Below are 72,089 nucleotides of genomic sequence, written 5' to 3' on the forward strand. Positions count from 1 at the left end.
CACATTCCAGCTCTCTGTCACAATTACTGCTATTTCTTTCTGTATTTGCCTCTTCTTCTGTCTCACTTTTCTTTGCCTCACTGCTGTTTTGTATGACACATTTGACCAAAGTTAGGACAAGTTTTAATTATCTCACAAAACTTAAGTCATTTGTCTTTCAGCAGCAATTATGATGCTTCAATGACAGATGCTACGCGGAACTTAAGGTTAAAATTATTGAGTTTGCTTTCCCTGGTGAAGCTTTATAACGGGGGATTTGAAGAGGTGTAAAGGGATGTGGCCTCAGGGTCTGTTGTTTAAAAGGACTACAGTTTCTAGAAAGGAAGTGGCAACATGGATGACAGAGGAAAGAGGTGAAGATAAGATGCAAAAATCAATGACTTACTTCTCCTTTTGGGAAAACCTGGTAGTTCAATGTTGTTTTGGTAAAAATCTGTGTAGAATTGACCAACCTGAAAAACACAGACAAGAAATACTTGAGGTCAGAGACTCCAATCACAAAGTTTTGACAGATATACAGATTTAATGTAATACAAATTGAATCAATTATATGGGATATCACATGCAAAACATAAGCAGAGCTGTATGTTAAAGCTGTCAATGCAGCTATAAGTACAAGTGTGATATGATCAAGTCCAGACTGGTGGGCCTGAATAAGCTCACAAGGCTAGAGATAAGGTGATAAGTTCTTCTGTGTCTTATCTCTGTCTTTTTCCATGCTTTGGTGATGCTGCCAAGAAAGGTCAAATGTACATAAGGCAATCGTTTTTTTTCCGCTGAAAATGAAGCCTTTGGTTTGTGAGACAGAGTGTGCTAGCAGGATAAGGTCAGAGGCTGAAGCAGACAGAGACAACAGAGGAACTGAAACTCTCTCAAAACTTAATCCCATACCCAATGTTTTCAAAGAAGTAATACCAGTTCACAGATTTTTAAATACACATCTTAACAGCAGAATGATTGGTATAGCATTTGAGGAAAAAAAATTGAATAAAAATGGAGCAGAGACTTGAAGTTCAATTACAGATAGGGGCACCATGAGTGCAACTGACTGTGTTCACCAATAGGACGCTGGTAATGGATCATGTCCTCATCACTACACTAGAGACTATACTGGTCGGTAGGGAGGGTTTAAGGAGGGGTAGCATGAATGTCCTGCATGTTACGCTTTCCCGGTAATGCTCATCGAAACTCATTAACATAAGGAATTGTACATTTCAAACTTGGACAAAAAGGGGAAATAACACTAAAAAGAATGAATGAATGAATGAATGAATGAATGAATGAATCATGTGGGATTCTCCAATGAGTTTAAGTGCAGGGTGCAGTAGACTAGAGGAGGGGTGAGGCCAGGCGTGCCATTCCATTCCTGCCTGCACTGGGCAAGTCTATTCCTAGAGTGTGGTATATGGCAGTTGATGTGGGTTTCCTCTTAGCTGCCTGGAAGATGACTGGGCCTGACCACATCCACACACACACACACACACACACACACACACACACACACACACACACAAACTCAAAACACATTCACAAAGTGACAACTGTGCATGCAGATACAGCAAACATACACTGTTGAGTTGCGCACACACACACACATAGAAATGTACAAGTGCAAATGCTTCCACGTGCATACATATACACATTCTGAGGGAAGCAAAGAGGAACTGAATCATTACCCTGCCTTAGCCTCAAAGTTGGGGGTGACCACTGTACAAGTATGTGTGTGTGCATGTGTGTAAAGAGAAGTTGCACTTCTGCAGTAAGTGACATTGGTTCATTGGTTGTGTGCATGTGCTGTTTGTTGCTCAAGTATGTTTAGGCATGCGTGGGTGTGTGGGTGTGTAGGATGTGTGAGCTGGGTGTGGATGTATTCCCTCTCTCTATATACAATATGTGCCTCATTTCAGTCCTACTGTTCTCACAATGACTTATTATACATAGTTCTTTCAACCCCCCCATTTTTCTTTTCATTTTTTCATTCTTTTTTTTTTCATTTTTTCCCACTTTTTTTTTTTTTTTTTTTAAGAATTTGATTGAAAGCCAAAAATTGCATACAAAAATCAGTCACTAAGAAAACTGGGTTTCAAAAATACTATTCGCAATACAAACACCTTTTCTCTTCACTGTCTTACTGAAAGACTGTCTCAGCTGTGCTCATCATGTGATGACCTGATTACTCTCAACAATGCTGATAATGTCTTTTTACAGCAGGAAATACTTTATCCACACATTACGTTTATTTCGGATGTCTACTAAAAAATGTTTACATGCTTTAAAGTCAAAGAAAAAGCACATTATTATTTTTGTCATACTGGCCATTGCACCTTTACTTACTCTCTGTATAAACTACTCTATATCATACGATTTTAGTGCCTGTATCTTTAAGGCCGCCTCTGCTCTGATTGGTCAGCTCTCATAGGCCTCAGCAGGCACTGTTCATCCTGTTTCTGCATGAGCTTTGCTGATGTTTTTGTAACCACTGCCGTGCTGGGAGCATGGCTGAGAGCAATGACTGCATCGCTGTGACATCACAACATCACAACCTTACGGAAGTCCTGATGGCTTGTTTAAAGGCATAGTTTCTGAATATGGGCGGTGTGTGTTTCTCAGTGAATTGAGTGTTTTTATACTTGCACAATATTTATTAGCAGAGAGAGTTGTTCTATCATCAAAATAGATACTGTAGGGGACCTTTAAAGTATCTATATATGTATAAAGTAATGGTCACTACTGATAGTAAGTATGAATATTTGAGTATACTGAAAGAAGTGCCAAGTCTGCAAGATGAGTCAAGCCCACAAAGCATCGCTCACCAACAGCTTACCACCAATTAAGATGTTCCACCAGGCCAGCAGCCAATCAGATATAAGTTCTCAGCTCGACAGGTTCCATTAGAGCCCAGCCTGATTAGTTGTGATGGCTGTGTGAAAGTGTCCAACCAAGAGAGGAAGCCAATAGCTCTGATTGGGTGCAGACAGCGGTTATGGAAGCTCAGTCTTCTCTGCCACCTCTGTTCGCTATCCAAAGTCATTCCCTGTCCCAGAATATTCTCCTGCTATCCAACCAATGGTCACTGCCAGACAGACTGCTGAAGTCACTTTCTCCCCCTCCTCTTGGTCTTTCTCTCTTTCTCCCCACCCCGCTTTCTATCCTTTATTGCAAATTGAGGAGATGAAACAGGCTTTATATGTAAAGTGATCCCAAATAGTTCCTTTGGGTACTGCTAGGTGGCTGTCAGTTGAAGTGAAGAATGAATCCAGGCCTATAGACTGGAAAGCCAAAGAGTTTCTCCAGAGGGAGCCCCAGCCTTGAACACACGGCCTGTACCCCAGCCCCAGGCCCAGGCTCAGCCCCAGGCCTAGAGAGAGGGGTGTCTGCAGGCTCTTCCAGGGGGCTGGACTGATGGGAAAGAGCTGGCAAGATGACCAAGGAAAGCTAACTCCCTCCTCAAGCTGCTTTATGAAGGCCTGGCAAATGTGCAGAAAGTGAAGAAAGGAGGCAGCAGAAGAGGGAAACATAGAAATACAGTAAGAGGAGGGATAGAAGGATGAAAAGTGTTCCATCTTCCAATGTCAGCGTAAGGGCATTCCTGTGTACCCTTTGCCTCTTGGCCTTTGATGGGTCAGAGAGTTTAAGTAGGACTAGCACTGCACCCCAGCAAACACAGCCATAAATCTGCTTCATTAGTCCCAGCGCAAGGCAATGTAGAAGGTCGAATGTTATAATGTGAGCTCTGTTTGAGAGTGCTACAACCTGACTACTGATACCTGAACTGCCTCCACCCTAAATGCTAACACACACATTGATAAATAGTTCAGAGAGAGCTAAGGAAAATTACTCAGAGACTGGGTTGTAAGAGGTTTTGACATACCAGATGTCAGAATGGCTAAATATTGTTGTTGTTTAAACTATGACACTCCTCCAGTGTCTTCTTTTAATCAAGAGCTTGACTCTTGATTTAATATTTCAAGTGATCCACAGGAATCACATAGATTTTTTTCTACTGGCTTCAAAGCTGTATTCAGTTTGTATAATACCTATATGACCACAGTGCCTTTCTGAGGTCCTCCTACTGCAGTTACTCTGAATAATCAGCCAGGCTGAGTCATTGTGTTAACTGACTACCTTTGGAAAACAAAAGGAACACCTTAAAAATGCAGCTCTGTGGGCCTTGCCCATTGATCCTGGTTTTCCATGACGTGCATTTGTCATAACAGCCTCTTCCTCACACACACACACACACACACACACACACACACACACACACACACACACACACACACACACTTATTGGAATTCAGTGGGGCCCAGGTAGGGGAAGCTTTGCCCATATATGACCAAAGGAGGAAACAAGGCAGGTGTGTGTGGTTAGTACACAGTTGGAATAAGCATTCTTGAGTACACAGAAAACGCACACACATAAACAAGACGCACACAAACGCTCTAACGGGCTTCTTCTGTTGTGCGTGCACCCATAAACCTGCATTTAGCTCTGTGACGTCTAAGTTATGCTGCTAAGCTCTTAACTGTGCAATCTGCCTGTGAATGACAGACTCGTGTGAGTGACTTGTTGCTGTATAAACAAAGACGAGTCAAGCGAAAAAGGAAAGTAGGGAATAGAAAAGAAGGAATGAATCCAGTGATAGTTAACATTGTTCCAGTTTTAGTAACATGACTCTAGATGTAACAACTATGGTAATAACTAATAACTATGGTATGTCACCATGTCTCACCTCTGGACACACTCCTATATGTGTATTATGTGTATATGTTTGTGTGTGTGTGTGTGTGTGTGTGTGTGTGTGTGTGTGTGTGTGTGTCCCTGTGTATGTTTCTATTAGAGCAAAAAAAAAAAAAAAAAGGTGGTGCAAATTGAACCCTGCTACCTTAATAACTCCCCTCAGCATCTGCCACCTTTTAATATGTAGACATCCATTCATTGACTGAGTAGGACATGATTAGTAGCATGGACATTTGATAATATACTGGTCATTTACCACTGCTGAAACAATCGCTGCATCCACCCTGTTGCTGTATGAGTCTATGCACATCTGATAATAAGTAACATTAACTATAAAATAACTGTCTGTGAACTACAACAGCATAATAGTATTCCTGAAATTCAGTTATGGCTTTGGTTTTGGTGTAGAAGTGTAGACACTGTAGAACTGACAGCAGCCATGAAACAACTGTAACTAAAAGGTAAAATCTAAGGTTTTTAATCAACATGTCATTATTATAAATCATGATCATTAAATAATCCTTATATCATTAGGTCCATTGGTATGACTGATTGTGGTGAAACACAAAACAATTTCTACCATAGCAGTGACACTCTCACCATAATTTTGGTTTGCCAGGTCATACCTGTCCAGCTAACAGTGCCAATGTCATCCGACATCATCAGTGACTGCTTGCGGACTTTTCCACCACATACTGTACAAATATAAGAAAAAGTTAAAAAAAAAAAAAAAAAAAAACTTCATAAATGCATCAGTAGCTGTTTAGTCATCTACTGTAATATGGATTTTCATATTGACTACAACTTTAATAGTAAGGACAATGGCAAGGTCTGCCCAGTATTTTCTAAACTTTAAACAATACCTAAGTAAAAGCAATGCAATATAAATGAGCTAACGTTTGCTGGTAGTTGTCTTCCATCTATTATCTGTACCCACCTATTCCCTTCAGCTTGCATGAGGCTGGAGTCTCACATCAGGCAAGAGGTATACCCTCAGCAGGTCAGCAATCTAATCTACACTCTGACATATACTGTATTTCGATTCACAGAATCAGCATTGCCTTGAATGTGTTATAGTATTATTTTCTCAGTAGCCGTTAAACAGCTAAAAAAAAAAAATTACTTAAAAATCTGCATTTATTGATAAGAATCCAGTCATATGACTTGAATTTTTTATCAATAAATGCATTTCAACTTTGGTCCCCTTTATGAACATTTCATACTAACAATTACATAATAATCCAAGATTGATAATTGTAACTTTTCACAAATGGTTTATTTGCCTGAGAAGTGTTTGGCGGTAGGACAGTTGTTGGTCTGCACAGCTGCTTCCTGCCAAGTAGGACAGGACAGGGTTCATTCTGTGGGCAGAATGATAAGGCAGAGGGCAGATTCCATTCTAATCTCCACTAGGGAATTTAATCTCCCTAATCAAGATACCTGCGATGCATCTCACCGCCAATCTCCCTGCTATCACACGCTCATGCCGGAAATGCTGCTTTGATAAGCGTTGATAGATCCTTGCGCTCCAACGTGACAGTTTAAGGCTGGCTCCTTATCGCCATTCCTTGCACTCTCTCTCTCTATCACCAACACACACACACACACACACACACACACACACACACACACACACACGCCTCTTAGTGTCATAAACTACAGAGTAAAGTTATGCTGGAGTGGTCAAAACTGGAGCAGATAGTATTCAGGGGAAGGAACTGCATTAATCTTGGTGGAGCTCAAGGAGCGGCTGTCGTGTTGGAGTAAAACAAAGAGACAGAGCAAGGTGGACATGCATATGTGGCCATAGGCAGGACTGTTGGGCAGGCACTGACATGGTGGTGCTGGGTATGGGCTCTCTATGCCCCTCATCCACACGCACTCACACAGCTCTGACCTGTGATCCCTCATATTTTCTGCCTGTGAGAGGCAACCCTGGCAGATCATTTTAACAACACTTTTCTTGAAAAGGAGCTGTTCCAATACCTCCACAGATGGGCAGTATTACTTCTTTAAAATGCTACGATTTTCTTATTCCATTTAAATATGTTATATAGAAATCCAAAAATCTAAATGGCACGCAGTAGTGTGATTCAACAAGATTATTACGTATCAGCGCTGAAGACCTGTCCTCTTATTACATGACAAGTGAGTCAGAGTAATGATAGTTGGAAAGAGCCTTGTCTTAGTCAGAGAGAGTGGGACATCATTTAAAGAACAACAACTGGGCAGAGAGCCATGACTTTTTAAAGTCCACAGTTTCAAGACACACACACCCCACTGTTCAGCTTGTTACTAAGCCCCCATACACAAACACATGTAACCCAGAACCACTAGCACTGATTCACATGACCACTCAAACCCTCTTTTTCTCTGTGTCTCACACACATTTTCCCCAACATACATATGAAGACATATACACATGCAGCAGTGCATGGTGGTAACCAGGAGGGACAACAGCGACAGCGACGGGTAGAATGAAACATCACAAACATCTTAACATCAAGTCCTGGCTCTGCAGTCATCAGTCGTCACTATCCTCACAGCCAATCAAATCAGCTGGCTGCCATTGCCATTCATAAAGAAGCCACACTGCACTGTCCCTGCTGTATGATACCGTATCAACCCCCCCATCCACCACCTACCCACCCATACGCTCAGTTCATTCATGTCCTCTGCTGCTAAACAGGAGTGGACTGTGCTATCTGGGCGAGAGAAACACAGTGTGACTGAAGCAGAGAGAGGAAGTGGTGCCTCTGTATGAAAAATGTTGCCTACTAACCACAAGACCTATTTTTATCACATGCTACACCTCACATCAACACATGAGCGACATTGTTAAGACACTGTCAGATGAGACGATGTCAGGTACATTATTACTGACAACAGTACATACCATGCATTGTACTTCCCATCTATTCCTGGCCATAGTACTGTAAGTAAGCCAGACAAGTTGACTATGTAACAGTGAATCAGCTCCTCTGTAATGTGATCACATTGTGAGGTAATGCTTCCTCCACCACAAATGACCATTCAAACTGAGAATGGCTCAAGACCTGACAAGCTGAACGTGATCATTTACCGGCATCAAAAATTAAGACAGGTCATGTGACTTAGAGCTTCAAATTCAGGCATTTTCTCAGTTTTTCTCTATCAGAGATAGCTGCCAGTCTGCGAACCGGCACTGAAAGCCTCCTGTTCTTCTTTCCAGTTTTGTGCTGCTCAGCCTTTTAAGGATCTGGGAGCAGTTTCTCAACCTTAACTTGTAACATATGATATCCATCAACAGCAGCAGCTCTACTTTCTGGGAGTATTTCCCTTTCTTTCCTTTTTTCTTTCTTTTTTCACTTACCCGTCGGGGCGAGAGTAGTGTTTCCTCCCGCACTGAGTTTGGAATGAGGGAACCCCACCGCCACTACCACCACCGACAACACCCACACCCCCAGTTTCTTTTTCTCCGGTGTCTTTCTTTAATTGTTTCCTCCATTTCTGGGTGTCCTTTGCTCTGTCCTCTCTTCAAAGAGGGATTCCGGGTTCCCCCCTCACTTTGCTTGGTCCAACAGAGAGTAAAAGAGACTGAGAGAGAGAGAGAGAGAGAGAGAAAGAGAAAGAGACAGAGAGAGAGAGAGAGAGAGAGACGCTATTGGGTAACAACTTCTCACCCACGTCACTGTCCACGGCTGTGAGGGCAAGTCACACAAAACTTGCCGGAGCTCAACTCCTAAAAGATTTCATCCTTACATGTCTCCCCATTTCTTTCCCTGTCTCTTTTCCTCCTCCCGTTGCATTCTTCTGAGTGTAATCAGTAACAGGCTTAAAGTGACAGCAGCAGCACTACATGACTGGCTCTCTCTCTGAGAGAGAGAGAGAGATAGTGTGTGAGGCTCCCTCTGGGCTAAAGGTGCTTTCCCAGAGCTCTGGAGTCACTACAGCCGTTAAACTCCCTATAAGCAAAGTTACGCTATCACATGTTTCACAGCAGTCTCCCTCTCCTCTCTCTCTTTTTCTCTCACCCTTCACCCTGCCTTCTATTCCTCGGCCCCTGACTGACACCATCAGACATACTCTCTCACACACACACACTCAAGACCGACGCTGCACTCTCTTATAGTGTGGCTGTGAAAGAGGGGGCTGAGCCTATTGCAGCAGAGGGCAGTGTCCTGTTACACAGCTCTCAATTGAGGTTAGAGAGAGGACATCCATTCAGAAAAAAGAGAGGAGAGAAGAAGGAGGGGGAGAGGGAGGAGGAAAAAAGTAAGGGCAGCCTCTCTGTCTCTCTCCCTCTGTGTGTGTGTGTGTGTGTGCTCAGGGTCTTCAAAAGCAGGAAACTCCACTGCCACTGAGCTGGGGTGTCTGTAAAAATCACACACACATACACACACACACACACACACACACACACACACACACACAGACACACACACACACACACACATATGTGATGTTTTCATCACTTGTGGGGACATTACATAGACTTACATTAATTTCCTGGAGACTTACCCTAACCCTAACCATAACCACTCTTTGCCTGTTCCTAACCCTATATCTAACCTAACCTTACCTAACCCGTAACCCTATCCTCAGTCTTTACCCTAAAATGTAAAGTAAGGTGAGTCCCCACAATGTGACTGTATAAACAGGTTTTTGTCCCCACAACGTATACATGGGCTCACACACACACACGCCCACACACACTGCAGCCACAGTAGAGGGGTCTTTATGACTTCCAGCCTCATTGGCAGCATTTCACTCCCCACCCACACACATGTACACCCATACAAACATATACTATATGTACATCTTGTCTCACCTGTTCTAAAGATTTCACTACAATGATCTGTCTCATTTCAGAAATTATTAAAAAAAAATCCATGTGTGTATAGGTGTGTGGCAAAAATTTTCTGGTAGAACTTTGTGATGAAAAAGACAGATGGGCAGCTGATTGTGACCACAAAGAGAAAGTACCAGAGTTTACAAGAACAGACAGGCCAATAAACATGAGAGTAACCCCATGGTGACCACAGCTACTAAAAAGAAACTACCGGAGTGCACAGACAAAAAACAGACGGCAGCGGACAATGACAGAACCAAGGACAGCCTGCGACAAAATGAAAGGGACAGGGGTCATTACCATCTGCTGACCCTTAACTTTGAGTTCCTTACCTCTAATCCTGACCTGCAACTGCCCTCGTCCTTGGTTCATAACCCTGTTCTCCACCTCCCTTTTTGGAACCCAGTTCTCACCTACATCCTGCTATTTTACCCCACTTCTATTCTCTGTCACACCATCTCTGCCAACCACACCTATTAATCACATGTTTGACAACAGTCCCGTCCTACCACACCCTACCCCGCCCCATCCCTCCTCCCTTATGGTGTTTGGGAAGAGGGTGGGCTCGGGTTTTGAATGGGAGTCTCAAACTTCAGGAATTGCATAGTTGGTTTGTTACTCACAGGAGGCCATGTGACTCATCAAAGGCCATGCTGCACCCATGCTACGCTCCCGTTACACATATTGAGGCACGCAAACATGCGCGCGCACACACACACACACACACACACACACACACACACAGACCTTTTAGAGGAGCTGGAGAACTGCCTTTGTCAGACTCCATTCATAACTATTTAAATAGCCTCAGTGAGTCATCTAACAAGTTGGGTTAAATAATATTTGACCTATATACACACATCTGTATTCTGCATTGTTAGCCAGAAGAACAATCTATCTTGACCCCTTAATATGAACTAACTTGTGACCCTATGTGTGTGTGTCTTTTCTGTCTATTTTTTCCTATTGTCTTGCATTCGCGTCATGTGACTGTCAAGTTTCTGTCTGAAACCAAAAGAGAAAAAAAAAAAAAGGCAGAAATTTCTTTCATTCTCAGTGGAATATACAGTATTTTAGATATATTTAAATGTGTTTTTCTAGTGAGAAATGTATGTTGTATTATCATAATTCCTCTTCAGTGAATGTGTATCTTTACTTTGTGAGTTATTACAAAAGATTTTTCAGGTGTTGCCAGAAAATAGTTTAAATGCTTAATTTTCTTTTGTTACTATGGTGGTTGTTCGACTCTGCTACCAATGAAACCATGTGTCTTGCATGTTGTTTGAATCGTTGTCTTGGGTTGTGTAGTTATCTGAGCTGTTATATTTTTTGTGCTATGTTATGTACCTTGAGATGATGTTCTTTCAGTAAAACACAAGTTTTTAGACTGTCAAAATGTCCCAGTGATGAAGTACTTATGACAGACTAGGTGCATTGGTGTACGTGTTGAGGTTTTCTTTAAATGATATCCTCAACATTTCTCAACACAGAAACAGCAAAGTAATGATTAAACAATAGTAGTTATATGTATAGTTGTCATTATATCTCCTTCGATTCTGAGAAGTTTTTTGTCTTAGTTTCGGACAGCAGAAGGCTAAATTACCCATGATCCCTTGCAGTCAATGTGCAGTATTAGCTGCAAAATGTTGACTGCTCTCATACACTAAGAGACACAGATGTGTAGTAAATGTTTCTGATGGATTACATCGGTAAAAAGGGCATTACAGCTGACCATGCCACTGTATTTACTAGATTCATTCATCTCACACAATATGGACAACTTTTCTGTCCTGTATGGTCATAAGCTAAATTGAATATAGTTGTTATTTAACACCTTCACAATTACAATTAGTCAATTGGCAGACACATTTATCCAAAGCAAAGTTCAGTGTCTTGCCCAAGGATACTTCGGCATGTGGACTGCAGAGGCCAGGGATCGAACCACCGACCTCCTGATTGATGGACGACCGCTCTACTTCCTGAGCCTACTTCCTATTATATTGTATATGATTGTTGATATTAGAATATTATTTTATACTCACTACTAATCATCTGCCTATATTAATAATTCTCTGTACTGTTTTGGCAATACAGGATAGGTTTCTGATCAGTCATGCCAAATAAAGCTTATTTGAATTTTAACAAAATAGCCTATCCTCAGCCACAAATTCTTGGAAATACAATATTAAACAGCAACTTCCTGTTCCCCCTGTCTTGAGAATGAAGACAACCCAAAACAGGAGTGGAAGGAGTCCACCCTAAACCTAACCCGAACCTGCCTTTGCAAATGTGCATTAAATCCTGTACCACAGCCACACACATGGGATCATGCTCAATGCATTTTATACAAATATCAATCCATGTGAAATAAATTAATATATTTGGCAAAACGGAATCACTTTGTCTCCATAGCAATGATGGCCAGGGTTCATGGTTAATTTAGCCTTCTGCCAAAACTTCAAAAGACAAAGGAGAAACAATGACAACTGATAGCCATAACATTAAGCTATCATATTGTCGAATTATCAAGGACACTTTGATGTTTTTGTGTTGAGAAATGTTGAGGATATCATTTAAAGAAAACCTCAACACGTACACCATTGCACCTAGTCTGTCATAAGTACGTTATCACTGGGACATTCTGACAGTCTAAAAACTTTGTTTTTTTTTATTGAAAGAACATCATCTCAAGGTACGTAACATAGCACAAATAACATAACAGCTCAGATAACTACACAACCCAAGACAATGATTCAAACAACATGCAAGACACATGGTGTCAGTGGTAGCAGAGTCGAACAACCACCATAGTAACAAAAGAAAATTAAGGATTTAAACTATTTTCTGGCAACACCTGAAAAATCTTTTGTAATAACTCACCAAGTAAAGATCATACATATTCACTAAACAGAGACTATGATAATACAGCATACATTTCTCACTAGAAAAACACATTTTAATGTAGAAATCTTAAAATATTGCATTTTCCATGGCGAATAAAATAAATTTTTTTTTTGTTTGTTTCAGACAGAAACTCGAGGTAATGTGGATGCAAGACAATAGAAAAGAATAGGCAGAAAAGACAAGTAAGTGTCTCACAATTGTAGAGCCGATATTGTGAAACTAAGGCATTTTGCGCTGTGCACCAACATAGCTATGACACATTTTGATGTGAGACTGGGTTGAGCCTATAGAGTGACTCTCACTCTCAGTGACTGTTTCATTTGAACATTTTCTGAATCCTGTGAAGGTAAAACTGTTTTGTTTTTCACAAGAAAAAAAGATTAAAAAAAGAATTTTGTTTTTTCTTGTTTCCCACTGTGGGAACAATCTCACCTATATGTGATCTCACCTCACATATAAGATCTCAACCTAGAGGGCTTAACGGTTGGTTATGTGTGGATAGAGAGTGAACGGGTGTGGGTGAATCACAGCTTGTTGTGTGTTGGCCCAGTGTTGGGTTTCTGTGGGTTTCTCATTGTGCTCAATGGGTGCCACTGAGTCCCAGCAGCAGGCCAGGCTCAAGCGGGGGATGACTCAGGGTTGAAGCGGATAAATAACTCCAGACTTGCCGACAAACAGCAACATTAACTTGCAGGAGTCACCAAGAGGATTTACATAGGAGCACTGTCCTCTTGTTTGACACTCACCTCTATTTGATATCCAGAACTAGAGAAGGTCTGGCTGTTTTCTTTCAGGTTGTTCTGAAAACAGTTTCTATTCTTGTGTGGAGTTATTTCAATTCAACAATCTCATTGACTGCTACCCGCCAAAAGCAGCAATCTGATAGATTATTCTTCAGCTGTTCTGTAAACCATCATTGAGGGCAATATCATGCTAAAATTGGGCTTCATTATAGCCATAACAAATTAATCTAGAATCATTTAAACCAGAAAACAACTTCATATACAAAAATAAGAATAATAAGAAAATTCTAATTATGTTCCTATTTATTATTTCTTTTGTCAAATTGAGAGAATGATGTCTTAGCTGTCAAAATGCCAACAGATAATGTGATGTAATATATATTCAAGCACAATTATGTTGCAGTGTAATTTAATAGGATTTGTTCAGGTGTAAATGATGTAATCTAGTTTGTATGTGCACTGTTGAAATGAAAAAAAATGACATTAGAGTTTCTACTTAAATTTGCTGTAAAGAATAAAGTGTCAGAGTAACTGAGAGGTTTGCCATTATAGAATGTGACTCGTGCACAAACTGAGCACTGCGTGCTCACTTTCTCTGGGTGGATTAGGTACAAGGGCGGAGATGTGTTTCAACACACATGCACAGCACAGGCGGGGGCCTTTCCTTATGTAGTAACACACACACACACACACACACACACACACACACACACACACACACACACACACACAATAGAGATTGCAGTGGAAAGGAAGTTGGGATTCCTGAGATTCCTGTGGACAAAAAGGTGTGAACTCAGGCAGCCCAGCAGCCTGGGAATTCTGCTGGGTTGGTTTGAGAGGCAGTTTAATGGCTGACCAGATTTACTAGTGACACACAGAGAGAGATTAAAAAAAACAGGTTGAGAGATAAAGTTAAAGAATTCAAACAGCAGGACAGACTCAGAAACACTGAGAGAGAATGAAGAGATAATGTCAAAATGAGAGAGGGGCTAAACTGTATGTTACTGTAAATATAATGCTTGCCAATACTCAGTCATTTACAATATGTCTATAAAATGGCACTTAGCTAATAATCCACTCAATAATAGGGCATGGGTTAGTGAGAGTTTTAAATGAGTAATTCCAAAATATTATGAAAAAAGACATTGAGCTATTTGTGGAACTGTGTATGTGCCTTAAATGATCTCACTTAATGGAAGCAGAACAACAGATTTTCCCCAGTTGGTGAAATGAACAAATTGTCCCTCTGACTGTGATATTACAGTCAGAGAGACACTTTATTCATATATATATATATATATATATATATATATATATATATATATAGAGAGAGAGAGAGAGAGAGAGAGAGTGACAGAGAGATAGATAGATAGATAGATAGATAGATAGATATAGATATAGATATATAGAGATAGATAGATAGATAGATTGATTGATTGATATAGATATAACAAAGAAGGAGAAAATCCAGAGGAAAATGTGTATTTTTTCAGAACTGATTTGTACTTGGCAAACTCTTTGGTGTCAGCAATATTTCATTCAGTCACCAGAAGACAGACAATATTTCAATACACCAAACAATGGCTCTGTATCCAAAATATATGTGTCACGTGTGGTAAAAGTTGTTGATAGGTCAGTACTGGACAGCTGTGGACAGATATTTCCACAGACATTTCAGAACATTACAGAAAGTATCATGCATTTAAACTACTACTACGAGTTTGTCATAGAGGCACCTGTCTTTGCCACAACTTAAACTCTCTTGCCAGTGATGGACAAGAACAGACGTAACAGCGATGTCATTTCATTCACGAAAATGTCTCTCTCACACACACACACACACACACACACACACACACACACACACACACACACACACACACACACACACACACACACAGCTCCAGAGAAAGACATGCCTGCAACCAACCAAGGACAGGAGATGGAAATATGGCAGGCAGACCCCCTTGCCCCTGGCCCTGTGAGGAAGTGTGTGTGTGACATGGTCTACACTGACTATATTAGGCCAGCCTCTTTCCAGCATGGGGAGACAGTGAGTACACAGATACAACTGTGATGTCACGGTCACGCTGGGGAGGCATGACTCTACATCTTATCTCTCTCTCTCTCTCTCTCTGCTTGTTCTACATTGCTCTCCACTGCCCTGCTGTAACATGTGCACCCTTCTGTGTGTGTGTGTGTATGTGTGTGTGTGTGTGTGTGTGTGTGTGGGTATGTGTGTGCTTATTACCCTGTGATAACCCTGGACCCTGGACACTCAGGGATACCTCAGCAGCTCTAGTGATTGACAAGCACCTCTGAGTCTGGAGAAACATTCATAGCAGCTTAAGCTGTGGTGCCTTTTGTTGATGGCTTTCACACAATACTTCTGTTGTGAAGCAATGGTTAACTAGTATGTGAAGTTATATAAAGTAATAGCTATTATTGTTAAAGCCATTATTACATTTTTTTTTTCATATTTTTACCCATCATATCTATCAGTTATTATAACATTGTGTTCGGTATATAAATTGGTGATAGTTTTACCTTTCAGCTCTTTTTTTGTTTCCAATAAGTTTGGCTCTGAGTTTGTTTACAACCTATTATTTGTGTTTCTTGTCCGGTTAGATGTCCTGCTGGACATCACTTACAGATCTGAATCAAGTCAGTGAGTGCAGTGTTAATAGTACCAGTCATATTATTACCTACTTAAATGTAAAGTGCTAATACAAAAATATCAAATTACTCCTTGGCAAGTACAAATTTAAAGAAACAAAAATACACATTTCAAAGAGGGAAGGCCTGGTTTGGAGAAAGGTGACCAGGGTCACACATTTATGAGCACCAATCAAAATTTGACTTCATTTGAAGCTGAAGGGTAAAACAGATTAGATGTGAGTTTTTTTAAATAGTGTTAAACTCTTAATAAATACTGTTTTTCCAAACTTAAAAATTGCTGCTTAGTCATCATCAGTGTAAACTGTTATAGATAAATACTTAAGATTTGAAACAAGGTTTTTAGGGGTTGTGATATGTAAGCAGCATTTTAATGTTGCAATTGTAATTACGTTGTTTATTGCTGGATAGTTTAATCTACAACAATGTTACATATTTTATAAGGCCATCATGTGTTTTGGATGTGATTGGTAACTGGGAGACAAAGTACAAGTACTTCAAAATTGTATTTGAGTACTTTGCTTAAGTAAATGTACTTAACTATTTTACACAGCTGATGATTATGACCAGAAATAAGGGCCAAAATATAATAAGACCAAAGTTTGTAATTATGCTTTAATTTATTTAAAAAAACAAAACAAAACAATACAGTAAAAAGGTTTTTAGTAAAAACAACACCATAATAATACTCCCATGACACTAAAATTAAATACGTAATGTGACTGTCAGATCAACAATGTCACTAATGACTAAAGTGTAAAGACGCATTGCCCGCGTGTATGTGTGTGTGTGTGTGTGTGTGTGTGTGTGTGTGTGTGTGTGCGTGTGTGTGTAGTTAGACATGGCATGACAGCATTGTGACTCCTTTAAAGGAACCCACGGGTGTACTGCTCCACCCTGTCATCCCTGCCCTGTGAGTCCCTCTCCTGTCCACTCCTCCTTTCCTCTCTGTCCTCCCCCTTTCCTCTTCCTCTTTCCTTTAGAGCTGTCAGAGGAAAAACAGCTTCAGTATGAGACTCTCTCTCTTTTCCACAACCACACAAGGTGGGCTATGTGAAGGCAGTGACTCCGCTGGCCCACTCACAGGATGTAAGAGCTGCAAGCCCTGCCAAGGCGGTGAGGGGTCACACTGTGGAGAATGTCTCTGTATAATAAGACGCAGTGTGTGTTCATGTGTGTGTGTGTGAGGATGACTGTGTCACACGTGAGCTCCCCCGCTGGCTGGTGGCTGTCTGAGCAGTAACATCAACAGCAGACACCCTTATCCTGACGCTACAGGACGGTGAAGGCTTCTTGTGAACACAACCCAGCCACAACCCTCTGACCAGCATTTCCTGTTCTCACTTCCCTGTCCTTCCCCCCTGCTCCTCGCCTGCCTTCCTTTTTGCCTGTCCCACCTCCGGCTCGCCTCCACATGCCATTTCCTTCCGCCCCATCTATGCTGTTCTCCACCCCTGAGCCAGTCCCTTGGCTCCAGCCCCCACGCCCCAGACTGGTGGACTCCCTGTGGGTTTCCTGGAGAACCACCTTCCATTATCAGAGCAACCGGCCCAGCCCAGTAAACACTGCTGCTGCTGAGCTCACTGGATCATTTTGGTGCTGAGCCTGACCTCCACCTCTGCGGATGGACTCAAGTTTGTGTGTTGTTTAGGAGTCTGGTGCTAAAGCCTCATTAGATTAATATTGATCTTTCAATAAAAATCTGATTTGGGTTAGTCAATTCAACTCAGTACCAACATTATGATAACTGCAGAGGAGGCAGTATCTTAAAAACTTTAAACCTACTGAAAAATGCTTTCACGATGTGCTATAATGGTGTTTTTTTTTTTTTTCTTTCTCTTTTTAATCTCATTGCGGTCTAATTTACAAATAATTTGCAACTCTGCTGATATCTAAACCATTTAAGTCACTTTTTAAGCCATCTTCTATCAGTATCTTAACTGAGAGGATTTGCTATTCTTCTTTGCTTTTTATCATAAGAAACTGATTATTTGCGGGTTTTGGACTATTAAAAAAAAGCAAATTGTAGATGTCACCCTGGACTTCGCCATTTTTTGAGCTTTGTGACATTTCATAGACCAAATGATAAATCAGATTAATCAGTGATGAAAATAATCTTTAGTTGTATCTGTAGTCTAGATGTTGTTTAAGGGTTGCCTCCATATGATCAGACTCGCAACGTTTCTCACAATCCAGGGTGGATTATCATCCTGTACATACAGTAAGAATCACATGTTAAGTAATTTTGAGTAAATTAGCTCTCAGATTCACACAGGCTTTGATAAAAGCCACATTTGTGTGAAATCAAGGCCAAAAACATGTTTTTAACCCGGCACAATCACCAATAATGAATACTCCCTATCACTTATGACAAATAATCTGTGCATATGCATGTGCATGCACAAGTGTGGAATGTGAGCATGTCATTCACAGAAGATTAAATGGACATGCAGCACAGAGTTCTGTTTTCTCAGCTCCTTCTTTCAGAAAGCAGACAGAGTGAGAGCGAGCAAGTGGTTCCAGCAGATGGGGCTCGGTCTGATACGGCCATCTGTCTCCGGAGTGCAAGAAAATGAGAAATCGGTCTGGGACTGTGCTATGCAAAGCGTCTCTATAGTTATATGTGAGGATTTAAGACTAAAATATACAGGACTAATCTGGGAAGTTTCAGAGCCGTCTATAGTGAGTCACTCATAGTCTTATACCCACAACATTGATGTTAATTAATTCTCAAGCAGAATCACTAAAATACAAAAAGAAGATACAAAAGGAGATGCAAGCTACACACTGCGGTCCTCTGCCATCTTTGTTACCACTTTAACAATCTCAACAACCATCAGCTCATCAGTAAGTGTGTTTTTCTCCAGAAACATGACACTTTCTGAGACTGTTTCCACCACTGTGTCTTCTATCTGCAATTTCAGCACTGACTTATTGTCTGTCTTCCAGGATGAGTAAACTCCTCATAATAAACTTTAATGTTTCATCATGTGCTGGAAGGGAGAAGACTCTATCACTGTTTCTTCCCTCAGCAGTCTCTTGTCTGGGGGCTCTGCAGCAGGCTGACTCACAGCCCCAGCCCACTCTTCCCTCCCACTCAGCCCCAGCCGTACCCCAGCGTGGGAGGCAGCGCAGCCCAGGACCAGAGCCTCCGGCTGGGCACACACATGCAGCCAGTACGGGCCCACGGCTCTGGAGCTTTGGCTTCCATTCCCTCACCCACACAGAAACAAAAACACACGCACAGAACACACACACACACACACACACACACACACACACACACACACTGCCTACCCACATGCAGAACCCACACTGATTTTTAGAGCACCTCTTTAATGATGTCATGTGCCTTACATCTGAAGGGAGCAGAGGCAGGAGAAACACGTGGGAGAGTGTGGGCTGTACGTGCTATGTGTGTGTGTTTGTGTATGAATCATGCTGCCAGATTTTTTCACCAAAAAGTTTTATGTACACATGTACTGTATTGTTAGCCACTGTATGTAAAGAGCTTTGAACATGGCTGAGCTCAGTAGTAGTTTGCAGTTATTTTTAAATCACAGCTACAGGGCACGATTTTGATGTACTGAAAGGACACTGAGGAGTGTGATGAATGGTTTCTCGATGTAGTATATGCATTGAGAAGTGTAGCATTTTATGAGAGGGACCCTGGAAAAATCTTGATCGAAATCTTACTTAAAGTGCATTAACAAATATCCCAAATCAATGAACACCTCCATTTGCCAAGGAGAGTCTGGTTTCCACAGCCAGGGTTAACTTTTCAATTTGATAAATTAATTCACGCTATTTCTACATCAGTTAAAATCATAGATAATGTGTGATTCTTACCAGCAGGACACGAGTCCTCAATCGCCAGGCTTTGCCACCTTTTCACTGATGTGTATCATGAGGAGTTCAGGCTGTGAAAAACAGGTGGCAGAGAGGCACGTCACTCACCTCATACTGAGCTTTTTCAATTATTCTCATCACTGACACCTTCACCAAACTGAAATCTAGAAAACATTCACTAAAAATTTATAGAGTTGCACAATATCACACATTGTAGGATGCTTGTACTGCAAAGACGAATAATATTTAGAAGGGCCAGATTGCTCATTAGAATATCTCGCATTTGTGTGTGGGCGAGCATTTTGCAGTCTTTCTCCTTCTAGTCCGTGTTCCAGAAACACTGTTCTCTGTCCAATACCATCCGTAATGCTAAACCCAGTCTGTCTGCTAAAAAAGTAAATCCAAGCACTAACTTCTGTCCAGCTTTCAAGTACAGTATATGGCATATGATGCTGACTTTTTAATATACACGTCCACTGTAACAACATCTCTTGAATGCTCACGTTTGCTGCCATGCCACCATGAATACTGATGAATATTTTTGCTGAATGTTGAAGTTGCAGTCTGATCATGTTATTGATTAAACTGGCAGAAATTCACAGTATATCACAGCAGACACTCAGACTTCTTTTTAACGGCAATGGGTGGAGTAATGGAGTAATGGATGCACTGTACTGCTCTGCTTTGTGATCTGACCATTCAACATATGATGGTGAGCTACCATCATGAGGCAGCAAGGTGCTGCTGTAAGTCACCGCAGCAAAGTGAACATGTGATACAATGTTGCTGTCAACTGAAAACCATTCACTTTCATATTTGGAATTTTTCAAATAAACTTAGGGATCATTTATGCTTTATGTGTTCAGAAAATTCTACCATTAAAAAACCCACTGGATTATATCTGAAGAGTGCTTTTCACAGGTTTGAAAATTGAATATTTTGGAGATACGTATTTTCCAGTGACAACAAGCATTTTGTTTATATTTAAATACAATATCCAGCTACAAACAAAGCAAAAAAGCCAAATTAATTTACAATTCAGTAAACACAACAGGGAAAAGCAGTAAGTACAAATTCTATTTCCATGCTTTTGTGAAATTAAACAAATACAATCATTTGTAAAAATGTCTAAAATTGGGAGATGATATTAGTAGCACATTAATAACTACTGAGTTCCATCTACATGTGTCACAGGTGCCCCCTGTTGGATACAGCAATACCGTATCTGAAGCTGAGAGCGCATGGTTGAAATGAAAGTCTTCTCAGAGAAAAATGAAGTCAGCAGTAAAAATGGTAATAGATTATTATATTGTGACTTTCGCTGAATTTGAAATTAGCAGGATAGTTGCATTAAACAACACTACATAAGTGATTCAGTTGTTTCTTAGAAAGCCAATGCAATCACAATGGTTCAGACACTCAAAGTACTCGAGTCTCTCTTTATATATATGTCTCAATGTCTCTCTTTCCCTCTCCGCTCCCCCTGTCTGTCCCGAAGTCACGGGGTCTCCCCCGGGGTAAACGCATTCCAAAACACAAGAATTTCCTCCAGCCCAGCTCACATACCACCTCTCTTCCTCCTCTCTCTCTCTCTCTCTCTCTCTCTCTCTCTCTCTCTCACACACACACACACACACACACACACACACGCACGCACGCACGCACGCACAAACGGGTTTGCGCGCAAACCGGCACGCGCGCACAAACACACACCCATGAGAAGAGTGCACAATGGTCTTGCCAGAGCCAGCGAAGACCACACACTGTGCAATGCCATGTTCAGCAGTCTAACCACATTGCTGTACTATCACACAAACAATGCCAAGGCGGACAGAACTTCCACATCACATGAATGCAGCAAAATTCACCAAGAAAAACTCGCAGTGATTCTAAGACGCACGCATGAACAGCTTTCTCATTCTGTTAATCCTAATTTCTGTTGTTTCTGAGAATAATAGTAACGGTAAAAATGTTAATTCCGAATTGAAATTCTCATGAACAATGTGAAATTGTACTACCTGTATTCTTTGGTGTTGCACTGCAGTTGGAGATTTAAGTTGCAGAAGAAATACAGTCCGATTTGCAGACACCTTCTTCGAATGCAGCGCTCCTGGATCTATCCGATACACACAAAATACACAAAAGGCATGACTGAAACAAAACATCACCGAGGGCTGAAGGAAAAGTGTTCGTAAAACAAGCAATGACAGCCGAAGATATATGCGAGAGAAAGGAGGAGGATCGATGTCACTGTAGTAATATTCTGATCTATTACTCATCTGATGCGAGTCCCTTCTCTGTCTCACTCTCTGGTTTATCTATCTGCCGCCTGCCTGGCTGCCCGCGGGGCTTTTTACCGGATCGCTCGGAAATGCCACTGACTTGCTCTGCTACCTCGGAGTGGAGGCTGCCTGCCCAAACTCACATCAGCCGGCCGCAGCTTCGTCCCCGCGACGGCCGACTGTCGACCTCAGCCCGCAAGAAATCCCCCCCGCCGCCCCCTCAGGCTCCGGGGACCGTCCCCGGTTCACCCTAAGAGACCGCGGAGACTAATAGCTGAACAGCGATGCCACTGTCGGTGACAACACCAAAAAGTGCATGCAAGGAAAAGAACTGAAACAGAAGGGGGACATGAAAGTCCACATTTCTACAGCAGAGTGCGGGACTACTAAAAAAGGAATATCCTTAATCAAACTTTTGAAAAACAAAACACTGCTTTTGTCCTTGCTTTTACCGCAGTAAAAGGAGTAAATGAACGAGCCAACTATTAGTTATTATAAACATACTTTTCTTTATATAAAAAAGCAAGTATCAAAAGGGATAAGGGAATTCATCAAGTTTCAAAAGCAATCTTCCTCTTATAGCCTATTTTCCCTTTAACTAGATGGTTTCAAGAAGTGGAGCTGTCATAAAGGCTAAACAAATATAGCATGGCCCATTTATAATCTGCAGATCTAGACAGATTAGACACACATTTATTTCTTTGCTCTGTGCAAATACTATTTATGAAGTATATGGTTCCCAAAGTAGGGTCCAGGAAGCTTCAACAGGGATTAAAATTTTGCAGATGGTCCACAGCAAACTGAGCACAAGCTAAATTTCACTTAAATCCAATTTAAACATGACAGGTGAACATGTATGGATGACTGTTCGAGATTTCTCTCCTCCACAAAAACACACAATTCTCAGATGATCTGCATCTCGGCCTGTGTCGTTGAGGATTCATGAAAGGCACATTTTCAGGAACCTCTCTGTATCACACCAGATACAAAAAGCTCTTCACAGGCGCTTTAACGCTTTTGAGAACACAAGAAATGTCACAATTTGGCATTATCATAAAACCTTAGCTTCCTCATTGTCTTGTGCCATTTTTTTGTGTTTTGAATCATAATTGCTCAGAGAAAATAGGTTGAAAAGAAATGAATGGCACTCAACAAGGTATCCTTACAAATGAACTATAAAGCCCAAAGCAGAAAACATGTATCATGGAACTAGTTTAGAACATGGTAGATTAGACCCTTCTACATCCGTTTGATTTTCCAAATACCTCCATGCATGGATGTTTTCAGGCAACTTAACCAAGCACTAAATGTAAAACATTTTAAAATCATAATTGATAATCAGCATTGACTGAGAACTACCTCTATCTCGTACTACTCTCCTTTTGGGGAAATACACCCGCAGTGGGATTGTACCTGCTCATTTAAATGTATACATCTATAAATTTCCTATGAAATGTGTGAAATGATTTATCATCGCTCACCTGCTCCTTCCCCTTTGCTCTCGCAGGCTGTCTCATCACTCTCAGTTTGAGAGTAAGAGTGAATTGTTACAGCAATCTGGGAAATTAACAAATGTTTTCACTGCTTGTTTTCTCAATCCATTGGCACAGGTTGAGGAGGTATGAGCTCTCTAACCACACCGACAATATTACCAGCATGATGACAAGGGTTCATATTGTGAAATTCCCTGAATAAATTACTGTGCCCACTCTTTCTCTTATCTGGTTATAAGTACAGTTATGACCTCAGTTTCTGGTATTTGGGATGGGTATTTCTTCGATGTAAACTTCCCAGAAATATTTTGTATTAACAGTTTTTCTGTTAGCCTTACGACAAATCTGACTTAACCCTTTACATGTCAGGTTTTCTCTTAATGTTGAATATTGTGGTCAAACGACATTAATAGCTTTAATTTGGGACTTCACCTATACAGACAATCATATATAGACATCTTAAAGAAGTAACAGACTTTATGAAACAGTGACAGGTTTTTCATATCTTACAAAGAGCTTTTCATTAAGTTCACTCTACCTGGTGTAGTCATTTGATTAGCTGACATAAATTGTGGTGTGAGCCAAACTTGAACATTCACACACAGATAAAATCAGGTTTACTTCAACACTGCTTTTAAGTTAATGAAAATTCACATTTTGATATTTAAATTCACTGTTAAACGTTTGGTCATCATGGACTCTCATGACTGAAGTGGATTAGCAGGAAATCAGACACACTTTGAAAAAAGTGACATGATGGTACATAAAAATGAGCTTTTAATAAGATAAATGTATAATTCAGAAACAATCAATAAGGAACTGATAACTATGTTTTTTTCCCATGACATACACACACACACACACACACACAAAACAAACAACAAAAACACCAATTTACAATGAGCTCAATCTGCCGCTGCGTGACATTCAAAGACTGCAGTGACAGGGGATAATCCCATACTTTCCCCTTCATGTTTCTCAGCAGAGTGTCTGTGTTTTTGATTCTGTATCTGTATTGATCTGAGTCAGAGTGAGCAATATTGATTCCAGGTCAACCCCCCCCCCCCCCCCCCCCCCGCGCCACACACACACACACACACACACACACACACACACACACACACACACACACACACACACGCAACCACCACCACCACCACACATCATATGCACAGCAACCATGCAGCAGGACATCATAGGCACCGGGAACTGTAATTTCACTGTCTCTTCTCTTCTCTGTCTGCCTGAACACGGATGACAAACACCTGATGAAATCGCAACTCTTGAGATGTCATGCTAGCTTTGAAGTGAGAGATAAAGACATTTGCAAGGGCATGCTCTCATGTAGCAGCATTTGATAATGCATTGTTACATGGTGGCAGCAGAAAAGATGAAACCAAAAACTCAGTTTGATAGAGCTGCTGGTAACATTGTAAAGTTCCACATTAACACCAATCCCAGCATTCTTTCCACTGCTAATAGAGACCATAAAGTGACACTTCAGAGTGTTTTTGTGTTGAAATGCTTAATTTCAATAATGGTAATCCCCTTTCAAGACTTGGCCAGTTACTATTTTGGAAGCCTATCTGATAACTCAGTTCTGGTTGATCTTTTACACATGAAGCCTTCAGACAAGCCGTATCCATACCGTTCTGTCATTCCTTGGGAATTTGTCACTTGCACAACTCCCCTTGAGTTTTTTGTGGTTTCAAAAATTCAAGTTAGTGGAGTACAGTAGAAGTCAGTGGTTTACCATTTAAGTCACTGGTGTACCACAATAGTGGTAAGGCTACAATACCTCCACCAGTGTGTTTCTCTGCTGGTATGTTGGCTCCCAGGTCCACTGTGTATATGAAGGCAAAGGTGTAGTGTGTGTGTTTTTACTGTCTCCTCCCTGGGAATTCCCCCCTGTTCCAGGCTCTAACAGCCAGTTGGAGTCACAGCTGTACATATGTGTATGCGTGTGCGTCTGTGTGTGTGTGGGGATGTATACACCGTTCAGTTATTCGCATTTCAGTGCACGTGTAGGCATGCATTAATGTAATGCGTGTGTGTATGTTCATGGGTTTCCTCCCTGATTCCCAGGGTTCTGCGGAGTTAAACCCTCTTAAATGTCCCCCTGGCTTTTGTCCTCACGTTTCAGCTGAATTTCCCCGCATTCATCCCACCATTCAGACTCTGTGTTCGAGCGCTCAGGAATGCATTGGGTTTGACAGGCGCCCCAACTGTGTGTGTGAGTGTGTGTGTGGGGAGTGGATTTTTTTCCCCTTTTTTCTCCACCTCCTTTTGATGCAAAGATGCTCGGTTGGACTCGGAAACACACAAGGGCCTTACCTTTGCACACACATACTTTTCACCTTTCTATACACACACACACATTCAACACCCACACACACTACAAGTCACATGTGCTCTCACTCAAAGAGAGCTCTGCACCCACTCACCCTGACACCCACACAACCACCCACACACTCACGTGCACTGCCAAATAGCTCCCACTCTTTACCCTCCCACCCTATCCCCTCTCCACCCACCACCACCAGAACCACCGAGCACACACACACACACACACACACACACACACAAAGTTTCACATTTAGTGCCGGGCATGCGCCTGATCTGGTTTCCTCTTTGCTTAGCGAGCGACCGGAGTGATAAAATAAACACAAATACGTGATAATCACATTCCAGACATTTCTCTTCTGCTGGTGGGAAGTTTCAACTGGTTTTCTCCAGGAGTTGGTTTGACTGTGCATGCGTGTATGTGTCTCTGTGTGTGTGTGTAAAGTGTGTGCAACCCCGGAGAGAAAAAAGAAAAAAAGAAGAAAGAAAATGAGGGAGAGAGGGAACAAAGAGATCTGGGGCGAAGTCTCACACATTCCTCAGTCCTGCCAATATCCTACCAGTATACTAGACCATCACAGCTCAACACACACACACACACACACACACACACACACACACACACACACACACACACACACACACACACACAGCAAGAGACAGCCAGATCGGAATAAAATCTCCTCATTAGCATTATATCTGTGGCATCAAACGGGAACAAGTCCACATTTTGTTGCAAATCATATCATGCAACATTTAAACAAATCTTCCAATGACACTGGCATCATCAAACGCAAAAGACAGCACTGCACAGGGCTGAAAAGTTGTAAAAGGTGAGTGAAAATAAGACAGTGGGTGAAAACACAAAAAACTGCAACTCTTTTGGATACTAAGTTTAAGTAGCAACAAGAAAAGTCCTACCTTGTCTTATTACTGATAGTTGTTTTGTAGAAAGAGGCACAGGGAGCCAGAAGCAGTGAGGAAAGAGGCTGTAAATGTGAGAACTGGAGACTTGCGTTAAAGAGTCGACGTAGATGGGACCTACCTGAGCACATGGCCCGCATGGCATGCACACTTCCTCAGTCAACACGCTTTGTTTCTCCTCCTCTCTGTTGCTGCATGCTTCTCTTCCATCTGTCTGTCTCTCAGCGTCTCTCCTCTTGTCTTTCTTCCCCTTCCCTTCTCTCTCTCTCTCTCTCCTCCCCCCTTGTGCTCTACAAGCCCTCTTCTCTCACTCTGCTGCACTTTGCTGCTTTTTTCTGACAAAAAAACCCAACTTGTCCCTCATTTTGCACTTCGCTCTTCCTCTTAGGCTTTGCGCTCAATAAAGTTGTCCCTCTTTATGCAAGTCAGAGTGATCCATGAAGGCAGTCTTAACTAGAATGTCTCTCTCCTCCCCCCACACCACATGGCGTGTATGTGTATATGCTGCATGTGTGTGTTGCTTCCTTGCCAGTCCATCACCTCCACACATGTTCGACAACATTTTTCTGGCTTTATTTATTAGTCTACCTTTATCTAACTTTGTTCACACACACAAACACACACAGAAATCTTGCTCATTTCAATGTACAATACTCAATCGTTGTACTGTTCCCACTATTTCACTCCATGGAACAATATCGATATAATCCAATGTTTTCATGCAGTCCAGAAGGTGCTATGTCATTATAGACATAGAACTGAGGATGATGGTCAATATACAAAGCCAAGGACCAGAGACCAGGGTCCATTTCATACACATTTCTTGTCTCATGCTGTAAAGTTTATGCTGCAAAAACATTTTGGTTAAAGAAAGATGGTTTCACTTTAGTATTAACAAAGTAAATACGGCTAACCATAACCAAGTCCTTTCAGTTGACCCAATATAACTATAAATCAATCATGCTTTCACTGCTGCCAAAGGCTCTTGTTAGTTGTTGTACAACATATGCTGTCAGTGAACATTTTGCAGATATGCTCAGTATGAACCTTCTGCAACTTAGCAGATATGTTCATTAAAATGTTCTCTGATTCTAATCAACAGATGATGGTCCTGTGTACAACTATAAGCTCACTAATCTTCCAGGTTGCTGAGCCAGAGCAAAAAATATGGAGCAACATAAGCACAGAATGTTGGGATTATCTTCATTTATTAGTTCGGTAGTAAATAATTACAAATGGGCAAACAAACAAATTTTTCATTGGCTGTCACAGGATTAAAAAAATCTACCTGTTGCTGGGCATGTAAACCTGAGGAAGGATTGATAATTATACACATCTGGAGTAATAAATTGTCTAACTGGTGTGTGCTGGTGTTTCTATGCGTAAAGAATTGTAATGTGAGCAGCATCATGCTTCTGTCAAAGCGTACTCTGCTGTAAATAAGTGGTACATGCTGTGAACATCATTCTTTTCTTTTTTTGACACTGACTATGCAGGGTTTTTTTCTTTACTTCTGAAGGGACAAATGTCAGAAAAAGTTTGAGAGCCACTGATCTTATTTATTCATTTGTTTATTCTGAAGGGCAGAGGACCATATTTCCAAATTTCCACAAATACGTCTTTACTGAGTGGTCATCCGACTTTACAGTTTATTAATCTGTGCACACAGATTTCCACATCAATACTTTTTTCTGCCATATGACCTCCAGCTGGTTCTGTGGTCTTGAAAACTACCTGGTCAAGCAAGCTTTGTTATTCCATGAAAAAAAGGGGTGCTATGTGAGTGATACTCACACACTCTTCCCTGGGAACCAGCCACCACAAGTTTCCCTACACTGGATGCAGAGAAAGCAAGACATCACATACGTGTGTTGACGTTGCAATCAAAAATTCCAAACGTGGTTTAGCAGGGCAGCAGCAACTCAAACACAGCTCAGCGGGCTGCGAGAAGGGATGAATGTTGTCCATGATCTGCCGTTGTCTTTTCCATTCCCCCTCCAAATATTATTCCATGTTTTCACTCGCTCCATAATATTATGGAAGGGAAGTGGATGGGTATCTGGGAGCTTTTGCATATGAAGGGACAGCAGTTACAGTCCAGTGTGAATGTGTACCGTTTTTTGACGAACAAGCCGAGAATTTGTGCGTCTTGTCAAACGTGCCTTGTTATTCTTCCTGCCTTTCGTCTTTAACACAAATTATGGCCAGTCTGACGTCTCAACCGAGGGAACTTCCTCCAATGTGCTCTGTAATGTAACATAACAACACAAACACAGCAGTCTGTCTGCCACCATGGTACACATTTTCTCCATCGGTCATGACAAATTAGATATGAAGGCTAGAAACTGAGAAAAAGAGCAGGTAGGTTGATTCGTAATGCTTAATTTACCCACAAGGCAGGCTGCTTACTGTTGGAGCCCACACACAGCAACAATGAAGGCACGATAAGTGATTTCATCTTGCTTTCTGCTTTTGTGCTGCAGATTAGAAACTCTTTGGGAACAGCCTTTCTACTGAATGACCATCCCGCATGCCCACGCCCTCTTCACATCCACCCTTCTTCCTCTGGCAAGCTATGCATGTGTATGTATGAGTGTGTGTATATGTGTGTGGGAGTGTGAGGGTGAAGGAGGACCACTCTGTGTGGGCTAAAGAGTGCCCGGGCTTTCTCTGCTGTGGTGTTAATAGGCCTCTTTCTCCCCTCAGCAGGACACAGAGAGCTGTCATTTACACGGAGGTAATGGAGTGATGTAGACATGGATGGAATATGTGTGGGCGAACGATGATGAGGACCTAGCACCTCTCTCTCTCTCTCTCTCTCTCTCTCTCTCTGTGTGTGTGTGTGTGTCTCCCTCACTCATTTTTTTTCTCCTGTTGCTTTTCTTTAGTCTTTCTCTCCTTTCCTGTCTTGATGCAAGTCTCATTTTCTTCTTTTCTTACATTACACATCAAGAGTTTGATGAGCCATGCTGCCAGTCAGAATAAATCCTAACACCAGAAAATAAACATTGAAAGTCCCTGACAATGCTCTGATTTGAATTTTCTTTTGTTTAAAGTCTGATCCTGTCAAAGAAAAGGTAACTGTAAGGAGAGCTATTTAATAGAATTAAATGTCTCTGCATACTAATTGGACATTCTTTCATAACATATTTACAATCGTTTGGTTATCAAAGAATTTTTGTCTTGCTTGGCAGTGGCACTGTGTCAGTGCTTGAGCGCCATCCAAACACATGGGAGAATGAATTCACTCTGTGGGAGAGTAAAATAGCCGGCACGGAAGGGAAGGCAATCATCCAGCCAAGCTGCTACCATGAATTCAGTTGTTCAGTTATATGACAGGAATTTTGGTGAAAGGGTCTAATAGCTTTTCTGCCAGTTGTGTCAGCAGTTATACTGACATTGAACAATCAGTTGAAAACCTGATGAAATACTATGTGTTCCCTGGATCTGCATTAGCCACACCAATGAGTTTTTGCATAAATTCTTGGGTGATGTGATTCATGATCTGTTTACCAGTGAAAAATAAATGTTTGTGTAAATAGAAAAATAGTTTCACCATCAGTTTTCACCATTGTCTTAAAAACAACTTCACTTTTGACTTAAGTCAGTGTCTGTTATAGAGCCTTCATTCATATCACACGATCTAGAATTTGTCCAGTTATAACGGACATCTCACCTTTATATCACCAGTCAATAATAGCATTTCCTTTTTTCTGAGCACTGCAAAAACTTCTCATCCTTGTTGGCAATACAATTTTCTTGCCAATATTTTTGTATATTTATGATAAATCTGAAAGTAGTGCTAGCTCTTATTGAAATAATATTTGTTTAGTTTCTTGTGCAACTAAATTACACAAAAAAGGGACATGAGTCATATTAATAGACTTCAAAGCTGATTTGCAGTTTCTCTTCATGTCAGTTGAAACAAAAAATAACCTCCAGTGTTTTGCATTTTGGTGGTAAAGACAAAAAAAAACATCTGAGAAGGAACGCAGTAATGCTTTCTGAGAAATCAGGTATTGTTTGTTCACATCATGTTCTGAAAGGAGGGGTTTCTTTTGCAAGAAAAGTACTTTTGCTTTGCCTATTAATGCTGAGGCATCATATAGTTGAGGACTTTGATGAAGGGATTGTCCATGGGAAAGTTTGGGATGGTTATGGTGACAGTAAATGACACAGTGTGTGTGAATGATTCACTCAGTTTCACATCACACATTTCCTTGGGCTTATTGTCAGCATTTTGACGTTGGTGAACCTTTTGGACAAAACACAAAAACAAGGGAGAATTCTCGCCTGATGAAAGATTATGTAAACAAATAACTTGGTACATGGTGATAAGTATCATACACATAATTCAATAGTACTATTTAACATCTTCTATTAAAACTATCCTTTCAATTTATTGATATTTAGAAAACAAATCATACATGTCTGCTTGTTCATTCTTCAATGAAGATATATGATGCTTACACTTAGTGAAATACACATATTTTATAGCTTTATGTTAGATTAAAAATTATTTAAGGGCATCATTATTTAAGAAGTTTATATGGTTGGTATATTTGGAAATTTGAAGTATTTTCTACATCCCTGATATAAAAAAGTTGGGACACTATGTAAAACATAAAACAAAATGTGAAAACTAGCTGATCCTTTTTGACATATACTCAACTGAGTCAACAGTCAATATATTTAATGTTTGAGCTTCATTGATTTTTGTAAATATCTGCTTATTCTGAATTTGATGCAGCAACACATTTCAAAGTTGGGACAGGAGCAACTAAAGACTGGGAAAGATGTGGAATGCTGGTTACAGGTGATAGCATCATGATCGGCTATGAAAGGGGCATCCTGGAAAGACTCAGTCGTTCACAAGTGAGGATGGAGTGAGGTTCACCACTTTGTGAACACATGATTGGATAAAGGAGATTACCACATGAGCTCAGGAACATGTTGTGAAACTTGTCTGTTAGCACAAGTTGTTTGCAAATGATTGCATTCTGTTTTTATTTATGTTTTACACATTTTTTTAGACTTTTTTAGTATCAGGGTTGTAGAATTTTAAATAAATTGTTTGCTGTGTAACATGCAAAGATGGAGAACCTTATATTTTAACAGACTAAATAACTCCTTGAATAAAAGATACTAGATCATCAAATAAATTGTAGTCTTAACAACAGTCCTATTGCAGACATAAACAGTTGCAGGTAATATTTCCAAAATAGCAGCAAGTTCAATTTAGTATCAGGAGACACACATGGAGGATCATGTGGGGATTATCCCCTCCTCTTCTGAGAGAAGGGTGGTCCCATCAACTTGTCAATGACAGGAAACACTCACCACAAACCGACGTCTTCTCCCTCCCAGAACAAACACACAAGGGGTGCACAGACAGCTCATCACCTTATATGCACCATAATATTGTAACAACTATCACTCTTATACGTATTCATATACTTTAATAGCCCATATGGTTATGACAGTGATGGGATAGATAGACTCATATGAATGTGAAAAATGTGAAAAAGTAAGACATGCGGACATGCATGTATACATGTGTGTGTGATTTCCCTTCACCTTGGACAGGGAATTCCCCCATATTTTTTCTCAGCGGCAGCGGGGACTCTCTACTTATGTTACTGCAGAGAACACTTGTCTCACTCTGAATGCTGGGAACTTTTCTGATCCTCTGCTCTATACCTTTCAAACCTCCTTCTCGTCCAGATGTTTGATGTATCATCTTAAAGACGACAGTTTCAGCTATATCACATATGGCCCACAAACAATGCCTTTCAACTTTTTATGTGATGACCTCACTGGCATCGAAGATTAACTTATCATCATGATTCCTGTATGCTACACATACATAATGGTATGTCATACATACATAGTTTTATATATTTGTTGTTTTCAAGTCATTTGAAATAAAACAATACTTTATAACACAGGTAATAATTTTGCAAACCATAGTGTTGAGGTTTTAAATGTGTATGCTATCCACTGGTTCCCATTACTTTCACTAGAGTATAACTGAGCATGAGACTTTTTATGCAGCACAGAGCTCAATCAAACGAATGCATGGAATGGGAAGAAAACAGCCAAAAATCTTTAATAATTGAATACAGTACTAAGACAAGCTGTGGGCTGATTGGGACCTGATGAGTGTAAAAACAAAGAATTGGACGCCAGGTTAAGTGTGTTGTCTTTGTATTTTATCCAATTGAATATAGGTCAAAAGAATTAGAACATCATTGTATTCATTTTTTATTCATGTTTTTATCAACAATCCCAACATTTTAAAATTAGGGTTATATGTAAACAAAGTATACGTAAAGCAAGCAATTACAGTGATTGGTTTACATGGTTTGGTAGGATGAGAGCTGTTTAGGAGGATTAACATGAAATATAAAAACTAGCAGTTAATCAACACACAGACTTTAAAATTCTGTTTTACATTGATTCTGACTGATTTATATTTACTTTTTGGGTAGACCAGCTGGGAAAGTTGTGCACTATGTGACAGAGACTCAAGTATCCTTGTCTCTGCTAATCTATAAGCACATTATGATGCAGGTAGTTGAACCTTCACCTCTCTGATGGGGATGGCACTAGAGAAAAGTCAATGAGATGTTCTCCCATTTTAGAACAAGAGAGAGAGTGGCATTACAGAGCTGAGTGACATTTTGATCCACCAAAGTTTAGCTTTTGAGGGGCAGCAGAGGGCATTAACAGCTCTCGGCCATGATGTCAACCGAGCTTTTTTTAAATTTTTTTTTTTTGCTTTGTTTTCTTAAGATCTAACATACTGTATGATGACAATGGACATGTACCATATTATTCTGTAATAGGTGTAATGTTGCAAAGCTGTCTTTTTAAAATTGTAGAGGTGCCAGATGGGGGCATGATGCAGGGAAGAAGATACAGGAAGGAAGGTACAGTGAATATTTAGAGCGCTAACAGCCTCTTTCCAACCCATCCTCAGATGGCTGGCATTACATGGTTGCTGGTTGATACAGGAGGCATTGAAAGCAACAGTGTAGTGTTTTCTTTTTCTTCTTTTAGAACTTTCCACCCTGTCTGGGGTGAGTCTGGCTCATTATAGCGAACCCCACCTGCCGCATTACAGTATCAATCACAGTTGTGTTGACCAAGTGTTTTCATTTCTGCATGCATGGTTGTGAGTGCATGTGTATGAAAGAGAGTCTAACAAATACTTACTTACATGTGTTTGCAGGTGGACAGGTGTATGTGAATTCCTGTCCTGTCAGAGTCCTGTCAGCTGTCCATGAGACAACTTTTTTGCATGAAGCTCATGCTGGTTTGGGCACATTATGAACATTTCCTCCTTGGCCAATACCGTAAGTTCAGTAAAATATATGAAAAGTTTAAAATAATGACAGAGCAGTACGTTGTGACCCTGGCTGCTGTGTCTGCTGTGTTGGCTGCAGCTGTATGACTTGAGTTGCCTTATTTCACTCTATATTTACCTTTGTTTGGTATTGTGCATTGTCTTTATTTCATCTTATTTTACATTCACTTTTTATGTCCACTCTGTTATTCACTGGTCTCTGGGCAATATTGGGTTGTGCCCTATAGGCAGGTAAGACCCACAGTGAGATTACATCCATGAGATGTTCTGAGGTGGCTATCAAATGCCTGCTTGGTGTAACCAAGACCTGTGGTGACTCAGTACCTGTAGAGAAGAAAAAAGATTCTGTTATGTCTAAGAACCACAGAAAGCAGGGAGAGAGATACCAGATGAAGAGTGCTTTGCCCTAATTGACTTCTTTTCCTTATTTTACTCTATTTTTTACCTAGATTTAGATATCTTATTGTGTGGATGGATGAAAATAAGAATAAAGACATTGCATAAAACCATGCATTGTCTTTAGTCTTATTTTCATCCATCATCTTATTTGACGTTAATTTTTATCTGTTTTTATGTCCATTCTGTCTTTTTTATGTAAATCACCAACTTAGTGCATGTGATTCCTTTCTTGTAAAGCACTTTGAGCTGCAGCTCCTGTATGAAAAGTGCTATACAATAAAGTTAACTATTATATTATTATTATTGCTGTGGGGTGAGTGGGGTCTGTGAGTATAACAAGCTGGCTGGCTAGCTAGCTAACCCCACAAGCGTTTATGGACTTTCTCAACTGTGAAACATTGGAGCATGTTTTTTGATTCGTCCATCATTTTTTGTGAAACTGCCAATATTATGATATAAAATTGCCAGACCTGAATTTAGTGATGAAACGGCAAAAAGATTGGAAAAAAAAAATAAATAAAATAAAATCATGTAATTTCTGTTGTTGTCCCAGCTGCTTGTTGTGACTGCTTCAGTGCTTTGCATTGTGGGTAGATGAAATAGACTGGTCCGATGCTTGCCAAATCAGTACAATATCTTCATACTGCAGATTTTGCTTTTGTTTGCGTACTGCATAATTCATGCTACACCAAATCAGTATTAACTGCTTGTATAGCAGGCAGTTCTGAGCCTCTGGTGAGTCGTAACTCCATGCTTCACTAGCTTCATTTCTAAAAGCTGCACTCATGTTACTCCAGTTTTGAAACAATTAGGCAGTGGCTACTGCTAAACAGGTAGCTGGCTAGCATCTAGTGCTGTGTAGCTTGTAATATTATATATAGACATGGATGTGAATATTATATAAATATGCTCTGTATATTAACTTTTTTTTTTTTTTCAGAATTTGATTATTAGCTTGTGTCATTCGTAAACTGACAATTCCTTATTGAATGCCACCATGCTCTGTATGTAATCTCAGTTCAGCAGACAGTATGCAGATTCACAGACTGAAGATAATCACTGGACACGCTTGTCTGTCTCACACTGAAGTGTCGGAAGTGAAGATACCCTGATGTTTTAGGCAATATAGCTGCCTACACTGGCTGCATAAGGCACACATTTCAGTTATGCTTTACAGATCCATCTGCAATCTGCTGTCTGTCCAAAGTATCTTTTTGGCATTAGTCTCTCTTCTCCTGTCTTTCATGTATAACTACATTGATTGTGGGTGTGGGACTGTGAACACTGAGAAAATGCCTTGAGTGGCTGAACAGATCCAGTGTAGACTGATGGAGGACTGCAGCTGCTAACACACTGCTATCATCTCGTGGCTCTAGGAGACAGGGGCTATGTCCGAAATGTATTAACTATAGTGTGCAGTATATTTACCATCTTACTGAGTGTCTGGATTCTGGGTATGAAACAATGGAACTAAAATACAGTTCCCTTTTTCTTTCTGGAAGCAATGATGTGATGGAACTAGCTGATTGCTTACACCTGCCATAAGCTATATATGCGCAATTAGTTCCATGCCATTTACTGATGATGAGGGGCTGAGACCTGTAACATATGTATGTGTACCTTTCTGCTACTAAAAAGAAAAAGAAGGAAAAAAGTGAGAAACTGCATATGTGAGGACAGATTTCTCCATTCTTGTTGAAGGATGCAATTGATCTGTGGTCAGCACACTTCAAACCAACTGCTCTTTGGATCATCAGATTTCTTCTTGAAAGCCCTCACACACATATACTTATTCAAAGCTGAAATTTCATAGACTGTGTGCAACAATTTTTGTATTTTTTTTTTTTTTTTTACAAACCTGACAATCAGACAATCACACCTACTTCATGCAGCTATTGGCCATGTGTGCAGACATGAAACAGTCAGCGTGATTTGACTGAATTATTGCATCTTGCCCCTCTCTATAACACTTTTACCCTCTGATGTGGTAGGACAACATGTTGTTGTTGCTGTTGTACAAACTAGCTCATTTCAAGCGTACACCAGCTTCAATAGCCACAGCAGGTTAATGTGTCATGATAGTACAAGTCAACAGGTTTTTCTTCACATCAGACGTTGTGACATGCAGATGGCCACTCTTTCCAAGTGAATTGGTTGAATGTTTTTTTTTTTTTTTTTAAATAAAAGGCAAGCCAGTGTGCCCAAATTTGATTATGGGGACAAGCTCGCAGCGATGAAAAAGGCCAGTCTTGAGTGGCATTACAGCTCGAAAGATGCTTAACTGGATGAGCTGCAAGGACAATGCTTTGGATAAAGTTAATGCTCTTTGGTGGTGTTTGGGTGCCCAAAAGCAGCTTTCACAAGACCACATTCTGACAGAGACATTGTGCAGGCAAGTTTGTGGTGAGTGAGCTAATTGATGGGTAATATTTGAAGAAGTGCCCTGTTGCTGCTGCAGAGTTGCTAGCACCAGACAGTGTTGTTCCAAAGGGTCAGTTTGTCTGGAATAATTCATAGAGGTGATGGGAAAACCTGACGTGGAAACTCAGTGATAGAAAGTGTCTGTGAGGTTTGACCTTCATGGTTGACATTACCAAGTACAACTCAGAGCTGAACCTCAACCTCCAGCCAGCTTCTTAGCTCTCTGCTTTCAAATGAGAAATCATCTGAATCAAAATAAAAGCTGTGCACGTGCAGCTGGAAAGAGGTAACACTGTGCATTTTCCTACTCTTCAAGAACAAAAGCCTGCTGTGACATCTGAATGTGCTGCTGAGTGTGAAAACACGGAAAGTAAACAAAAGGAACTTATATATTTTTATCATATAATATTTGTTACGATGTTAAATGTGGATCCAGATGATGTACCTGACAAGCTACAATATGAAATCATTGAGCTGCAAAGCAACTACAAACTCAAAGCTAGGTACAACAACCTCCCTCTGCTTGAGATCTATAAACTGTGTCTGCGTCCTGAGGATTTTCCTATTCTGAGGAGACATACACTGTTAGTTAGCATCACTAATAGGGACAATCCTCCGCTGTGAGAAATTCTTTTCACAAATGACTCTTAGACACTCTGTTCTGCTCAGAAAACCAGCTGCAAGTAGTGTCATCATCACTACTGGCTGATGCAGTTCCAGCCATCGCATTAGATGTTAGTTTGGTATAAGCATTCAATAATTTAGTATGGCCCTTGAAGAATGTTCGGAAAATTGAAATGGCCCTTGAAGTTCCCCATTCTTGCCTTAAGGCATGGTCACACTTGTAATACTCTGTGAATATTCACACCAGCTGCAGCAAACTCACAGTATACAGCTTATCTTTGTTACGTTAAGAGTTTTTAGAATAGGACCCAAGGGGGCAGAAACAAAGCACGGAACTAAGGGAGCCGTTTAAACAAGAACGGTTTATTTAACAACAACAAAAACCCTACAAAAATACCTACAAATGAAAAACACAATCTCAAACATAAAAACAACATTAAACAAACACTCAAGTACACCGTGGCAAGCGGGTAGGAAAAAACGCAAAACTAGGAACAAAGGCTAGGAACAAACAAACTACTAGAAAACAAGCCAGGGATAAACAAACAAGCTGCTGATGACCTAGGCTTGGAGTAAACACACACAGGCTACTAGGAACTAGGATTAGTATAAACACTTGAGACACATGGCTGGAAAGTCGAGCATAAAGCTGAGAACAATCTGGCAACAAGACATCTCCGACATGCCGCTTAAATGGAGAGATAACGAGTAGGTAAGTTTCAGGTGCACTGTCTGCCCCACCGAACAGCCTGACCACACCTCCACTGCCACATTGGAGGGGGAAACTCCGACGTAATACATTAGTCTCAACCATTACACAGAAAAACATAACACAGAATCAAAGTAATAAAGCTGTGCTGCTTAACAGTCTTCAAACTAAAACTAAACTAAAAGTGCTGTCGTCTGTTGTAGACATTACACTACTAAGCTGCAATGCAAAGCAGCTTTTAAGGCACTTAGGCTAAGTCTGTTTTTCCACCTTCTCATGTAACTACACAATTGTGTAATGAAATGAAAGCTCTGTCAGAATGCCTCCATATGTAGCAGCGCTTCAGCTGAACAGATAGAGTTCATCCTTACTGAGGCACAGCTAATCTCTGTGGTGTAGAGGGTGAACCAGTGTCCTAACATTTACCCTATCATTTATGACCAAGGCAGTAGCTCACACACATCTGACTCACATCTCTCTCTCTCTCTCTCTCTCTCTCTCTCTCTCTCTCTCTCTCTCTCTCTCTCTCACACACACACACACACACACACACACACACACACACACACATGTAAGATTATGGGAATTTTATGGACACACCTGTGCTATTGTTCCAATCTGGAGAAAACACTTCCTCTTGTCAAACTGTTGATGTTTAGAATTTGTTAAGAGTTGTCCCATCTGATTAGAATTCAGCATTCTGCTACGACACACATACACTGCCATTGCATCTACCACACTCGCACTTCTCCCACCACCTCCCCAGGGTTACATATTACACAGTGTAATGTTGGACTCCTCTCCTCCTCCCAATGTGCTTAACCTAGTGTCTCACCTGTGTGTTTGCAAGATAACAGCCCCAGAAATGCTGGCCTTTGGATGTATATGGAGGAGGCAGAGGACTCATGGGAAGACTTCTCCCTGGAAATGAAGCATCGTCCACCTTTGTTTGTCAGTTCTGCCTCCTCTCCCCAGCTGCTTTTACACCTACATCCGCCACCCTTATCCTTCCCTGTCTTGCTGCTCTCTTCCTCCTCGTCCTTCTCCATCCTCCTCCTTCCTCTCAGCTTCACATCAAAGAGGAAAAATACATAAATACAGTGGCCGTGTCTTTTAGATGTGGTGCAAATTCAACTGAGCAGAGAGTGTGAGCTATTGGAAGGTTGTAGTTTCAAATCCCCTTTTGAGTTTCACATTGCATAACATTATGTAATTGCATCAGTAACTTTAAGAACATTTGGGAGGTGCCTACAATACTCTTCGACAAAACTTCAGTTTCAGCTTTCCTGACATTTTACCAATAAGAACAGCTTTAGGTATAATACACATCGCTCCACTGAGAATCCTGACTGTTTTGCAGATAAAAGACACAAAATTGAACACTCTACATCAAGATGTTTGGACAAGCTTAATGGCTGATTGAATGTGTAGTATTATGGAAAAAGGACAGCAATGACTGTAGTATGATGAGTTTTGACTGATTTATGCTTTATTTCTCTGTGTTATCTCTAAAAGCTTGCTGAGAAGAACAGGACCATGAGAGTTTACAAAGGGGAATGCCGTATTCTCACCTGTTCATCTATCGCCCTCTTTGCTCCATCTCCCTTTTCTCCTTATCTTCATGTATCTCTTTTCTACCATACGCACATAACGCTTTTCTTTTGTCAACCACACCCAGTATTTTAGACCAGTAATTCTTAGGGTTGAATGTTTGCCACAATCAGAACACAATTGTTAGAGAGCCTGCTGCCATACCTGAATATCAGTGGACCAGTTCAACTGAAGAGTTCAACGCTGCTTCTCTTAACAGCAAATCATAATGAAAATTGTAGGTTTAGAAGCCAGAAAGAAAGGAGGGAGAAAAAAAGTGAGGAGAGCTGTTTGGTTTCTAAGCAACAGTTAACGCTGGGTGCAGCGAGAGCTGCAGGGTGGGTTCCTGAGTTCCCATGTTTCTGCCTTCGTCTCCACATTCTCTTCCTGAGGAATTTGACCTGCATGACCTCTCTGAATATGTCTGGATTTACCCTCCCCTCCGACACACAATCACACTGCACTGTAATCGAAAACCTTTATGAGAGCAAATCTCACTCCCTCTTTTTTTGCCTTTTCATTGCAGAGGTAGCCTTGGCCACAAAGCCATGTGTGCTGTAGCTGACAAGCAAGTGGAATTTAATAGCTCTTCTGAACAAATTTATTTTGTGTTCAGATTTTTCAACTGTGTATAGGCCCAATTTGCTACATATAAAGGTGTGTAACTTGCTGTATGAGGGTGCTATTCAAATAAGGATGCAACAAAACAATTTGACTCTAAAGCCGACCCATCAATAGAGATCCACCAGCCGAGTAATGTTTGCTTTGGCGAAACTCAACACTCAACAGCCATCACGTTAACAGAGAGATAGTAAATGAAGAGAAAGACATTCAGAATATGCAGAGAACTACAATAAAATAACAACAACAACAAAAAAATGAAACAGAACAAAAAAAACCTGAATGAAATTAAAAACACTTCTGATGACTGGAAATGCAAATGATCAGTAATGCATTACATTCAATTCAGCAGACCAATAATTAACACGTTAACTTTCCCATACCATTAAAAACTAATGTGTGTGCACATACACTTTGCAATGTACTGCAGCTGTAATTCCAACCTTAAAGATATTCCATAGAAGGGGACACTCAGTGACTGATGGAGAAAGAAATCATACCTGTTAGTGTAAGTTTGTGTGTGTGTGTGTGTGTGTGTGTGTGTGTGCGTGCACGCATGCGTGCATGTGTGTGCGTGTGTGTGCACGTGTGTCAGAGAAAGGAGAGATAGTGTGTGTTTGCTTGCGCATGCCTGCAATGGGGTGAAACATGGAGGTGTATGGTGGATGATCAGACAGAAGGCCATCTGAGAGCACGGTACACACTCCATCTGGACACACATTCACTGTGAAAAAGAGTGTGAAAGAAGAAGAAAGAGACACACACAGAGAAGGTGAGATTATAATTTTGAATCTGTAAACCTGTAAAATTTCCACCAATGTCTCACTATTCCTTTTGACTGATGTGTTTTTTTTTTTTCATAGTTGCACATATTACAAAGTGTAAGTATTTACCCTCTTTCCCCCCTGAAGTTTTTCTTCATTTTAACATTTTGACATTATACAAAATACAAATGTTACATATCAAAATAAATTACAAAAAGGAAAAATAAAGGAGAACAGCTAGGCTATTTAAACAGAAAGGCAGTCAAAAGACATATTCTTATATATTCTGTTAACTGCTACATGTACCCTCACTGAGATGTTGCAGCCTTAATGTATATGAGAAAGTTATGCCACATTTTGGCTGGTTTTGCTTCAAAAGAAGCAGTCTCCATCATGAGTAGAAGATACTATGTACACTCTGGTCTATGTGGGCTCTTCCAGTTCCATAAAATAAGCTCAGATGCGACATTAAAACCTGTTACCTCAAGTATTTTTAGAAGCTCTTTCCAAATAGGCAATACTAGGGGACAATCTCACAGAAACATGTAGAAATGTGTTGTTGTTGTAAACTTATTTTCAAGTTTTTCTAATGGGTGAACTTCTTGCATCCCTTGTGGCCCAGCCTACATTTGGCATCACATCCTGCCAGTGTTACTCTCACTTTGCCATATTAAACTCAAGCTTTTGCATGTTCTGATTTGAGTACTGCTCCTTAGCTGTAAATACTTCCAGAAATTCCCATTATCATTTGAATTAAGCTGCTCTTGCTGTTCCTAAAATTACATAAATAAACCATCTCTATAGAGGTTGTTGATAACATTTATTCCCTTTACCAATTGTACAGATTGAGGGGTTACTGTTTATATTGTGATACTCCCAAAATGTTGCCCTTGACCATGCAAATTGGGAGTGTTTTTTTCTTCTGTCTGTCCCACTGTATTGTTCAGTGATAAGTTCTATGGTTCTATAACTTCAGATGGACTCACATGGACCTGTGATGTCCACCATTATCTACCAGGGGTTAATTTTTTTGTGCAAATGAATACAACATCCATTTTGTTGCAATACTGTTGTGCAATACTGTTTTGACCCTTAAATCTTTTGCCCAGTGTCTTGCTAATTTGTTCATTTCAAATCTTATGTTATATAATTTCATGATTGGGAGAGCCAGTCCACCATTTCACTTGAATCCACTTAAAGTGGAATTTGGTGATTGGGTTTTGGTATTTAAAGGACCCAGAATGCCTCACACTGGAAAATGCTTCAGTGCTTTCTTTTGGAGTCTCAGTTGTTACCACATGGATGAACTGACAATTCGAAAACAGTTGGTGGAAAACCGGTGTCTATATGCTATTAGAGCAGGTGAGTCTTGATTGCATGATTGCGAGCAGCTGTGCTCAGGAGAGGAGGAGGCCAAGCCCCGCCCTGCAGTGAAACACACACACGACAGACAAGGGAGAGACAGACAGAGGGAGAGGGGGAACAGCAGACACAAAGGGGAAAAAGGAGGGAAAAAAGGAGGGAAAAAAGGAGGGGAAACTGCAGATCCCCACAGGTTGGTAATTGAAAGCATCCTCTTGATATAGGAAAAATGTACAATTTTGTAATAAATTTGATCAGAATCAAATTTTATTAAGTATTTATTATTTCTATCTATTAAGTATTTAATAGCATGACATTTCAATTGTAAAAAAATTCAATTGTAGACAAAATATTAGGGATAGAGGAAACAGGGTCTTTGATAAGTAATGAAATATCATCTGCATACAGAAACATTTTGTGTTCCTCTGTCCCTTGTGAAACACCCTTTACGCCAGGCAGGTATAGGGATGTTCTAATCATGATAAAGACAAATGAGGAGTAAAACACATATGACATTGTCCAAGGATGACCTTTCTTTAATCCCACACAATCAGAATCTCATTAAATAGTTCTGGCAGTTGCCCCAATGAAAGTGATTCTTCATAAACGTTGTCAGTACAGCAGCCAATTTGTCAACATATTCCTTATAATATTCTGAGGGAAATGACTGTCTAAACATGGTGATTTTGCAGCCTTCATCTGTGAAATAGCTCTCCTGACCTCCCCTCCCGGGGACTGCCTAGATAATCTTTCTGATCCACAGATATTTTTGGCAAGTTAGTCTTTGAAAAGAATGTCCCAAGTGTTCCTTCCTCCAGATTACCCTATTGACTTATAATAATAATAATAATTATAATAATAAAATACCTTGATAATGTCCCTTGTGAGTGTTACCAATTGTCCTTTCTCATGTAATAGCTTGCCGTTTCCCTACTTTTTCTCCACTCACAGGAAAATGACTTTTTTCTCTAAATAGGGCAATGTTCAACCTACAACCAAGTTGTAGGTCAGTGTATTTCTTATTTATTTTTTGCTCTAATCTTTCAGTTGAGATGTTTCTCAAGATTCTTTACTGTTTGTACTTGCTGGGTTTTTTTGTTGTTGTTGTTGTTTTTTTTTTTCTTTTTTAATAGACTTTCCCCAGCCTTACAGGTCTCAACCTCATCTGTTGATCCATCATTGACCTGGAATAAATTTTCAAGCTCCTCTTCGTACTAAATTCTGGGTCTTGAAATGTATCTTTATTCAGCCTTCCCCTATTTTCCAGTATCACATCTGTCTCCATTCCTAAACCAAATTGCAGCACAGCATGGTCTGCCAATGCTATAGGTTCTATTTTGCAATCAGAAACTCACCACCAGATCTGTGCTAATCTACCCTGGAGTGAAATTTATGAGTATGAGAATAGAGTGCACATACATTTTCTCTCTGTCATGTTGGCAAGTGTCGATATATCTATCAATCCAAGATCCCTCACTGTTAAAAAAGGGTTTATTAAAATCAGTGGACAAATAAAAGGACAGTCACTCCCTCTTTTGAGGTGGAGCATGCTCGTTCATCCATGAAGCACTGAGGTATAGTTTTTAACACAGCACTGTAAGCTGAGGACAGGTGGTGTGTCAAGCCCCTTCCTTCTTTGACCTCTCTTTCATACCACCTGTCTTGTCTGTCTAGGATATTTACCTCATGATTATTGTGATTTAAGATGTGAAATCTGTCCTGTCCAGTCCTGTCCCCAGCTGAGATTCCTGATGGACAGATAGCTTTACTTATTGCTAAAATAAGCAAACTGCTAGTGTCAACAGCCAATTTCAAAACCAACTACATATGACAGTTTAACATAGTGACAACACAAAGCTAAATAAATTTCTCGAAGTTTGATAATTTGGCAGATTATGTAATATATGTGATTTCTTATGATAGTACCATGAAGACGTCAGCACATATTGCAGTGCTCTGAGGTATGTGAAGAGTTTGCAAACGTTCAGGAAGGAGTGATGAGTTTTCAATCGGTTTAGTTTTGTAGTTCTGATGCTGCTGTGAGTGGTCCAGATTTTCTGAAGGTTCCTCCTTCTCTCTCCCTCTTATTAGATGTCAAGCAGACATTACGTGATGTCAGAAGTGGTGAGGGTAACCAGAATGTATTGACCTGTCAAAGTTTAATTCTCTGGAGGAAAGAAGAAGCAAAGCTTTCAGGATAGGCACCTAACTAAACAGTGAGGACGGGGAAGTCCAGGTCTGTTTACTCATTTATGCCATGAACTGAAGAGAGGAATCTAAGAAAGACTACAATGCTGTTTTTGTGATTTGATGGCTTCTTCATTCCAAGATTCCAAGACACATTCTGAGGCCAAAGAGAAGTTGTCATGTCTTGCAAGAACTAGGACCCAAAGACAGCACTCAGAGGGATGGTGGAAAATCAAGAATGATCTTTTAATGATCGAGTAAAGAACATGCAACAGGTGATTTCAGATGATTCAACATAGAGTGTAACAGCAGAGCGGGCAGGCAGGCAGGAAATCCACAACATGTACTCGTGTCCAGACACACCGATCCGAGGTAAGCAGGCAGGCAGGTAACAAGCAAGCCAAGCAAACTCTCCAATTACCACGTTGCATAATGGACAATTTGATTAACACTCATTGGAGAGCTGGTGCTTATATACTGTGGACAACAGATGAGTCTGAGTGATGATTGAAGTTGGATGAGGTCGGGAGGTGAGCAGGTGGAATGAGTAGGCAGAACAGAGCTGCTACCTGCAGAACAGACCCACACCGACAAACAGGGAGAAACAGACCAGACACAAAAGACAAAAGGGAACCAACACACTACTACTGATCCAAAAAGAAGGAACATAATCACATTAAACAAGCATTGAAATGTTGAGGTTATCCAGAATACTAAATGATTAAATATTTCAGAGTGAATCCTTTCCAAAAAATAAACATAAAGCATTTTGGGAATTTTATGTTCTTGAATATCTTGTAAATTAGTTAACTCAAAGTCTCAGCAAGGTTTTATGCCCTGTTGACTCATGCAGCCATTGTTTTACAATTTATTTGCTATATCCTTTTTTCAGAATATATTTTATTAGTTTATAAGCACCATCCTATCTTAGAAATCATAGTACCCTATTACCCCACTAGATCGCTACATTCCCTGAATGCAAGCTTACACGTGATTCCTAAAGTCTCCGAAAGCAGAATGGGAGTTAGAGCCATCAACTATCAAGCTCCTTTCCTGTGGAACCATCTTCCAGTCTCAATCCAGGGGGCAGACACCCTTTCAACATTTAAGAAAAGGTATCCTTTTTGACAAAGCTTACAGTTAGGGCTGGCTCAGGCTTGCCTTGAACCAGTCCCTAGTTAAGCTGCTGTAGAATTAGACTACAGGGGGACTTCCCATGATACACTGAGCTCCTTCTTGACACCCACTGCAACTGCCATAACTATTCGTCATATTTCTGTCATTCTTATCTACTAGTACTATTATTACATACATATACTATCATATTAATATACTGTACTTTCATGATCATATATTGATTTATTATTAGTCATATGTCTATTATTATATATAATAACATATATAATCAATAAATCATTATTATTGTGATTGCTGTGCAGCCCTCTCTCTTTTGCTTCCTCTCTCTCCCTTCTCCCCACTCACTCTCATTCATTTGCTCTCTCTCTCTCCTCTCCTCTAAGCAACTGGTTTATGCAGATGGTCGCCCACCCAGAGCCCGGGTCTACCTGAGGTTTCTGCTTGTTAAAAGGAAGTTTTTTCTCGCTGCTGTCACCAAGTGCTTGATCATGGAGGTATTGTTGGGTTTCTGTAGATTACGAGTATGGTCCTGATCTGCACTGTATGGAAAGTGTCCTGAGACAACTTCTGTTTAATGTGCTGCTATATGACAATGAATAAAGAATATTTAAATTCTTTAAACTATCATTTTTAATAGATTCTATGATAGTATTTGCACTTATTTTGTGTGTGTCTTTATTGTGTACACTATCAAACTAAATTATGCTAAATTATGTATTATACCTTGCCAATGGCCTTGATACCTTGATAGTGAGACCATTGGAGTTGACAATGGACTTTCCACAAAGAAATATCCTTGGATAAGTGAAATCTAGTGTAGCAACAACAGTTTGTCAGAAAAACACAAAAATTACAAATAATCCCCTGAGGATCATGAAAGTCTGTACCAAAATTCATGGCAATCAATCCAATAGTATTTCAGTGTGGACTAGATTCAATTCAATTCAATTCAATATTCCTTTATTTGTCCCGCGAGGGGAAATTCCAGAATACAGCAGCATCAGTAAAGATTATTATATGTGCATGCAAATTAGAAACAAAAACAGTATATACAAAAGAGTGAGGATTTTAAATAAAAATAAAAAGAAAGAAATTGTAAAAAAAATTGTAAGAAATTGTAGATAGTACTAAACAACCAACAATGCCATTTTGAAAGCCCCACTGCCAGCAAGGTTAAAAACACACTAACCAATAATGAAGATCATACTTACAAATAGTATTTACTCAATCAGTGGCTTAGTTACAGTGTCACCATTTAAGGCACAACTACTAAGGTCAACACAGATGATGTGGATGATGATCAACTTCTGTTTTCACTCTACTGTTCATCCTTTTCTTGAGCCTTTGGTATTATGGATTTTAAAGGAGGGTAGTGCATGTTGTGTGTACAACTGTGTAAAATTCTGGAAGATTTTGTGCACGAGCAACCGATAACCTTGAAGAAAAGTGAATAAAAAATTTACAATCTAGAAAAAAAAGAGAAAGCGAGATAAACCTGTGTTAGTTTTGTAATAATTTTAATTTCAGTTTTTTGGGGGTCAATATGAACATGCATACATACAGTCCATGTAGTTGTGTGCTTCTAAACTAGCCACGCCCACACTTGAATCATATAATTTTAAATCTAGCAAACTCACACACACACAAACACACACACACACACACACACAGACACACACACACACATATATATATATATATATATACACACACACACACACACACACACACACACACACACACAGAGTAATGCAGAGGTGTTGAGAGAGTTGACCTGTGGCCTTATAATCAGTGCTCAATGTGCTCCAGTGTGTTATATAAGGGAGCAGCGAGTGCTAGTCAGATCCTCCTACAGATGCCTGAGCAGTCACGACTAACGCGGATGTTCTCCATCCATCCACTCAGCCTGGCTAACGCAGACTTCACCTTAGCCTCTGCTCCTTAGTCCCACACAAACACACGCACACAACAGGAGGCACATACCCACATACATACAGTGAACACTTTGCATGCACATATGTAGTTGGGTATAAATTCCCACACATATTTACTGTGTGCATATTTTTATTCCCACAAGTATGTCAAAAACCTTATAAATAAAGAATTGATGATATGGAATTTATGGGTTTGGGAAAGAGAATATGAAGCAGAGGGGTGAATGGAGGAGAAGAACAGAGGTGCAGAACAGAGGTAGATGTACAATCAGAACAGTCTTCCATCTCCAAGCAAACATTAGAGGATGAAAACCTAGACTGCTAAATGTTTCTGCTTCGTGCTATACATGACATGATCGACTCCAGCTCATTCTATGAATCCCTGAGGTCCCACTTCCTTTTATGTGTATTTTTCCGGTCGCAAGGAAAGGGTTATTTCACCATAGACCTGAAGCAGCCTATGGGACCTCAGTACCTTAGGCTCTCAGAAGCCTGTAGCTGAGAATAGCAAGCAGATCCTACCCACCATCTGATGCAGTGCTATCTGTATCTGTAGGGAGAGAGATGAACCCTGATGAATAAATATGAAGATAACCTGCACCTCTGCTACCCTTCCCATTCCCCATATGGTTCTACTGAAGAGAAGGATAGGGGAGAAAAAAATCTCAGATTTTCAAAAGAAGCCTCTGGGCCATTGTGTGCATGTGCTCATGCATGTGATGGTTTGTGTGTTGTTAGTACATGTGTGTATTTGTTTGTGTATGTGTGCATGTAACTGTCTCTCTTTGTGTGCCACCATCTGAATGTGTGCATACGCATTAGTGTGTAGTTGCTGTGTGTGTGTGTGTGCGTGTGTGTGTGTGTGTGTGTGTGTGTGTGTGTGTGTGTGTGTGTGCGTGTGTGTGGGCGGCACTGTGTAGGAGTGTGCAGTAGCTTTTTGACAGAGCCTCCAGTAGCATGTATTTGTGAATCTTTTGTTTTATTCTCCATCTCCTTTTCAGCACTGCAGTAATCACACCTAGCAGTGCCACTCAAGTCCTGCTTCCCTTGAATGAAGAGAAACAAAAAACACTCTTTAAAGACTAATTTTCATCGGTCATCCTGCATCTGTCCTCAAAAGTGAATGCTGACAGTAGCGATGAGTAATTTGTCTACAAAGATCATTAAAAAAGATCATTTACATTATAATAATAAGCAGGACAAAGTCTCCTGTCTTTTGCAATTATAAATACATATAACAAACAAGACCAGCTCGGAAACCAACAATCACAAATATAAAACTGGAACCTGTTGCATAAGTGAAATGTGTTTTGAATATGTAAATACTTTGATTTCAGCAGTGGCTGGTGCACTTCCCAGGCACAGCTCTTGTTCTGGCTGAGTAGGAAAGAGGTGTGGGTGGGGGATCAATCTATTCAGGGCCAAATTGTACCTTGTTTTGACTATCAGCAGGTCTACAGTCACAATGGGAATGAAGCAGAACAAAGTGCTATGAAGTGCTTTACAGGAAGGAGAAAACATGAAGACAGACTAAAAGAATAAAAGAGACAGAAACATATGTAAAAACAGGGACACTCAAAATTAAAATGCTTAGATACTAGATAAGTTTTCCTGAAAAAAAACAAAACAAAACAAAAAAAAAACAAAAAACAGCAAGTTTGTGGAACGCTAGCTAATTTCCACTTAACTGATCCCATTAGACAAAATCTGTGTTTATTAATTCAAATAAATATAATTCATCCAACATGGTTGTAGTTTAATTTCTGGACACAATAAACTATACAATACTGTATAGTTTCCCATGTATTAGATATTATTGCCCCACAATTCAACTGCAATGTAGGGGAAAAAAATATGCAGAGCAGAAATACAATTTTTACCAGCTATTTTTGATTTTTTCAAAATTGAAACAGAGTTGGGGTGGTTTTTTGGGAGAAACAAAATAAAACATCAACCCTGAATTACTGAGAAAGCAAATCCTGTTTGGACAGGATTTAGCATGTTTGATCCTGAAACCATGAGGCATGCACTGCACGTGTGTGTCATCTAAACAGTCTTTGTAATTATCTGTATACATGATCAAATTATAACACATTTTGTTGCTTTGGGAGATATATAGTACATAAACCCATTATTATTTGCACAAATGTGTGTCTGTGTGTGGCAATGAATGTTGCAAAAAGCAGTTTATGAATGCAGCAGGATCAGAGAGAGACATACATTGCCCCATGTAGAGAGATGTGAAGTAAATGATGTGTTGTGTAATAATGGAGGTGTTTCTGCCTCATTTGTGCTGCCAAAACTCACAGGATCTCACAGCTTCTCACAGCTTCCACTCCTAATGCTTTGGATCTGCACACCATCTTATAGCACTGCCACTACATAATACCATAAACAATAATTATAGGCAAATGTGTGTGTATAGTCAGCCTTGTGCCTATAAGGCTTGTGGAGGTATGTACCAGGGATGATACTGAACATGGAGAAGAGTGCTCAAGAGGTCAAAGAAATATGAGACTCCTAACAAAATATGTAAAGGGAAAAGAAAATTGACGCCTCAGAGAAGCTGTGAAAACATGCTCTTTTAAAGCCAGAGAACATTGAATTAGTGAGCTCAAGGTCTTTCATACAGAGCGGCCTTATGACTGCGTAGGTGGCTGGGCTGAGAAGCATTGCATTGGAAGGCAGGGGAGAGATATATTGACAGCAGAAATGCTGTAGATCGTCAATTACCAGGACTTCTGTACTGACAGTTCTTCCTCTAGCGCTTAGCCAAAGGTCCTCTGAGTTCATTTCACCTACTCTGTCACCTATCCCTCCACCCTCACAATAATCCTCTCCATGGGGGGACACTGCAGACTGGGTGTGTCACACAGAGATGTGAGCAGTTATTGAGTGTATTATACTGTCAGCTACTGATTTCTTTAAGCAGAGCTAGTCTGAGTAATGGCCACACATGATGATTTGTCAAGGTTTGGAGTAAGATGTGATGCAGAGCGACATGCTAAGTGGGCAAAATGAAAGGAAACTACCCTGTGATGATACAGCAACCACATTAATTATTTATGATACTTTTGTTTCTTTAAATTCATGAACTTTGGGCTTCAAAATATGTTTATTTTTTCTTTTTGATAACTTATGAACTGTTGTCTCACAGTTGATAACAGCTGGGACTACAGACATCTTACTTAATTTGACAAAGGTTTTACATTAAAGGACATCTTTTAGCCATGTGTATGTGTGGTTTGCTTCATAAGCAACTTAAGAAAGGCTGTTAAGGATGTGGAAATGCTAAGGGGTTTATTTATTTGCTTTGCTTGTGATTCTCGTCATTCAGAAATGCAGTGCTCGTGGAGATGGTGGCGGCTGGTGTGTGGATTGCTAGATTTAGGGTCAGTCATGAGTTTTTTACTGCTTATTTTCTCTCCTTCTTCACTACTACTTGTCTTCTACCAGTGGTGATCCTGAACTTCTCGAACCATTTTTGCAGACAAATCCACTGTCCATGCATATGCTCAGTATGTCCCGAACATATTCCAGATGGGCTACATGCTCTGCCTGCCTTTTCTCCTCCATGTGCCAGAACCACTCTAATCTGTATCAAGGCTTCACTATGCTTCAAACAATGTGGTTGTCTGATCATCTATCAGTGTCTGAAAACCTATATCCATCACACCTTTCTGAATTCAGAACTTGGAGGGCTGTGCTCAACAAGTTTAGTAACTAAAAGCAACAATCCAACAAGCATGCCCACATCATGAGGGGCTTGGCCAGGTGTGCTGAGCGGCGAAACTAGGTTGGATTTGCACTTCTCTGAAGCTCTCTTTTTTCATTCTTCATACAACAACTTCACTCACTTTTCTTGCATACAGCCACTTGCAACATAATTAATGTCTCCAAGGTGACATTGTCTGAATGTGTGCGCCTTCATCCCTATTTAAACAATTAATTGCGTCAAGACAGAAAAATACAGCTTTTGAAGAAAGGTCAGAGAGACAGAGGGATGCATCCAGGAGAGGGATATGACAGCACTTTAGATGGTCAGATGATCCACTGGACAACCAAAGATGCACACTGAAATTCACTCACATGGTTAGCCTGATGCTTCCAGTGGAAAAAAAAAAAACAAAGTAAATGGCAGCACTGAAGTGGAAGTAGTGGAGAAATGCTTAATCTTATGGGTAATGGGTAACAGTAGTGGAGCTGTTGTGTGTTTGTTGTTGTTTGGTACAAGGTGACAATATCTACTATTCATTTGTGGTATGTCAGGTATATCTGTGGGTAAGCAGTTAGGCCATAGGGTTTGGCCATTCTTTTGCTTTGTGTCAGGAGTGTAAGTGTGTGTGTGTGTGTGTGTGTGTGTGTGTGCGTGTGTGTGTGTGTGAGTATCACATACTGTGGATTCCTGGCGTGCAGGTTGCATGTGGGAGCAGAGAGAAAGCACCTGGCTGAGAGGTGAGTCACAGACGCAGGTAATCGCTCTGACATTTAATTCTAATAAAGTACGGGAAGATAATGGTACCTACTGGCATTAGTAGCCATGCACATACACACACAACTGCATTCAAAAAACACGAACACTAATACACGCACACACACACACACACACACACACACACACACACACGCACACGCAGACGCACACACACACACGCACACAGACACACAGACACACAGACACATACACACACATAAAAAGCGCTCCTCAACACTTACCACTCTAAAACCTGTGCTTAAGACCCTGACTCATACACATTAAGGCAGAGATTGCGGAGGAGGGAGAAGCGTATTGAGGCCCCAGACAAGATGACAGTCAAAAGGACATTTACACAGCCAAACAGTGCCAGCGCTAACAGGAGGCAGACGGCGGGGATGAAGGAAGAAGGATGGAGAGGGTAAAGAGGTGACTAATGCAGGAGTTGCTGATTAGCTTACTTGAAAACACAGTCTGATAGTTAGAGAGAAATGGAAAGTGAGTTTATAGTTTCTGGAGCTGAGTACATTGAAAACTCTTAATGAACTATTTCACTTTGGAGGAAAAGGGGAAATTTCTCACTTGTAATATTGTAGTCAAAGAAAGAGTGGGCAGTTTCACAAGGTGAAACATTTCCAGTTGGTCTCTGATTGCTATTGAATTTATACGAAAAGGTGAAGGGTAAAATGCAGTAAATTAAAGCGGGGTTTTCTCAGTTGCCAGTTTGTGTTCTTGCATGTACAATAATAATCCACTCATGCGTGTGTGTGTGTGTGTGTGTGTGTGTCCAAGTGCAAGTGCACAGCTCATCAACATGTATAAGGTCACATCTGATGTCACCGTGCTTCCCCACAGTGAAAGGGTTGACTGCTGATTGTGGTTTGTCTGACTCACTGTGGTTTCCCTCTATCTCTATCAGATATAGCCATGTGTATATGTGAGCCTGTGTGTGTGTGTGTGTGTGTGTGTGAGAGAGAGAGAGAGAGAGAGAGAGAGAGAGAGAGAAAGAAAGAGAGAGATAGCACAAAAAAATGTAAAAAGGAGTGAGAGACTTCAGTTTTGCGATGTGAGTCAGATGTGTTGTGGACTGCTTCCTCAGTCATAAATGGTAGGGTAAATGTTAGGACACTGGATCACCCTTTGCACCACCTAGATAACATCTCCATCGCTCCCTGGTTTTGCTTCCGACATTCTTTTTCTTGTGCCCACACACCAAATAACGCAGAGTACAAAAGCCCTCATTTATTTAACCTCTCAGACTTTTGATGTTTTTGACACACTGTAAAACGCCCATGCGGTTTTGGGAAATTCTGTCTTTGAATTTCTCACTCTTTTGTTCTGCCCCCCCCCCCCCAACCACCCCAACCCTCCAAGAACAGTTACTATTTGCTGATTGTTAGCTTGCGCAAAGACTACAATGACTTTATGAGTGACTGTGATTGTGTTTTACAGACACTGTGTGTGTTAGTCAGAGACACTAAGAGAAAAAGACAGAAAGAAAGAAATCAACTGCATGCTACCAGTGCAGCACAAGAGCCCTTGAAATTTCACTTGTTGCTCTGGTAACAGCAAGGACAGATTCAGGTGAGTATCAGTGTAAAAAAAAGTGAGTGCACGCAAACTATTAATGCAGTTTTGTGTCTGTGTGTTGTTTGAATGTGGTTGCAAATAACACAAACTCTGATTTTGTTTTTGTACGGGACGCAACAGGTCTTGATCCTCATCTTTGTCTATCGATATACAATATATTACTCACTAAAATGTCTTTCTGTTCATCATTTTGCCAATCCTTTCACTACATGAGTAAGCTCAGCCTCATTCCTTTCATTCCTTTCATTCCTTTAATAGTGGTTTGCCCTTACTAATGTACATTGCTCCTGCACAACTTTTATTTTCATCATAATTTTCTATGGCAGTGTAGCATTAGTGGCCTTTGCTGTCAACACATCTTTCCTTATTTGGGGATGGAGGGGGACTCTCTTTGGATTGTGTCCCCCCTCCCTAAGCACATCCCCATTAAACATGATGTTTTTCATCAGATTCAAAACCGACAGTCCCTTTCACCAGGTTGTCACGCCCTCGTCATTGTGCTGCTAACGATGAATCCTGCAGCTGAAAAAAAAAATCTTGAAAACTGACAGTCACTTCTCAAGCGTGGACCTTTTTTAAACAATGTTTCAATTTTACTTTTGAATATGCTTTTTTGTTGTTGTTGTTGCTGAAGCCCATGCTTGAGTGGTGGAGGTGAAACCCATTATAAGATGTGTCGGCGGAAAGAGGAGAGAGAGAGAATGAGTGAGAGGGGGAGAGAGTGGCTCTGTGGTTCGACGAGTGGGCTGCCATGCATTCTTTTAGCCTTATTCACAGAGTAAGCGTGGGCGGCTAATTCGTGTTTGCATTCACCAGGTTTACCTAAGGGGGAAATGTTTTATTATATGCTGTCTTTGAAATCGATGACTAATTGTACTCCTTTTTCTCTCCCTCTCCATCCACTCATCTCGTGTCTGTCCATCTCCCTCACTTCCATTTCTTCCTGATCCCTGCCTCCTGCTTCTTTTCCTCCTCATGTCTCTCAATTCTGTCCCCTTCTGGACTTGGATCTAAGGGCTGCAGTGTTTTGGGCAACAGTCGTGCAAGGGAAGTACAAGGATCTGAGCTGCTACAGTCTGTCAAGATGTACTGCAGGACTCTGGGTGCTGCATCATACAGTATAGTGGTGACATAGGATACTAAAATTCTCTGGTAAAAGAGATGCTTTTTCCGATCATCTGAATTTCGTAAAGAAAAACACAAAGAGCACAGACCTTGGGAACTGAAAAAAAGACAACATTGAGATCTTAAGAAATGTAGGGAGAGTGTGATTGAGAAGCAATAAGACAGTTGAAAAAAAAAAAACAAGGGACAGAAAGAAGTGCATTCTCCAGACATGAGTCACTTCTGAGTGAAAGCTTTGTAATTTAAGCCACGCACGGTGAAGGAGAAAGCAAGAGGGAGATAGATAGAGAGTTACAGAGGGAAAAGCAGACAGATGTAGACATTATCCGTCACAAAAACCACCAGCTTTAACCACTGTGCCATACGTGGGATCAGTTAAGTCCATGGGTGTACCTAATGCAGCAACACCTATCAAGATTGATTCCATGTTATAATAATTATACAGTAAGGAGCTGACAACAAGTATAGGTAAAAACAATAATATTGTACTTTATGTTGCCATTCTTTTTAAGTATATGTGGTCCACAAGATCACCTGTACACTTTACCTCTGATTGCAAACACACACTTGACCACGTCATCATGATTCACTTTATTTCCTTTTCTTTCCTCTTTGTAAACAGCTCATGATGTGTTTCAAGGATCCATCCTTCTTATTATCTTAGGAGAAAATAAAGACGATGTCAGGCAACTGTAAAGTAATAAACTTCTGACTTATTTTGACAGAGTACAGGTGATTTCCATTAAAGTCTGTACAACAAATGATTTCTTCCTCATTCACGGACTGTAGCTGAGCTGAGTGTGTCCAGTGCTGCCATGATTGTCGGGAAACTAGATTGCACTTACAATACTGATGTTGGATCATTAACTGTTGCACTTCAGCAGATTAAGTCTTTTTTTTCTGTTATTGTTCACTTTCTAGTTATTTTAAACTAAGCATGATATTTATTTTCTTTCACCTGGTTAGTCTCTATGAAGATTGTCCTCCAATAGGTTTGTGTTTTTTAACATTCTTCCTGATTTTTTGAAAGAGTGACACGTTCTCTCTGATAGATGTTCATCATACTATGTACTGCAGTCAGGGATCAGGATATAATGAAAGCAGCACCTCTCTATAACTAAAAAAATGAAAAAATATACCATTCATCCACTCCTTATTTAAATGCTGTATACTTGAGTCTAGCATTATCTCGGTTTTTGATTATCTGCATTACTGGAGACCTTCACATACAACCACTCTGTACTACTGACTGACCAACCTCACAGCAGTTGAAGATGAGCCCAGTTTAGATCCTGGTTGCCTGAACACTGCTGCATTTACCACTCAGCTGGATGTGTCTTCTCAATTTTGCTACCCAAAACACCAACAATCAATATTGCTGCATGACTAGTGTTTTATTCTCAGCATTTTCCCCCCCTTTATCATCATTTCTTTTCTGCATGAATCTAGTGAAGGAAATGTGAAAAACATAGCAGACAATGATGAGAAATCTGAAAAAGGTGTTTGTATGTATGTTACAACATCCCATTTTCTACCAGAGTAATCCTGGTAGCATTTATGGGTTTCTCAAAACCTGGATAAGGACTTATCATGTTTTGTTTGTTTGTTTTTAATACAAAAGATAGAATGCCAATAGCTGTCTTAAAGCAAGACTGGTGGAACAAGTGATAAGATCTGTCAGTTTTCCCTTGCTTCCAATGTGATCGCTACACTAGGCTAAGCACACCTCAGACTTATCTCAGACATGAAAATTATATTGATGTTCATATGTTATTCTGAGTGAGATGGCAGTGTTCCTTTAAATTTGTATATCCACCACATAGTCATATTCTATATTGACGTGTAACTACTTAGTTACATCAGCTGAACAGGCACATATATTATTCTGTCTGTAAAATTCCTTCACATCTAAATCATCACACTTAATGATACAAGAGAATCATTTTCATCATTGCTGTGTGTATGTAAGTGTAAGGCTTTATCTGGTATTTATTGTCTGTTTTTCTTAGTATCTGCTGATGCCAGTTGAACATCAAAAACTTGCATTTGGCTGAACACGTCAAATCTGTACAATCCACATGGCTGACTGTACATGAGTCATGTGGTATTTACCATGACCTGCTTCAAGTCCTTCCTCCCCTCTGATTGCCAACAACTATTTAATTTACTGTGGTCTGGAGGATGACTGTGTCCTGCTCTCTCTCTCTCTCTCTCTCTTACTCTCTCTCTCCCTCCCTCTCTCTCTCTCTCTCTCTCTCTCTCTCTCTCTCTCTCTCTCTCTCTTACTCTCTCTCTCTCTCTCACACACACACACACACACACACACACACACGTGCACAATTCGGCACGTGTTCTCGAATGCAGTCCGTCCACTTGACAGCTGGTGTTTTTTTTTTTGTTTTTTTTTTTTTGTTTTTTTTAAATGGTCAGTCAGCCTTTTGTGTGTGTTTTTTTATCTTCATTTTGAGGAAGAAAAACAGAGACACATGTTGTGAGTCACCACAGTGTGTCATGATGATCCGTCAGAGAGGATGGTGTCCTGTGTTGGCGGCGATGTGTTCCCACATAGGAAGAACGCTTTTATGACCAGCACTGTGCTGCCTACTGTCAGGGCAGAGGACCGAAATATAAGTGCATCTATCTACCTGACAGACATCATTTAGGAGACTCCCACTTTAAACAACACAAAAGCACTGTCACTAGTCTGGACTGACAAATATGGAAGCGGGTAATGTGACAGGGATCACTACCAATGAACCTACAGAGAATGATCAGTTGAATATGCTGCTTCCCTCAGCTTTACAGTGCAATACAGTGCAATACAGTGAGTTTCAAACAAGTTCACCATAACAGCTTAAATGACAATGATGTGTCAATGTTGTGGTCACGGGATGTTTCTACTGGCCAAAGAAACACCTATTGAAGGTTTAAGGAAAAGTAGCATTACCACTCTGTAAAAATACTGTATTACGAGTAAAATTCCTCTAAGATTTTACTTAAGTAAAAGTATTATCAGCAAAATGCACTTAAAGTATCAAATGTAAAAGCATTTGTTTGGCAGAACGGTCACAAATATATTGGAATATTATCACTAATGCATTCACATGTAAGCAGCATATTAATTGTTACAGCTGGTGAATGTGGAGCTCATTTCAATGGCCCTTTATACTGTTGGATAAATAAATCTAAAGCTGTGCATCATATTTTATAAAATGATCAAGTGTTTTCCTCATAAGATTAATCTGCACAGTAACCAGTAACTATAACTGTGCTATTTACAAATACAGTGGAGTAAAAGGTACAATATTTTCTACTGAAATGTAGTGGAGTAGAAGTACAAAGTACTGTAGCATAACACTGAGATACTAAAGTAAAGTACTTCAGTCTGCTGCAATACTACTGCAAGCAACTTCATGGCAGATTTCTTAACTCCAGAAAGATTATTTTACACAAAAGAAAAATCTCAAAGTTTTTAAGTCTTTGGAAAAAAAAATCTAACAAATGGCACAGCAGCTGATGCCATGCTGTGGGTCTGGCTGTCAGAACTGTGCAACACAGTGACAGTTCAAATACATTATTGTTCAGCAGAACCAATTAAAAACCACAGTATTGCCATTCTTTGACAGACCCTCATAACTGTAATCACAGGTCACAAGTGTGAAATTTAGGAGAAATCATTGCAAGCTCAAGTTCTCATCAATTGTTTCTGGGATTTATAATGAGCTACTTGATTGTTACAGGTGAGCTGGCTACTGTGTCTTATAAACCTTGTATGAGGCTGTTAAACACACACATGTGTTCAGACTGGAACATTCACAGAGTGCTTCTATAAGTCTGCAATTCAAAATACGCTAACATAACTCCCACACAAAACACACAATGACACCGAGGTTTAAGATGGATTGTCATGATCGTCAGAGGAATGGAAACAGTCATTATCCCCTAGCTGAACCTCTTACTGTTAGGATCTGGACTATTTAGTTTGTTAGTTCCTGTTTTATTTTGGTAGCCATCCCTCATGTGTCTAAGTGTACTTTACTTCTTGTATTTTTACCACCCTTGTGATTGTGTGATTTTGTTCACCTGTGTCTGATTTAGTTCTCCTTCCCTGTCTATTTAAGTCAGTGTGTTCTTTTTGTCTTTGGGGCATCATCCCTTATATGTGGCTTTCCTTGTTCCTTGAGATCCTTGCAAGTAATTCCTGTAAGTTATTCCTCGTCTAGTATCTGTGTCCTGTTCCCTTGTAGCTTTCTTGTTTTTTTGTTTTTTTTTTTAATTTTGAACATTGTTGGATTTTGTTTGCCCTTATTTTTGTTTAATAAAGCATTTGGACTGTTCCCTCTCAGTGTTCAGGGTTCACTCCTTGCCTTTTGCTCGACCGCAAAACACAACACTTACTTTTTCTATAACTTAAACTGTGTTATTGAAACCAATGCCTCACAGGTATAGAAAGCAGTGCAGGTGGAATCAAAAACCTGAGTTGTAATGAAATCTATCACTAATGTCCTGAAATAGATCTAAAATTCTGTTTGAGGGGATTCCCCCTAAACTCAACAATGTAGTTCTGCTGACACTGAATGACAATATAATAGAATTCAATTTCTAATCCCAATCCCAACCAACAATCAGCCTACCAGCATTTAGAGTTCACCTGACAGAGGAAGGACTTTGGCCTGGTTTTGAAACAGCTAGAAATGAGGGAAATCCCTTATATGGAAATCAGACACCTGTGCCAGAAAGGGACAGGAACTAAGGTGAACAAAGTAATCTTTCCAAAGGGTGCACACCAGTGCTCCACCTGCAGTTTGCCCTGTGTGTGTGTGATTTACAGTCATCATTACCCAACCATTCCAAGTCATTCCAAGTCTGTGACAGGGCAGAAGTGCAAGCTTCTGGCTGAAGTCCACTGTCAGCGCCAGCCGGCTACAGTAGCAGCATAGTCGCTGTAGTCGGCAGGTGACTTTGATCTGTCACCAGTGAAACTATATCAAAGGACACACTGGTGATAAAGCAGTACACAGTAATGTTCCTCCCCTCCCAGCCTTCCCCTTATCAGTGTGGCCTACATGACACAGCTTTTAGGTCATGCACTGTGTGGACAAGCCCATGCATGGTGCTTTAAAATACTGCATACTGTAAGAAAAATGTGTTGAATAAGTGCAGAGCGGCATTTTGAAGCACCCAGTTTTTCTGGGTGGCATGCCCTTGAATGTGATGTTTACTTAGCAAAAAAGCTGTTTCTGAAAAAAGTAATACGTTAACATTAACATCTGCTATATATTTACTGAGTATAACTCAGTAGAATTAAAATAAGTAAAAATTAAACTCTTACCTTCTCGTCATATGTTAAAATGTTAAAACCTTTTCCAGCCTTTACCTTTGTCTAGCCTCTTCATTAATGGATAATATCATGTGAAAGACACTTTGCATGCTGTGTAAGCACAAGCAATTTTCATTTGTTGTATGGAACCCTATCACTGATGAGGATCGACACATCAAATGTTTTTCATGGGGTAACTTAACAAGCCCTGAAACTAGGCAGAGATTTGAGGCTAGCTAGAAATTTTACCGTCAAATTGCTGACATCAAGGCAGACTTTCACAAGCCAAGTGACATCACCCTGTGGTACACTGGTCACACGCAGATGGTATTGACCTAAGCTACATAACCTCCAAGTATTTGAGGCCAAAATAACAGAGCAGCCTGTGCTGAGTATGGTTAAGGCCAAAGTATGACACAGCACTCTGGTGTGAAACTAAAACTAAAACAAGACTTTTTTTTGAGCTGATGAAACATGCATATGTAAGAGATCCTTACTTTTGCTCTACATGCAACTATATTCATGAACTGAATCAAATGCATATATATTATACTAAATGCAGCATGAAAAGAAGGATGTTTGAAATGAAAAGAAACTTAAAATTTTAACTTTCTCTATTTGGATGGTGATTTTTATGTCTATAAATCCACTGCCTTTCAAGGCAAGACCTTGAAAACACAAGTGTATTGAAAGGCCTTTTTCAGAGACACAAGGTCTCTGCTGTGGTTTTGTATAGTGGAGAAAAGCAGTGATGGGAGAGGGAATGCTTCAGTTTTCTCCTCTAACAGAAAGTCACATATTTCTAAATGAAAGGCCTTTCGCAACAAGGCTGCAATCATGTTTCTCTGAAAAGGCTGTTTGCCCTTTGGCCTCAGATATCTCTTATTGGCAAGCAAAGGGAGGAAAGCAGAGGGAACAAATGAGAAAAAGTGTATTGACAAGGTTTTCCTTACTCCTTTTTCTACACCTCACCTTTCCTTTCTAATATGGAACCTCTACCTCTCTATGCTCCATCTTTTGAGGTTGGGTCAACGTTACCAGTGTATCCATCCATTATCCATCCAGCCATCAATCCATCTCAGGTATCTGAGCAGGAATTACCTGGTAATGCCAAAGCATTGTTTCCCACGCCGAACATTGAGGGGTTAATAGAGTAGCGTAGGAGTAGTTTCGATCCGTCAGGTAGGTCAGGTTTCTCTTAACATGACTACATACCTGTGTGAAAGTGTGTGTACTTGTTTGTGTGTGTGCACATGTGTGTGCATGCATTTGCATGCTTGTATTAAGACATATAAAAAAGAGGCAAGGAATCCAATCATTCTCGATATGGCCCAGACAGCAAACATAAGTAAACTGCCAATCAGATTTCTGAATTTGCTCCAGCACCATGTTCACAGATTCACCCCATAGGAGACCTAAAGTTCTTAATCACAGACACAAACATGTGGCTAACTTATAAGATAATGGAGTCATCACTACCATTCAGTAAAGACTCAACAAAAAAATATTTTAATATAGAAAGTATTCTGTGCTAGTTTGACAAAAATCTTAACTCAAGGTCCACTTACTTCTTTTCTGGTCTTTCCAATGCATCGCACAGTCTGCATTAGCAGATGGAGACCAGATGTGGTAGACAGCCATGGAAAAAGCTAGTAATCGAACCTTGAGTTAAGATTTATTTATATAGGCAAGTATTTATTTATGTGTCAAACTAAAAAGCAATTTTCTTTATCATCAGACAAATCCTTAAGAGGAGAAAGAAACTCAGTACCTCAGTAACTGACCCCATGCTATATGTAGCCAAAAATATGTGGACACAACTGACCACATTTTTGTGTAATGTTGGTTTGGGGCTGTTTTTCATATTTTGGGATGGGTTGCTTAATTTCAGTTAAGTGAAATCTTCATGCTACAGCACACAATCATTTTCAATCATCAAGTCAACAGTGTGCTTCTAACTATGTGGCAAAGGTTTGGAGAAGGTCCTTTCTTGTTTCTACATGACAAAGCCCCTGTGCATTAGGGAAACTCCATAAAAAAATGCTTTTCCCAGTTTCTTGCGAAAGAATTCAACTGGCCTTAAGTCCTTACCTAAAATAAATAATTAACTGTTATGCCAACTGCAAGCCAGGTCTTGTCACCCTACATCAGTGCGGAGGCTGCTACAGCAGCATATCAATGGCCATGTGGGTGTAACATTTTGGTGTCCATATACTTTTGGTCATGTAGTAGACATTAACTGCAGCCACTTAGAGAAACATCCCATTAAGGTCGAATTTAGGCCCATTTAGAGAGGAATGGCTAAGTGGAGTAGCTACCTTGAAGAGCATATATGTGTGTGGTGTAGGCAAAGGTGAGAGGAAGAGATACTTTCACGTTCTCTAAATTTTAACACATACACAGGCAAAGGCACACACAAGCTCTCTCTCTCTCTCTCTCTCTCTCTCTCTCTCACAGACACACACACACACACACACACACACACACACACGCTACAGTGACAAGTGTCCATTCACACGAGTCATCTTTTGTTGATGTTTTCAGCTCTTGGGAGAAAATGTAACAGACAGAATGTTGACGCTCTGAAAGGCACCATGCAATATGAAGCATCCTTGCTCTGTCACCATGCTTTGTGCAAGGACAGTTTCAGTACCTGCAATCGGCTAGACACACTCTCTGCTGTGCTCTCTCTTTGTCTCCCACACTCACTTGCACATAAGCACGCACACACTGAAAAACATGCTAACTTGGGGGTGTTGTCTTGCCCTTTGCCTTAAAATCTGACTTTTCTTTACGTTAAACAACAAGCAAACAAGCACAATGTTTCTTCAGATTTCCACAGGCTTCATTTGTCACAGGATTTATTAGTGAGATTTACCAAAATATTGAAATGAAGAATAATAGTCCATGCAAATCATAGGTAACATAACACAGAGATAACACAAAGTTAAGAACACTCCATTCCTCAAGTCCTTGAAGCAAATTAAATCTTAGTGGTAATTTTTTTAACTCTCATGACTCAATACTGTGTTAAATTAGCTATCAACGTGGACATTTTTGCAGCATACATATATGATAAGTACACACGCACATGTACATGTACACATGCACACACACCTTGTTTAATCCCTTTCATGGCGAGTGGTTGTACAGGCGGATGCTGTTTAAACAGAGTGGGCCCTTGATGTGGGGCCTCTAGGGGCCAGGGTTTGTGTGTGTGTCTTTCACCCTGGATGTGTATATGTGCCTGTCTGAGTTTTCTGGCCATGGGAACAATGGTCCTTTAGAATGTGAGGTTACTGGTGCACTGACCCCTGGCAAATAAGAGCCATGTTCTGGCATTCCAGGCCTGATTGGCACTTTGAGCCTGCAGAGAGCTCAAAGGAGACACAGGAAATGTGACCAGTGTAATTGGTTATATATTAGCAGAGCATTCTCCCCCATTTAAATGATGGAACATTCTTCAGTGACACTTAGGTTGATGGGGTGGGATTCCACCAGCTACAGGGAAGAGGGGAAAGGACAAGCAACAGGGTAAAGAGGCAGAAGAAGATAGAAGATAGAAGGAAAGAAAGGCAAGATGTGGAGAAAGAAGATAAAAAGGGCAAGGAAGGCAGAAAGATTTATTCAAACCTTATTCAGAGAAAGTAGGGATTTTATGCAGGAGAGGGACCATGGAGAAAATATTGGGGTGGGGTCATCTCTTATGCACCTTTCGTATTTATTCCAGTGGTGGTGAATGGGGCTGGCGGGTCATGATATGTTCAGCACCCTCCCTCTGAAGCATGGCAAGCATGGAAGGTGTGGGGGGGGGGGGAGTAGGCCAAATCAGTAACTTGAACTTTGACTTGGGGCGCTTGGTCGCAGTTCATGAAGGCTTCATCCGACACTCCTATGTGCGTGATGTATTTGAGCAAACATTTGTGTCCTGAGTGCTATTGTGTTTTGTATCTGAGCATCCCATTCTGCAGAAAACCCATTTGCGCATAACAAGTATCTGTCAAATTAATAGCTCCCATACTGGTCTGTGAAAGTAAATTGAAAATCCATGCATAGATCTATAAGCCCAGTGTCTCAGGAATGAGCTATTACTGCCTGAGGCTCAGCCAGGGGAAGCTTCATAGGCAGTACACCCACAGCACCACCCTGCATTCCTTCCTCATACAATGAGTGTAAGGATGGAATGGTTACTAATGGGTGCTAATGACACTAAGGTGATCTTATCTAGGCCCTACCCATTCAAAACAAAATGCTTGTTGGGGTAGTTTAGATAACATTGGTCTGGCAGAAAACCCCAGAGCTCACAGGAGCACTGGATGACTGCGCACACACACACACACACACACACACACACACACACACACACACACTTCACACAAGGGAGGCAAAAATGAAGACCATCTTGATGGTTCAAAGTCCCATTTACAGTTATTTTGATAACAAAAGTGGTTAAAAAACAGCTATTAATTTTGGTTGAAAGTAAGAAAGTAATGGACTGTATTTGACTTAAAGACAGAATCTTTGGTAACTTAATTAGTCAACTGTTAATAACAATTTGCTTGGAATCACCTTGTAAAATGATGACATGGTATGATCATATCATTAAGATAAGATTCTATTGAATTGTCACTGGTTGAGACCCACCCTACATCCAATGCTTAGGTCAAATTTTATCACTAGCATTGAAAGCACTAAGTAGTTGGAGAGACTCTGTTATTGTAATTATCACTCTAATCATTTTACATTAAAAAAGACAGTCATTGAATTACAGTTGAGATCAGCACCAACGACTCCACCATCAACATCCTTGCTATCAATATTTGCAGCAGCATCTAAAATTCAAACCCTCGACTTGATGTATTTGCCTAATGTGCACAGTATGCATGTACCTCTATTTGCACTGCCTGCACAAACACGTACATTTTAACTGTTCCACCACATATTTTCTGTCACACTGTAAACACTGTCTTCATTCAAACAATGACTCTCACATCAACAATTTGTTCACCAGTGTACACACATGCACACACTTTGCCCATCTTCTTATGTGTAAATGTAAGGAAGGCGAGTTGATTCATATCCTGGATAGTTTCACCATGAGAATTGAAGAGCATTCCTTTGCATTCCATACTGAGGTGAACACCAGGGTTGAGAGGAACAGACAGGCATGTCTGTGGATGTCAGTGACTCACTGTCAGATCACTCTGGATCATCTGTCTTTATTCAAAGAGGCCGCCACACTTGGCACTGCTAGAAGCTTAGACTGTGTGCAGAAGTTTCATAATTTTTCATCTTCCTGCTGTTCCCCAAGGGACTGTATTTCAGATGGGAAAAAAATGTTAGATGATGAGCTTTGTTTAGAGTATTGATCTGGCTGAGGGAGGCTGCCCTCAGGCTTTAGGAAAAGCTTGTTGGTAAGAGAGTTAAGGCTTTAGGCTTGTGTGATCAATCAGGTTGATCTGATGGGCCAAGACAAGATGTCTCCTGAGTGACTGACCTGAGGATTACACACATGAACACACGGACATGGCAGTTGCAAAACACGGTGAATTAAAACACACTCGCAAATACAGACACAGGGATTACACAAGCATTTAACAAGCTCTTTGTTCAGGTCAAAGTTGACTACAGGCCCCTCAGGAAAAATGGGGGGGGTGGAGGGTGGCTGGAGAGGCAACACAGGGGAGAGCTGGGGAATGCAGGGGTACAGGGGAACAGAGACACTGACTGAAACAAAAAAATTGTAAACAGATATGACAGATGCAGTTTACCTGCATTACCTTTCTTTTTGTTCCTTCTCTCTCCTCACTGTCTGGTTACTTCGCTGCCTTTCATATCTTCCCCTAATCTTTAAAATACTCAGTTGAGTAAAGAACTGATGTTTATCTGTGCCATTTTATTTTTAAAGATGAAAGAGATTTTCATTGGTTTGAAGGAACCAAAATTATGTTTTCCAAAGCTTTTCTGAGAGTAATCAGGTAAAAATTTAGTAGTGTAATCTATCATTTTTCCATCCATTTAATCCATTTAATGCTTCTGAACTATGTAATAGATTATCAAAGAGCAGCAGTTCTGAGTCCAGGGATTGGGACACCCAGAAAATGCAACCTAAACCCCACAAAGTCAAGAGATTATATTAGGATGTTGCAAGAAAGATGTAAATCTGCTTGACAAGTTGACTGTCATATGCTTTGCTTCAGTTTACCCATGTGAAATATCAAAATTATTATTTTTTAGACTTCCTTTGATCAAATGAAACAAACTGAAAAGGAAACCATTCTGTAATTGCTTTGGCATAACTTAATTTCACAACAGAAATGGTTGAAAACTACCATCACAGAACCTCTGTGTGGTGTTTTTCAAGTCACATCCATTTTCTCCAAGATGATTTATTAGCACCTGAGAAGCTTTCCACTTTCAGGAGACTTGAGTGCCCTCTCAAGGACATGTAAAATTATAAACCATAGTCCACTGAATTGTTGAACAACTGAATATCTTTGATCTTTGAGTTGTGACTAATTTATATCTTCCACTGTTCAAAAGCTCACAAATGTGCACTGAACCTTCTGGAGCAGAGGTGACTATATACTAAAAACCTGCCTGCTCCTTAAAGTAGACATGCACCAACAAGAAACAGGCAGGCAATTAGTGGAGAATGAGCTGTAGCTGTTTTAAAATGCCCATTCACATCCATGAAGCAAATTTTGCCATAAGCAAATGACAATTTGATACAATACGATGCAGATGAAAGAGTATTTAGAAATCATCTTCAAAAGATACACTCTGTTAATTACCAAAGTTAGGATTTAGAGAGGTCTTCCTGCCTTGCATCAGCTTCATGGGTCACTCCAGGTCAAGGAGAAATTACTGGACTAATAGCTCCCTCTTGTGTCTGCATGTTTTCAAAGGCGATGTCTATCATATTACAGGAGTCTCATTCTTAGTATAACCAAGGGGCGGCAGGCTTCTCACAGGACAACAAATAGACACAAGGACTTCTTCTGGACAAATTGAAATTATAAGCAGAATGACAGCAGCAATGAGTCAAAGGAGCCATAATGTGATTGCTTATTGTGGCCCATAGATGGTGGTGTTGCACACTTTACTTGCCGTAATACACATCTCTGTATTAAAACACATAGTCCCACATAAATAGATACAAGTATGTACAACCAAAAACAGTTGTTTTCCCAGTTGTGTTCTTGTAGCATTTGCACTGCATCATGCAGTTGTGTGATCAGACCAAACTCATTTTGAGATATATGACCTAGACAGTACAAACAGGTGTACTGTATGTGCTGTGCTGCGTATAATGTGTACGTGTATAAATGGCCACATGTTGAGTGCTTTTACTCATGTGTGTTTACTTTAGTTTATATGTGTGTATTTCTGCATGCATTTATGTCTCACAAGCCAGTTGTTTTTCTCTGTGGCTCTCACATCTTTATTTTGAACACATTCTGACCTCTGCATCTCAAGGGTGCATTCCTGTGGTGATTGTGTCTGTGAGAACAAAACAATCTTCAAAAACCTGGCGCTGAAACTCTGATACTGCAGCAGAAGTTCAGGTGTGTGTGGGTGTTCTGCTTGCTCAGCTATTTCAAGAAAATAAACAGCTCAGCAAATATTTTGGTAGGCAAACATGAATGCTTTTATTATCTGTCTCATTGTGCAATATAACATGGTTAAATGAGTGCTTCAACATTACGTGAAATTTGAACATTTGCTTTCTTGTAAAGAGCGTTGTGAGTTTCAATACAATACATAGCTCTTTGATATGTTTAGCTTAGCACAAACACTAAAAACAAAGAGGAACAGCTGGTCACTCAAAAAGGTAAGAAAAAACAGTTAACACCATCCATCAACACCAAAACAAAACTAAAATTGTATGGTGATGGTACTTCAGCTTCACTGAAAAAATAGTTCCAGTGCATACTGGCTCCCTGAAACACATATTTAGCGAGTTCCATATGTTCATTATTAATGTACAGCTTGTAAGTAAAACAACTGCAATGTGCCTTTATCAAAGACAGGCCAGTATTTTCCTCCAGGTTCCTTGTCATTGCCTTTCAAGAAATCCCCCAAAATGTGAACTGTTTCTGATCTGATCCAATCTGAATGTTTAATGCCAGACTACACAATATTTTTGTCTTTGATGATGGTAACCACATCAGATCTAATGATCACAGTGCCATAATCTCTTGCGGTCAGGTGACTGGCAATACTATACATATGACCCCAACCAATCAGGGCACGTCTTCATGATTTCATGATCACGCACGTGTTCAGAGGTCATCGGGGAGGTGGGTAAAGTGACAGAAGCATTGTGCGTGATGCTAGTATTCTTGATTAGCAAAAAAAACAGCTGTGGATGCACTCCTGGTTGGCACAGAGAAGGCAGTATGGGCAACAAACTTGTCTTCTTAGTCCCACCTGACGGCAGCAAACTCAGCATTCCTCCTCTTTGTCATGTTTGTTACCTGACTGTGCTCACCTAATTGGTCAATGCAGAGGAACATGTTGTTTTAGATGTAACACTTGCTGTGTCAAGACAAAAAAGTCTGACATGCCAGACTTTTCATCGGGGTGTCATGAGGCATCCCAGATGTTGCACAACAGGTTGTTTAGCATCAAATAGCCACGGAATTGACACATTTCATCCTCATCAGTTATTGTTCAACTAAAGGAAATTGAGTGTCTCAGTCGTAGCTTACACTTACACAGGGCTTGACGCAAGGAAAAGAACCACCTTCTCAGTGCAGGTAAGCATTTAGTTAAAAGCAAACAACATTTGCTTTTTTCATCTGTCGGTGCTTTTAGAGGAACTTAATTAGAGTTTATAGAATGTACATTGGGCAATACAATATTTGCTCTTTTGATCAGGAGCCTGTTGGAAATAGAAGACAGGGTTTGTTCTCATAAATAAATGAACACAAATTGACAACATGCCTTCAAGGCTGCTGAATGGACAGCCACAACTAGTTTCGAATGTGTTTAATGGTCAGTGTCTGAAATGAGCTAATTTCATGCACAGTATGTCAGAAATTCATGATTTCATGCTGACCATATATAAATTGCATTCATGATGGAGGAACAGACAGGACCATGGAAGTGTTAGTGGGGATTATGGTTTAATTTTCTCATTAAAATAGAATATTAAATGTATATCTTGTAAATGTAAAGGGTTAAAATGTATATACTAAATTTAAATAACCATATTTTACAGGAATTAAAAATGGCATATGAGGAGATTAAAAAGTCATCAGGACTAGTACAGTTCATTATGGGACTATGGTACAGTTCATTTAGTTAAATGTGTTTAAAAAGAGATGCTCCTATATAATCTCCTATATAACTATCTTTGTGTGTGTGTGTGTGTGTGTGTGTGTCATGTCAATTTCATTGTACTCTACTTGTTACCACATTAGTGTGATACTCAAACAGGCCACTAGATTGAACACAGAGCTTCACAGAGGAACGTCTGCAGAATAAATCCTGCAGTCAACCTCAACATAAGCAATGTTTTCTGCCTCTTTGTTTCTACATACAGGTGAATTAATATTCCTCAAAATCACAGGCATGCTGTATAAGGATGGATAAAAGATTTGTTAATCCTTGGTGTCACATGAGCCACTTAGAGATGAGTGGTTTTACAGTAATGTTTAGAAATAAAGATGTTTAGGCGTACACTACCATGCTAAGCAAGCAGACCTGTGGTTAATGGGTGGGGTACCATACACAGTACAATAGAGATGCTTAAGAGAAACACGAAAGGGGTTTGTTTTGTTTTGTTAACCAATCTGAAGATAAAGTGCTCATCCATCTATTTCACATTCTGTTAAACTGTAGGAGAGATTACAAACCTAAGGGCAACATAAACTACACACACACATTTTATCAAGTTGTACCATATTTAGGGTGGACTGGATATAGTCAATCATAACTGATTCTTATTTCTTAAACAGCATTGCCTCCCAGGTTTGTACAATTAAGGAGGGAAATTATTTGGGTAGATCAGGTCTGTGGCTCTTCATGCATAACACACTACAGAGTTGCAGGACAAGAATTGGTAGCTATCATGAGTGTGCAGCAGCACTTCATAGCTCAAGGATGCTGTAATAGTTAAATTCATCCCCCAGATCTTTCTGTTTGAGAGTCCTGTATCTAAGGTGACAGTGGAAACACTGGGAGGAACATGACTGATTCAGCTCTATCTGAGCTGGGGGTCGAAGCCTTGTCTCATGGGACTGAGCCTTGGATTCCTCAGGTTCCAGGATGTCTGCTCTAACATAGGAAGCAGGAAAGCTATTACTCATATTAGCCATAGACATTCATGATGACATTGCTGGTGTAGAAAAACCTCCACAGAAAAAGAGTGCTTAAACTATTAATGTTTATTTTGTCAAATGTTTCACGTGAATGGCTTCTTTGATGCATATTTTGTAAATTATTTGACGGCGCAATACTGCTTTAATTCTTCATTGGAGAAACTTAATTAGAATACAGTGGATCAATGAGAAGGACAAGTCTCTGGGGTAAAGAGATACTCATTCTCACTCACGTGTGATTTTCTGCAAAGGGTTCAAATTTTTCAAGTCAGAGATTCTCCTTATAATACAAACAGAATACCCAAATTCCTCAGCCTCTTACAAACAGGGAGTGTTTTTTGGACACAGACCTGTTTCGACTTACAATAGGGAGAAAGCTTTGAGTTTGGTTTAATCATATTCAGCACATGCCTGAGTATGGTTTGTGTACCTTGTCAAAGCCTGTTTTTCTAGGTTTTACACATATAGTCCAGGTTTTGTTGATTCTGAGAAGATATATTTAGCTCATGGTTGCTAAAGACCCGGTTGTTGCAAAACGTGTGCTCAAATAGAAAAGCAAATACTACAAGCTGCTGCATACCTCAGGGTGTAAAGAGACATTACATTCTCTATTTCCAGAGAAAAACTAGAAACTACAACCATAGCAGAAGCTCTCTGAGGCTGTACCTAGGCAAAGTGGTGCTTTGAGCTAAATGCTAACATCAGCATGACAACACCAGGGCTCCACACTAACTTTTTCAGCTTGTAGCACTGGTGATCCCTACTGAAACTTTTAGGCACACCAGCACAAAATTTAGGAGGATCCCTTAAATGTTCAGTCTGGAGGATTTAGTGGAATCTGGAGGTGAGGTTGCATGTTGCAACCATCTGAATACCCCCTTACCTCCCTCCTCCCTTTCCATAAAAGAATGGTGACACTGAGTTGGTTTAGAGGACGTTTTTCAAGTGTTCCACTGAATCCTAGTAACAGACATCAGACAGACCCCTGCAGAAAGTTTGTAAGGTAACTGTTATTACTACTGGTTTACAGTGACACATGTGTGATTTGGTTATGAAATGGCTACATCTTCACCACACTGTATTTTTAGATTTTTCTTTTCTATTCTTTTATTATTTTGTTGATGTGGTGACCCACCTTGACAAAACATCACCTGAAGAAATACTGCTCCAGGTATTTCAGATAATATATGATGATTATAGCATAAATGAGTGTGGCACTGGTGCTCCCAGTTATAAAATTTAGTTACACTGTCTCCAAAAATGATTGCAGTCTGCAGCCCTATAACACACTCACAATAAAATTACTAACATACTGATGTTTAGTGGGTATGATATTTACCATGTTC

The 72,089-nt window shown here is 40.2% G+C and overlaps 1 long non-coding RNA gene across 1 annotated transcript; it reads right to left on the reverse strand.

The window, feature by feature from the left end:
• Nucleotides 1-460: 460 nt before the first annotated feature.
• On the reverse strand, nucleotides 461-27,192 carry LOC143330205 (uncharacterized). Its single transcript, XR_013077941.1, has 3 exons — nucleotides 26,911-27,192; nucleotides 21,766-21,863; nucleotides 461-19,818 (listed from the first exon to the last, which is right to left on the reverse strand). It is a non-coding gene; the product is annotated as an uncharacterized LOC143330205 (long non-coding RNA).
• Between the last annotated feature and the right edge of the window lie 44,897 nt (nucleotides 27,193-72,089).

Source organism: Chaetodon auriga, chromosome 13, assembly GCF_051107435.1.
Source record: "Chaetodon auriga isolate fChaAug3 chromosome 13, fChaAug3.hap1, whole genome shotgun sequence".
In the NCBI taxonomy this organism is placed as follows: Eukaryota; Metazoa; Chordata; class Actinopteri; order Chaetodontiformes; family Chaetodontidae; genus Chaetodon; species Chaetodon auriga.